Consider the following 72089-nt stretch of genomic DNA (forward strand, 5'->3'; position numbering starts at 1 on the left):
CTGAACAGTTTTTACTTTTATTTACTTTATTATTCATATACTTTTTGGTTTGAATAATTATGGGGAAAGAATTATGATTCAATTTGATTTTCACATACAGAATGGTCAGCAGGTTTACAATTAGGAAGATATTTAAGAATTGATATCTCTTTTCTTCTTCTTGTGACTTCTTTTGGATTTTTGGGGATGGGAAATTTAAAAAAGCGAACGTTTCCTTGACACTTTTGGAAATTTGACTCAGTTTTATTTTTGTATCCTCGGACACTACAGTGATCTATTATTTTGGAGTAATTTGTTTCAAATTTGTTTTATAATAATATAAAATATTTAAGACTAGAATAAATTATATACATATGATTACTTATTCAAACTTATTAATACTACATATTAAGTAGAATAAATAAATGAGTGACGCCATAGAAAAGCGACATCTTGCGAAAATAGTATGACAAATAAGACCATACTATTTCCTCAGACTAAGGGTGCTCGATGCGCTACTTGGTTTAATTCTTCAAGTTGCATGAATGATTCCTTTGTTTGTACCACAAGTTTCCCATATATAGAATATATCACTCAATCTCAATCAAATATTTATATTCACTTTGACTTTTTTTGTAAAGTTATTATGGATATATCAAAGTGCTGCACGGTAGTTCTTTAGCTGATACTTTGAGTGCACTCTAATTCATGCATACGAAGGACTGCAAAGCCACCAACTGAACTGTCTAACAAAATAAGAACTGATTAACCAAAAGAACTTAACCATAAATAGAACGAATTATCAAACGAACGAATCATCAAAAGAACTGATTTATATACTAAAAGGACATCTTGTAATATACAAAAATACACCCCAGCCACAGGTAGTGCAAGTGAAGTCCTGAGGCTCAAGGTAGCTTAAACTCCACCACCGTCAGGTTTTTAAGCATCAAGGACCTATTTTAATATACAAAAATACACACCAGCCACAGGTTATGCAAAGTGAAGAGCTCGACCCAAAGGCAAGTTAAATTGCTCCGCCGCTGATTCCTTGTGCATAAAAGACCTATTGTAATATCCAAAAATATACCCCGGACCACGGGCTACGCAGGGGAAGTGCTGAATCCAAAGGTAGTTAAAACTCTGAATGAAAAAAGTTTGAGAAACTTTTGTACTATATACAATTACGACGATGTCAAGTGATACTGCATACACCAGTCAAAAAATTTGAAAAGGATTTGAGAAATTTTGCCAAGAATGCTTGCCCATTTGCGACCTTGATTACACACAGTATCAACTAATGCTTTGATGTTTTCATGTGATCTTTTTCGATCAAATTTTTGTACATGACGTTGGAAAGGATTTGAGAAATCTTGCCCAGAATGCTTGCCCATTTGTGACCTTGATCAGCCACAGTATCAACTATTGCTTCGATTGTAGTTTCTGAGCTCTTTATAGTGGATTTCTTTGATATGAGTAAAGTTAGGGTGTAATTATGATTTAATTCCTAGACGGTTCAGGGGAATGCTTAAGTATTCTTGCCTTTAGAAGTAGTTATAAATATTTTTTAAATTGTGTAAAGTGTCGAAGAAGAGATGAACTTTTTTATTGAAGTGTAGTGTAGGTGAGTAATTGAAGTCTTGAGCTTAACAACACAAAGAAAATGAGTGAAGAACTTCCTGTTGACTGGGTGTTATCAGCTAAAACGGGCATGACGATAAATCCGGTTTGATAGAGTGTTTAACTGCAGTAGACAGAGTTCTAAGATACTTTGGACATGGAACTGTAATGCAATTTGACTTGAAGATTTCATCATAGAGGGCCGTACTAAAGTTTTGCCACAGAGGACAAACAGAGAGAAGACAAGATGAAAACCTCCTTCTATTTTGTTTCTTGAAGAGTAATGTCATCTTTTCTATGATGAAAGATATTTTTGAAGAATGAATTGGCACCAAGTCTGGGGATGCAAGTACTTTGTTCAATAAGCCTATGATAATTTCATAAGTCTATTCATTATTCAATAACTCTTTTGATCCTAAATATGCAGCAGGAGACTCAACTCCTGCTTAGCGTAAAATGGCCATAAAAAAATCGAAATGTAAGGGTTTCTTTGATTTTGAGGCTAGCCTTAATATCAAGGCCCCTATCCTCAGTCACTTCCAGCTTAACAAGGGCCAATTTGGTGGATTTAAATAGTATAAATCCCGACGGTAATACTTCAAGTAATAACTTAACATGAAACTAGTTAACGGTTAGCGCATCTTCTTCCCCACCAGTGGATGCTCGGGTGGGTCTAGAAAGAGGTAGAGGAGAAGAGAAGTAGAGCAGAAGGTTTGGCCACACTCAAGGGATACCATCCTTCTTTAGTCTCCTGAAAAGTTAAGTAATTTATTTAAGTACATATGTCAATGTTTGAATTAGTTCTATTTTTTAATTTTTAAGTAACTTAGCCTTCTACTCGAAGCTAGAACCTATTTTTGAACTTGTGCCCATGACAGTCCTACCTTAGTTTCCAGTTGACTGGCAGCTAAGAAGTCAATAATGTCATTATCTATGTTAGGCCGCCATAGCTTACATCGCCCAACAGATTTCATCTTCACGATTCGTCGATGCGATAAATGAATTTTGTCGATGAATTTGCCTCTGAGAGAAGAGAATATGTTGAGACGGATTCCCCAAAATAGCAGTATGTTTTTAAATGAGGAGGAGTTTATTTTTATATGCATCTTTTGTTACCTTGGTCCAGTTACCTGTTTCTGCTGCTTCAATGACAAGGTGAAGAGATGGATCCTCTTTCACAGCTGCTAGGAATTTATTGTTGCTTAAAACAGCAGAAGAAATGGCCAGGCAAAATAAATCATAAGTAGCGCCAGGAGTTATGATTGGTTCAGTGTCGACTAAAGGACCCTAGGAAGGAGTATCTGCCTATAAGTTGTGAATCCCTTTGACATGCATGATTTTATAATCAAACATAGCAAGGCAATGGGCGTAAAGGGAGAGACGGGCCGTGACTGCAGTAGGAAGGTATTTTTGAGGGTGAAGAATACACTGAAGAGGCCTGTGGTATGTTTTTATGGGGAAAGTTCGGCCGAGGAAGTTGCACTCAAAGTGTTCTAGGAATATGATTCCAGTGGCTTCTCTATCAATTTTTGAGTAGTTCTTCTCGGCGCTACTCAGCTTCTGTGATGGCAAGAGGACGGTCCTATTCATTCACCAAATGGGACAAGACGGCTCCAAGCTCAGTAGGCGATGTGTCAGTTGAGAAGAACAAGGGCGAATCGGGATCATAGTGTCTCTCTCTCAAAGTAATTGGTCTGAATGATTTTGCCAAGCTGTAGTCATCTTTGCTCGGTTTTACAACCTTTATTTATCTCCAGCTATAGGGTGTGTAGCCTTTACTAAGAATTGCTGAATAAAGTTCCGAAATGTATTAAATTATGTTATCTCCTACCGGATGTAGGATAATTGGCTTTAGTCCGTCCGGTCCTGAGCTCCTTTAGGCCCCAACAGACCTAAATGATTCTTGTACTTTGTTGTTGACCACAAAGTCAGTATTAAAGGCGGTGGATCGCAATGAGTTTACCATTATTGAATTGATTTTGCATCCTGGGAAATGGGTATCTTGGAGTATTTCAAGAGATTCAGTTGGCGATTGAGTGTATCCCAGTTCTGTTCTAAGCAAGCCAATTTATTCAGAGATTGGTTTTTGAATTTTCAAAAGTCTTGCAATGTCTTTTGGGCCTTCTGTACTGCAACAAAAATACCTCCAGGAGTATTTTTGCTCTTTTCTGAGTGTTGTACGATATTCATTCTTGGCAATCAGATACTCTTCTCTGTGAGATGATCGGTTACGCTTTAGCTCAAGTTTGCTAAGCTTATGTCTCAATATAGCAAGACGTTTAGTCCACCATGGTAGTGCTTTAGCTTTTTAGGTTATTTTAATTGGACAGGCAATATCTAGCACATTGTTAATGCCAATATTAAGACAATGATGTATAAATTACATTATCAAAATATTTATAAATATGATTGATTTTTATTTTCCCATGAAATAGGACATTTACATCGACAGTTACATAGTGCAAGATTGTTTTACACTAAAAACGATTTTGGTGGCAATAATATTTGAAATTGCACAGGAAAATGCTCTATTGAGTCCATTTGAGCAATTTCTCTCAAATTTACTTCCTTTTCAAGCGGTAACAAATTGCACAGCGAGATTTAAGTACGCCGTGTTTTGTACCTAATTTGTAGGTACCAGTGACGTCTTCCTCCATTACAACTGTTTTAATATTACAAAATTTGCCTCTACCACGGTCAACTAAATTAATTGGTACCATAACTGAGTCACCACCAACTGCAGCTTGAAGCGTTTGTTCGAAGATTCTTTCATTTTCTTTGAATAAAGCTCCATGCTTCTATTCGCTCTATTCCTTTGATAAATAATACAATATTTTCGATCGCAATGATGACATATAATTGCGATCATTTTCCTCCACATTTGAACATCGGACAGATGAATGATGAGGTTTCAAGCACATTTGACACAAATTGTGGTTTACAGATCTCTTCGCACATATGTGATCATTTACAGAAGTTGTTGATAATTCTTCTCTTTATTGTCAATCACTTCCATTCTTAGGGCTTTAGAAAATAATTTCTATATACTCTAGAACATCTTCGGGCAAATTTGAAGTCGCAGTTCCAATTTGAGGCTTTTGCCCATACATGGCCTGGTATAGGGTTGTCTTAATACTCTGGTAAAAGTACGTCTTCTAGTACCAATGTACGAGCCTAAGATCATCTGACGACTATCAACCAAGACTGTAGTGATATTATATGGTTGGTGGTGGGTTCCAATACGTTTGTTAGTCGTGGTTGCACGCATCACAACCATTGAGCCGGGATATCAACTGAGGCTCTAGTGGATAACGTCTCTGATGATATTACATGAGTTGGCGATGGGTTCAAACACGTTTTTAGTCGTCTTGGCATATTAAAGGATTTCTTGCTTTAACTGCAACATTTATGCATACATTATCAATAAAGTATTAGTTACATTACTGGGATCTAAACAAAATATCATTGAACATTATTATATATCCTTTAGGTATACATATATTAATAGATTGACTTGCATAACTGGATATATTCACCTTATATTATGTAAATACATTCATTATTAGTTGATGGAATATCATTTATTACTAATATTACAAGCAAGGTCACTAGAAATATTTCTAGTTACCTTGATTACATGTACATATTTTTGAACAAATTAAAGAGTCTTATAAGTAAGCGTGAAAAGCAGTGGGTGACCTTCATATTTTCTTAATCCTTGTGTTATTTCATGGTTGATAATAATTATATGATTTGCCAGAATGTGGTCAACTTCATAACTAGAAGAATGTATGGGCGAAGAGTATGAGATGTTTTGACGTTCCGAGGGGAAGGATTTTATAATGTATAAAGAATTCTCTGATTTCTTTGCATTTATTTTTGACTTATTTTACTAAATTCTGTGGGCATAATTTAATTTGTTTTTATAGTTATTACATAAATACTGTTATTATTATGTAATGTAAGTATGTGAATGAGAAATATAACTAGTTTAAACGGGAAAAAACCACTAACATAGAATAACTTATTAAATATACGACAATTTCATATTTACGTGATTTGCAAATGGTGTGCTGTAAGACATTTCATAAAAAGTAATAGATTTAGATAGTAATTGATAATTGTACACAGAAAATAAGATCCATAATTTTTCAATATATTTTTATTTATTTTAGGCACCCTCAAAGTTAATAATAAAAATAGTAATTAGAAACAATAAAACTGAATGCAAAAAGAACACTGTTCATTTTTTGCTGTTCATCGGTCATTTTTTTTCGTTCATTTGTTAAAAATTGAACGGAAAGCGTGAACGACGCTCATTTTTCCATTCAATCTCGAAGTCTAGTACTTGTATATGATAGCCAAAATTTCTTCAGATATATAATAAAATAGCCGATATATATACTTAAATACGAGGAAGGATCAACAAGAAATTGTATTCCTGTCCTTTTGGAAACGGGCCATAAGTATATAAAAACTTATTTAATCGTTTATTTATCAAAATTAATACATTATGATGTGACCATAACCAAGGAGTACGAATGTACTCCTTGCCATGACGTATCAAGTGAGACGAGGGAATCGACAGCTGACAACAAAATACTTAGGGTATTTTGTGTTATGGAGGTATTGCCGTGTTGTGTTATTGAGGTAAAGCAGTGATCATTTCCTTCAGATCGCTTATTTTTTAACAAAACCTTTTTTTCATGGCGTATTTCCCACTCTCATTGTTTAGAACTAGCCCCCTTTCCTCGATAGAAAGAGTGAAGGATGGAATAAAAAGAGATACAAGTAGTTAGTAGTTACAAAACTAATTCACTTCTAAGTGAGTTGTTCAGTAGGGTGCTTAATAAGAAATTTCTTTGACGATTTAACTTAAATGAGTTGGGTTCGGATCTACTAACGAATTTGGCACCGAACATAATTGAGATTCAAGATACGATCCACCAATGTCAGTAATTACTATTTGCGACATTAATCTTTGGAATATTCCTTGAGTGCTTAGATTCTGTCCTAAAGATGAAAAGGAATACTGACTAAACTCCACAGATTAGTTATTTTTCCATGAATCCAGAGCATGAGAACTCAAACTTGACCTAAATACTGAAAATGTGGACTCTAATACAGCTCTGAGTATTGAATCCAATGGATCTTTACTTTTCCCTTTAATTATATTTATTATTTAGAACGAGTTATTATATTCTAAACCAAATATGAAGAGGCTAATATTACATTTGATGATTGATGAAATATCTTTTATCCTCATGATTACTCTGACATGGAGATTTGAGTTTATATTCTTAAAGGTGGGAAAAGCAGGTAGTTATAATTGTGTGGGATAATTTGAATATATTATTAATAAACTAATAATTTATTTTACTATAATTCTAGGAACATTCCATTACCAAAAAATTATTTTATTTATCCATTATAAATATGTTCCACTTGATTTACAGATAACATCCAAATATTAGAAGCCACAACCACTCCAAACAAAGTGAAACAAAATATGGAGCTTGTTTCTCCGTAACATTAAAGATTTTGTCTTATAATAAATCAATATAAATATTATTGTCCGTACTTTTTTTTATAAATATACTAAATAAATACTCTATAATTATTTAGATTACTTTTTAAATTAAAATTAATAATACAATCATTCATGCATTTAATCAATGTTATAAATATAGTAATACTACTATATATCGTTTTAAAATAATCATTGTCTTATATATCCACAAGTAACTCTTTATCAAACTCCATTTTATACTGTCTCTATACTGGAACTCAGAGGTGGAAAATTGACTAAACATCCAAATCATTTAAGTTTTTTTATTCGTCCATTTCAAATTATCCGGAAACAAAAGATACTTCAAAACATAGGGCTAACTGGGTTAATATATATACACATTACTATTTTTTTTTTTACATGTGAGAGTAAATAGGACACTTCGAGCAAAAAGAGACATCCTTATATCAAGATAGTAGTTAAATTTGATAGTTGCCATATCTTATTCAGTTTAAGAATCAATAATTTGAAAAATATCAATAATAGGTTGGAAGACTTAGTTTTATTATTATTTAATATTTTGTAGAATAAATGATACTTTATTGATCACATGCTTATTTTTCTTAGATATTCTAAAAAAAATTATTAAAATAAGAACGCGAACAAACGAGAATATTAGGAATTTATCAGAAAAAAATGAATTATGAAAATGTTCGTCATAATGTTGTTATAGGCTTCATGTGATTCAAGGTGAATTAAAACACCAATCGTGGTGATTCCTTAAAGAGATCACACTCCTTCCTAAGAATGAAAATTGAGATTGATGAAGTATTATATCAATAACAATGAACTATTTCGCATTTTCCAGATTTCATATTTATACTTGCCATTTTGATAAGAGAAAAGAGAAAAAATTGAGCTATGGTGAGTACCCTCATTATTCATTAGGTCCCTAAAATCAAATTATTAAGTAAGACGAAACTATGGTCCACCTTAACAGATGAGTTTTCCTTGTACTGAATGTAAAAAAAAATCTTTCAAAATTAGTCATGGAGGTTTTGTAGATACTTATAAAGCTCGAAGTGTCCTATTTACTCTCACATGTAAAAAAAAAAAAATTCACAACCCCCAAGGATTCCATAGTACTAGGTAGAGTATATGTATGAGTAATGACCGTATTTACCATTAGCCTTATTTCAATCATGTCAACAGAATTCATTTTTTTAGTACTGTCTTCTTCATAAGTTCTTCGCTTTAAGATTCGTCGATGGGACTCCACTTTATTTTAAGTGTATTGGAAAGTCGAAAATGGGGGAACTGCTCCATCAACAACTAACAAGAGTGTGCTTAATGATGGGAGTCCTTGAGCATTTGGTTTGTTTCCAATCTTGGCGACGGCTTTAGAAGCACTGGATTTTTAGGACATCTGAAAATAGATGGTTATAATATACGCAGAATATTAAATTAAGTAACAAATAATGCCAAAACATATTATTGTTTTATAAAGTTATGAAAATATTTATGGAAAAAAGCTTATCTTCACATAATTGTGGTGAAGTTCACATTTCTTCCACAATTTCATAGTAAGATCGTTCTCGAAGGATCTAGAAAAAACCTGTGCTCTTGAAGTCCAATTGAATGCAATACAAGCAGGTATTGAACTATACGAATAACAAAATAAGCATGCATCAAGTTCCAATGATATCCAATACGATAAACTTACCTAATACCAAACTCCTTTTGTAAAAATTAGAAGGTTATTTTATCACTTATTATTAATTTATTAAGATTTTAAGAAATATTATTAATAACCCAAAGACTAATGTTGACATAATAACTGAATCATTTGATCCTAATATTTCTTCATTGTTCATCAGCTGAACGCTTCAATAAATTGTCCTCGTCATTCTAATGAGTAATCTCTTTACTTTATATCTCTATGAGGTGGACTCATTGATGTGCTTACGCATAACTTCTTTCTTTTTATTATTATTATCCTTCAGTCCATTTTTACTGCAACAGTTCTTTCATTTTGTGGGACATTTTGACAAAGCCCATCATTTTTCAATAATTTCAAGTATTTTCTTATGATTTTTTTCTTTCAAGAAAAAAAATGAAAAACGTACGGTAATGAGAAAAACGAGAAAGTGCGGATGAAATTAAAACAGTTTTATCGGTTTAACTTTCGAGTCAGTGTGATTTACTCACAACTTTAAACTATATAATTATAAAACAATTAAATTCAATTCACCAGCAATACATCATATGTATAAACCGGCAAAATTTGTATCGATCAAAACATAACCGTTTCCTCAACTTACTTTTATAATAGGAGACAAACTATACAATATTGCCTATTTTCTCTTTGCTGGTGTCCATCAATAACATGCGCTCAAAATATATATCAAACTTGGAGTAAGACTCAGTAAGGAAAGGAAGTTGGTAGATAGTTTTGTGGATAGAAATGATGGTAATATTGTGGAAGCAAAATAAAGAATGAAAATGTTACGACAACGAGGAAGTCTACAGGGTGTCCACGATAAATTAAAACTATCTTAAAATTCAACCTGCTTGATAAAAATGGAATTTGGAGTGTATTTATTAATATGAAAAAGTTAGACATAATATTAAACAATAAATTTATTCTACATATCCTCCCTCAGCAGCCACCATCTTCTCCATCCTGCCCCTAAAGGATTTGCATGCCCTGATGACTTCTGCGGAATCGACAGCATTCCACAACCTCGTAATGGAGCTCTTCAGGGCCACAATTCTCTTGTGGCTGACCTTCCCCACCTCCCTCTCCAACTTCCCCTACCAGTAGTAATCACACGGATTGAGGTCTGGTGAGTTGGAGGGCCAGGTGTTGCGATCCCAGAAAGTGATGTCGTGGGGTTTGAAGAGGTTAGTGGTCCTCATGGCGATGTTTGCGGGTGGTGAATCTTGTTGGAATATGAACTCCCTCCCAGGGGCCGTATCCTTCCTCCAGGGGATGATGAACTCCTCCATGACTACGCAGTACGTTATCGCGTTAACCCTTTCCTTGGGATTGAAGAAGAAAGGAGGCATCCCCTCACCAGTGCTGCAGATGACACCCAGGGTAATCACAGAGGCCGGGAACTTTTTGGTGAAGACTTCTTCTCTCTCCTTGGTAAGCCACCTGTCATTCTGGAGGTTGTAGCTTCTGTCGACAGTCCAGTTCTTCTCGTCGGAGAAGAAGATGATTCTTCCTCCATGGCTCTTCAGGTCATTGAGGAGACGCTTACCGTTGGTGAGCCTGGTGGCCTTCATGGATGCCGTGAGGATGTGTTGTTTGGTCATTCGGTATGTCCTGTACCCGAGGTCCTCATTCACAGCCTTGGAGACCAGCTGCTTGCTCACTCCACGGTTCTTGCCCAGCCTGGACAAGGAAGTCCCCGGCGAAGCCTTGATGGACTTCCGGAGGCCTTCAAGGAAGCGGTGAGTGCGGATTGAGTCACTTCTTATATTGTGGGCCTTGTGGCAGACCTTCCCCTCAATCTCCCAGGCATTGAATACCCGGTACACCGTGGTCTTGGGGTAGTTAAGGAGCTTGTAGATAGCAGAGGGCTTGTGTCCCTCGTGAGCCAATTCGAGGATGGCGTCTCTCCTTGCTTGTTCCATGATGAGTATTGTTTGTTGTCTAACCAATTGTGGTGGAAGTTATAGTGTATTGTTCACGCAACCTTTTATATTAGTATAATGTAACCCCGAATATCCACATTATGGAGCTGGATGAAGTTTAATGTAGTTACAATTTATCGTGGACACCCTGTAATAAGAAGTGGCAAAGTGTCTTTCAAAAGAGCAAGGAATTTTTGAGCGACTTAAGAAAATGGAAAATTAGGTATTCGTGTTCTTATGGATTGAAAATGGAACACCCGGCGGCAGATGTGGATATATATTAAATAATGAATAAAATATAAGAGAAAGCACACAAATCCACCGTTTTTCCTTTTTCTAATCGCTATACTTAATTTTATCTTTACATATATTCCCTCTTTTAGTATGATATATTAAAACTGAGCAGGAGATCTTGATTTATTTTTCGCTGACAAAAGGTTCAAATTGTTACAATGTATATCCTTTACAAAGTACTTATGAACTGGGGATAATCCAATAAAGCTCTAATATCTACAATGTAAATCGAATTACTAAAAAAAACATTTCATAATATTTGGTAGCCACCTGTTTTTTATGACTATTCAAAATGATTTAAGGGAAATATCAGCCATTTTCAATAAGGGTAGATAATTGAATTCCAAACTGTATTTTATTTGAACGTTACTTAAATATAAATCATTTTCAGTATTTATCCATACCCAGGGGTGTCCAGAGGGGGGGCTGGAGGGGCTGTGTTTTTAAAGTATTTTTTTTAAAAAAATAGTTCATTCGACAAAATTAGAGCAAGCCCAAAACCAAGCCCCCCAAAAAAAAAAAAAAAAAATATATATATATAGATATATAATCTTGCACCCCTCGATACCGTCTAAGCTCCAGTTGCTCCTACACGGGATTTCCTCTTTTTCACATCCTTAGTTTGTATCTTTTTGGAACTAAATAGTTTAATTAACTCTCTTTAGAGTGCACAAATGAGGGTTAATTACTTTATAAATATCCTTCTAAATTATAATGTAGCTATAATAATTGGAACAGATGAACATAATGCTAGGCGCCTTTATTATAATTGTCGGCGTTACCTCGCTAAAACAAAAGTACCCTATGTATTTTGTTGTCAGTTGTCGATTCCCTCCTCTGACTTGATCCTTCATGGCTATTTCATATATATATATATATTTTTTTTATAAACCAAGTAATTAGTTATGAATACTCAAGATGACTGAATATAAGATGTGTCGATAAGAGACTTGCAACAAAGTCTGGTTGACATTATCTAAAAACTTTTTTGATGCCATCACAGTGGACCCAAGTTCAGTGTTAATCATAAATCATAGATAAATGCTTCTACTACAAGCAGAGGAAGAATAAAAAAGTTGTCAAGAGATCTTGCCTCTTTATGCCTCGCTCGGTAGATATCATCTCCTTTAATGAAAAAATCCTCCATTGTGCAAATGCACTTCACATCAAGGTCTATGATAGTGACTTCTGACTTCGTAAATCATTACCTCAAGAATACATAAATTCCTCCAGATATTTTACGAGATCATCTTATACTTCTGCATATAAGAACCATGGAGTTACATAAAACGACAGAATAATCGACTGAAAGATCCAGTTAGGAACAGGAAGAGTTCTCATCCTCCATTCACTGCTTTTTAATTGAAGTTCTTGAGTCCTTGTTCCTTAAGTCAACTCTGCTTCGTCTCCTACTCAGAAAACTATTTCATTGATAAGTGTCCTTGGTGTATATAACGCAGAAATGTATGGTCTATATCAGAGGTCGGCAACTCTCGGCCCCCGAATTTCATCTCGAATCCACTTGTGACTTCTACAAGAAATATATATTACCAACTGGAAAATATAATAATAATATGAATAACGTAAAAGTGATGATGTCATAGTTTGTAAGTACATATGCTTGTGAACAACTTTTTCCCAAAATGAATCCCACTAAAAGTAATTTGAGAAAAAGATTGTGTGACTACTACATGAATGATGTTTTGCTCGTGTCATTGACAAATATTTCACCTTATATAGAAAAAATATCACAAAAAAAACAGAATCAAGTATCTCATTAAATAAATTTGTATTTTTCCTACTTTCCTTTTTTTTTAGTATAATATAGATTTTTCTTTTAAATTGTATTTATATTTAATTTCTTTATTATAATTCATCTAGTAAAAAATAGGGGTATTATTTAAATAAAACTATATTGAATCTTTGTTTTCTCTAAACAAACAATTATATAATTTCAATAAAATAGTTTTGCCCCCTGACTCGGTAGTAATTTACCGACCCCTTGTCTATATGGGTAATTATATAACCTGGACACTTTAAGCCTCATCTCTGATTAGCAATTTCTTTATTAGTCGTGAGTCTCTGTTTTGATTGGAAAATAAGTGGAAGATTATTCTAGATTCTAAAGATAATGTACCTCTCTTTTCTCGATAGTTTCGTCTGCAAAACATATTCTATTCTGGTATTGCATATAAATAGTTATTGGGAACTATTAAGCGATTATGTGTTAAAAAATATAAGTGATTTCTTAACTTCTGTAGATTTCATTTGAATGTCGTTGCAATTTCCAAACTTATTGACGCCGTAACCTTCTTCTAAACAACTAAATTGCTTGGTAGCATATTGGAATATTACTATCTCGAGAAATCTTGGATATTTACAAAAATAAATAAATTACTAAATGTGTGCCATTGAACATTGTGTGAAGTTGATCATTGAATACAATAAAAAAAATATATCAAAATTATATTACGATTGTTTGAGTATTAATTGAACTAATAAAAATAATAAGAATATATATGATAATGTTCTTAATTTACATTCCTTATTTATGAGTTCTCTGATATTTTATTTTTTTATCTTTTATCTAGTTAGTCATTCGATTTTATTCTGGATTTTTTTATTTAAAAGCAACTTTTAATTTAATTTAATTTTTTAATTAATTTTAGTACCGTAATCGTTCGACTGTCAAAATTTACACTAATAGAATTGTCTGATAAGAAAATGTAATACTATCATATCATCTATTAATACTATTGATTATTTAAATATGAATTTCTTCTAAATTGACTCCAATGTGATGTCATCAAAATAGCCAGTAGAATGGTAAACAAAAGTAAATAAATCTCTTATCGACACACCTTATATATAGTCACCATATAGATCAGATCAACATGAAATTGTGGTCTGTCCTTTTGGAAAGGGAGCATAAGTTAAGTATTCATGAAGGTCATAACTGATAACTATGTTCCCTTGTCGCATGAATAATATATATATATATATTAGCCATCATATAGAAATACAAATATAAACCACCCTTTTAATCAAATAAAAATAAATTGCAGTTGGTGTGATTGACTTATTTGCCTAACTACCAGATGATTTCAGGCCTTTTTTTTTCTTCTTCTTTTTGAAGGGAACGTTATGTGATATAATATAGTTAACAAAGTGCGTTAATTGTGATGTTATAATTTATTATAATAATTATATCAATTGAGAGATGGCAACAGGTCATTTTATGAAGTAGACTGATATTTATTCCAATTTTTAAATTTAAATATAATGTTATTTAGTCTTCCAAAATATCAGTGATGGATTTAGGAGATTATTATTACTATAATTCGATTTCAGGATCGATAGTTGTTTATTTTGAAATTGAATAAGATTTAAGATGAGTATTCTCCAGACTTTGGTCTCTGGAATCCTCTCACTTTCACGTTTTTGCAAATGATATAATTTAATGCCTGCAGAACATTTTGAAACAGATTTTATTAGCGTGAATATATGGTTTGATTCAGGAGATGAGTCAAAGAAATAATCATTAATAGATTGAAAGCCTTAATTATTTTTCTCAACCCCAATATTTTGTACATATACTAATCTAATAGTAATACTATAAAATTGTTGAAACTTGTAGCAGTAATTACTATATTTTCGATTGTTTTGGTCAACTCTCTTTTTTTTCAAGTTTGCTGTTCCGACGTCAAAGAATTTCCCTAGCTATTACTCAGTCTCATGAGTGATGTTCAGCAGTCTATGTATTTTATCTCTATAAATATACTTCATTTCAGGTATCTGAAAAAGTTTCGGTTAGTGATGGGAAAACATTATATTCGCAAGTCTCTTACTATTTCATAAATTCCTAAAGTAAAACAAAAATATGAAAAAAAATATATATATATGTATTATCAAATATTTCGTACATTATCAGAAATTTATTTTTTAATTAGCTAAAGACTCCAATAAGAATTTTTTTAATGCTTCAACATTGAAAGATTGGATGATTTTCACATTTCTATCTTTTATAGAAGGAGCCATGAATTTATTAACAGGAAACATTTGACCTCTAGTATAATTTCCTGCCAACTCAACCATGACCTGTGAAGTAAATATACATTTAAAGCAAATCATTTTTATTTCTAATATATATTATATACAAATTGCGATTTCTTTACAGGTTGTTACTTGTATAAGCAGATTATACAAGTTACAATTTCTAGGTATCACTACGTTTTATTTGGTGCTTTCATTAGCCATTTGGATCTATCAAAATTATACATTTATTATGGATTTGTAAGTCATATATTCGTGGACTTTTGAACTTCATAATGAGCCACATCATACTAATCATTTAGTAATTTCCAATAAAAGGTAAATTAACACCATTCAAACATCCATGAAATATTCAATTATTGCATTATCCCTCTAAATTATTGATCTCATTTTTTGGTTGCAACAAGGGTAATTTACTTATACAAGTTACAACTTGCACAAAATCGCAACTTTTACAGAAAATATAGTATTTATATGTATAAAGTCACTAGAATAATACTTACAGGGGTTTCAAATACTTTATCAATTAATTTTGGTTCCAGCAATGCAGCAACGATTAATTGATCGCATAATATCCAATGATCTTTTCTTTTGTAATCTGTACCATAATCATTTGCGCTCTCAATCAGATTTAGAAGTTTTATGGCTGGAGAGTCAATTTTGCCAAGAACTTCTTCTCTCCATTTCTTAGAATAAAAACAAATACTTGAGTCTTCATAAAATATATAATTTTGTTAAGAGGAAAGAATATACTTTATAATACCTTTTAGAGCAAATCAATATAAATGTAGACAATTATAGATCATAATTTCGTTCAATTTCAATGAAAAAAAGTTGAAAATAACCAACAACTTAATAAAATTGAAATATGAAAAGTTTAAGAAAAGAAATGGAGGATTCTTAGACAAAAACATAAATGATTATTGGTAAAAAAGCTCAAATGACGATCTTAGTTCCTAAACGATACAAACTAAAGATCTGAAAAAGAGAAAATCCCGTTGTTCCAAATAGGATAATTCTGCATACACTTGTATATGACTAACAGGAGTTTAGACCCTCCCTCTCCCTCCAATATTAAAGTTCGAGACTATTTGTCTATACCTCCACAAAGTAATCGATTTTACCTAATCAAATTAAGCTTAAATGACATTTAAAGTAATTTAAAAATTACAGTCTTACTGTTTTTATGGTTTTTAATTATAATGAATCCAAAAAAAACCATAAAAACAGTAAGAATATTTTTTAAATTACCTTAAATCCCATTTAAATTCTATTTGACTAATTAGAAAAATATATAGAGACTTAAGTCCTAACCCTCAATATGAAAACCCTTTTTACAGCCCTTGAATATTATGCAGTTTTTCAACTGTTATGTCGTTTGACAAATTTGCACTTATCGAAATTCCCTCTCATTTCACAACTATAATAATAATAAACTTACATATGTGATCATGCATTCTTTATCACATGTTTCCCAAGGAACGACAAATACAGGTACATTTTTGATGCGATCTAAAACCACAAAAGCACTCTCTGGGTCCATGGAAAAATTGAATTCAGCTACTTGCGGCGTATTCCCAAAACTTTGATAATTCCCACCCATAAAATAGAGAGCTTTCATTTTGTTAGCAACGCTTGGATTCACTTTGACAGCAAGAGCTAAATTGGTCAAAGGTCCAAGACAAACGATGGAGACTTCATCTGAAAAGAAGTCAATGTCCAAAAAGTGACTTACGATTATATTGAGATTAAAAGAGCCTTACCGGGATACTTAGTAATGGTGGAATTAATGAAGGAATATGCAGGCTCATTGCTTAGATATCGTTCAAATGTCTCTCCTTCTTTCCACTCAATGTCATTGAAGCCATCAGAACCATGATACTCATATATCTCTTCCCTCGGCTTAATAACAACTAGGGCTTCATCGCAACCCTTGTAAATTGGCACCTGAAACATGTACGTGCTGAATAAATTCAATAAACAAATAAACTCATCAAAAAACAAAACAAAAATTTTAAAATTACTATTGTAATTAATGAGTTATGTGTATGCATAAAGTTTTAGTGCAGAGTTTATCACTGCATTCAATTCTCACATAAACAAAAATACATTGTGTAATAAAAGAAGAAAACTTTTTATTAGGAAATAGGCTTTAATTAGAATTATCTCCAATATTATGAGAGGGCTTTGAATTTATTTGCTTTTCCATTTAACTGCATATTAAAACTCAATTATTTTCCTTAATAGACGGATATAAGTAATAAATTTACTGAGACACAAAATGGGATAATCTATGTAAAAATTAAAATGAACTGTAATAAAATTAGGACTATTAATTATCTTTATGACAGTTTTTAATTAGCGAAAATGGGGGATGAGGGATTTTTAATTGATATTATTTTTTTAAATTACTTTTAATACCCATATATTTTTAAAAGCTGTCTTTTCTTATAATATTCTAGATGCAAGCATATTAAATGTTAGGGGCTAATATATTAATAAAAAATCGCACAATAATGTTATTATCAGTTTATATGTAATTTTGAAAAAAGTAATCGTAATTTAAAAAAGTTAAATTAAGCAGATTAGTAGTTTAACAGAAGAACAGCAGAGGTATACCACCTCTCTTTGTTGACTGCTGGTATCAAAATGATCCCACCTGTTTCTGAAAATATATCATAAAATTTCTAAAAAGGATTATATTCCAGATAAATTTTGAAAAAATAACAGTATTTCACTCCAGAGCAGGGGTTTCCAACGTTTTTATTAGCGTGTACCCCTTTCCCATTTATATATGTAACTACATAACCCTAATTTTTTAAAACTAAAACAGGCAAATAATATAACAAAATTCCATTTAATTTTTTTTTGTGAAATATAGCGATACATTCGGTTTTTACAACTCCAAATTAATTAGCTATCTATATGCAAAATTTAAAATAATTTTAAATCAGCCTATATATATATAATATTAATACCCTCCCTATTTTTTATTTTTTTTATTTGCAAGTTTATCTCTTCGAGGATTAGGTTATGACACTGCATATGGAATATCGAGTTGGGTTGTTTTTATATTTGACATTTGCATGTTTTTAATAACCTAACAGTATTTAAAAGGTCGATTCACAAATCCTAGTCGACGAAGAAAGAAGCAGTTGTCATACGGCAGGTTCCACAATTATAGTGTACGAATTTAACATTTTAACCCAAAAAGTAAATAATTTTTCTCCAGAATAAAGATAACGAGCAGTTTCATCATATTGAAGTTCTATCGGAGCCTTTTGCTACCCCTTTCCTGGTGGTAATTACTTTGGATTAGTTGCAAAATAGTTTTTTTGAGATATACAAGTTCGTCATCACCAAGAGTAGGGAAATAATCTTGCAGTTCATTTTCGAATTTTTTCAGATGGTTGATTATTAATGTTTTTAATTTGATAGTCTCCACTTCTAGATTTTTCCGATCAAATTCAAAAAATTATATCACCGCACTAAACATAATTAATGTCTTATTCTTGGTATTCCTTCTTCAAAGACGAATTTTAGTTTTCAATCAAAGTAACAAATTTTAACATCTGCTCCTAGGATACTTTTATTTATTGCTTTAAATACGTCAAAAAGATAAGTAAGTTTCAAAAGAATTCATTATTTTCCAATGAAAAATGTTACTACTCAAAATGGTTAGCAAAATAGACTATGAGTATGCGCAATATTTGTTCATTCGACTGTTTCTCTCATTTTTTATCATGACTGATCATAAGGTATGAAACTAATATTGAAATAAATTGTATCAATTTATATTGATCTGTATGTTACTTTGGAAAAATAAAGATTATAAGATTATTTTTGTTTTATTCTATTAAAACCTTATATGAGTCTCAGGTTGGGAAACCGTGCTCTAGAGGGATACATCGGTGATGTAGCACTCCTTTTAACGGATGTTGTCATCAAAAATGATCCCACCTAAATTATGAAGCTATGTTGAAGAATAAAATAATTTTATCGGAGTCTATTCTGATTAATATTTTTGTAATACCAGTATTAAAATGCTACAAAACAACAAAAGAATGAATTCCAATATATAGTCCGCTGAGGTAGCATAAATAGTTTCAAGATAATTACGAGGACTATGTCTCTGTAACTTTGTCTAGGTATAGTATTCAAATGCCTAATAAAATACATATCTTTAAGGCTAGGGCTTTAAAATTGAATATTATTTAACGGCTAAGTCAAAATAATCTCAAAAACAATACCATCGTTGAAGTGTTCAAGTGGGTCACTCAACCTTGTACTAACAAATGTTGCGAAATATTTTTGTTTTGTCATTACATATAAAGTACTTTCTACAATAAGAATTATTATTTGAGAAAGTTCTTTATATATAATAAATTTCATGCATTTTTATATGGATTTTTTATTTGGGTTTGGATTTTTGTATTTATGCAAAAATTATTTTAAATATATTAGGTGAAATAATTTGAAATCTATCTTATTATTTCATGGACAACACCGTAATTATAATATAAATTATAATTTTTTTAAATGACTATTTACAAATCTATTTAAGTACATAATGTGTTTTTAATTACTGACATTAGCATTGAGAAGTATTTTTGAAGTTATTGTCGTTTTTATTTATTATTTTATTCATATAAATAATAATATTTATTAAAAAGATCTCAATGAATTCATGTCATACTTCAATGTAATATAATAAGTAAAAACAAAGGAGACTGAAAAAACTACTTCATTGAACATAATTGAAACGAATTTATAGTAGTTTTTGTCTTCAAAAAATGCAGGTTTAACTTATGTTCTCCTTCACAAAAGCACAATAACAGCACAAAAATCACATGGATATACTCTTTGTAAACCCAACTCCCAGAGGGAAAGTTCAACAAACTGTCATAAAATATATTACTGCACAAAACATTAAAACTATTTTGAAATATAGGGTAATAACTCACATCGGTAACTCCTACAGTACTGAGTATCCTTCCTACGTTACGTGCTCCATGGAAAGTACTACAATTTCCCTTTACGACGGTGATTCCTTCAATTTTTATTTTGCCCAGCTTATGATACTTTAGTGCTAGTAAAATAGCACAGGTATCATCTACTCCTGGATCAGTATCAATCACTACTCGAGGCCTTGACATTCTATTTGCGACTAGACAAAAGTATTTATGGTGGTGTTATAAGTTTAATTATAGAATAGGGAACTTTTGTAAAAATTATCGCATGATTTTGTTGAAAAGATACACTCACGCGTACAAGAATTTTTTTGTTTTTACTCAGCTATATAGTAAGAAAATGTAAACATCTTTTGAACAGCTGTAAATAAGATTAATATTAAGATTCCACATATTGATATTATTATATTCATGTTTAGAGAAACAAATATATAATATAATTAAATATAGTAGGGACAATCTTATTTTATTAAATATAGTAGCTTATTAAATTTTGATTCAAATTCCTTCAAACACGATCTCAACATATATATTTATCAACTAAAGATCTGCTTCTCAATTGTAATATATCATACTATCTGTTTATCTTTACTTTTGTTATCTTAAACTCGAATTAAAAAATAGCAGACTGACTGTAAATTAGGATGGCCATAATTTGATTTTTTTTAAAGAAAGCACTTTGGCTAAGTGATCAATTACATTTGGGGGGGGAGGGGATGAAGGTTTGTAAATGTTTTAGAAATCTACAAACTTTGTTTAGTTTTCAACAAACAAATTATTACGTATCTTGTTCTAAAACACGAAGATATTTTTGAGTTTTATTTTTTGGTTTTATTTAATTTAAATTTACTTTCAAGTAAAGACAACTTTCAGCATGTGCTAGTTGTCTGGACATTTTAAGAGTTAAAGAATAAAAAAGTCACTCAACACTCTGGAAGTAATTTAAAACAAAGACATGTCCGGGAAAAAGTAGAAGGTTGATCAATCTACTTTAAATATCGTTTTGTTAACCACTTGGGCTCTCCTGGTCTTGTTAGGTTTTTGTGTTGCTGTATCGTTTTGGGGGTCAAAAAAGTTTGTGAAGCACGTTGTAAACCTGTATTTTAAAAGCTTTAAGTTGATATTATTATTATTTACAGTTCGTATGATGCTCTGTTCAATACTGTCTCGTCTAAATAAACAGAAAATGTGTCTATGCAGTGTCGTTTTTATCATATTTTTCACAGGGGTAAGTATTCTTCTTTTTTAAATCTAACCATAAAATATGATTCTATTTTGGCTAAAAATATCAAGAATTATGATACAGAACTCATTAAATGACTAAAGTTACTGCTTAAATGGTCACAATAACGGGGGTAGCAGCTTTGGATGGCTAACAAATAGTTTGTCTGGCACTAGTTTCTTCACTTAAAGACTTGGGTATGATCATTAGGTTTTCCAAGATTACATAGTCAATCAATATTACTTTTTTATCACTTAAGAATTAGCTATGGTTGACAAGCTCCAAGAAATGTTGTTCAGAAAACTCATAAAAAGCAAAAACAACTGCTTAAATGGTCAGAACAACGGGGGTAGTTGCATTGGTTGTAGCATTAAATTAGCAATTCTGTGTATCCTTCATGATAATAGTATGTTGTTATACAAAAATAAATAACGGGGGAAAAATATTTTTTGATGCTTTTAATAAGAAGTAATATCGCCAATACATAATTAGGTTTTGCTCTAAATCTTTACGATGGATTTAATTCTAACATTTTGATTAAACTCCACGTCTGGCTTGTTTTTCGCAACCTATAGTTATGACATATTAACTGAATTCCTATGTGAGACGAAGAAAATATTATTTCAATATTAGGTATTTATAATGTATTGTTATTATTAATTGTATGATTTTAATTTTGTATATTTAACATAAATATTTGATGGTTCATTTTTTAGTATGTAGATTATATTTAATTAAATCCTTCTTTTTTAAACTTGGAACTTCAAATATATTTAGAAATGCTCTACTTTTTCTCGTTTCATTAGTTTTTATTCTGAGAATATGCTTCATAGGGAATTACAATTTCATGGAGTGTGACATTTTCAAATCTACTCTAACGGATAAAAAACGTCCAAGTCAATTATTCGTAGTATATCTTCATTAAACATTTTGCTAATAAATACTTTCGTTATACCCTCAAAAATCATAATGAAGCAGGCAGCTGATAATCACATCAGTATTTTAAACAATGATACCAAGTTCCCCCCCACCCCTTCTCCTTGCATGCACTTTTCTCTACAGGACTATCAACTATGATTATTCTATACATATCCTCCGTTTTTAAAAGAACAGGAATACAATTTCTTGTTGATCCTTTGCCGTTTATATAGTATATATATTGGCCATTTTATTATTTTTTATGAAGAAATTTTGGGTATTTCTTCATAGAAATGATATAATAACTTATCATAACTACTCTTTTAATAAAATATTACTTAGCAGTATTATAATACAGTATCGAATAATGTACTATGTAGATATAAGAGATAAATAACAATTAGTATGATTAACTTATTCGGCCAACTACCAGATGATTGCGGTCCTTTTTTCTGTTTCTTTTTGGATGAAAGGTTGCGTGATACAATACAACTAACGACGTGTGCCATCAGTGATGGCACACGTCGTTAGTTGTATTGTATCACGTATCAAGGGAGAAGAGGGAATCGACAGCTGCCAACAAAATAAACAGTGTATCTTTGTGTTAGCGAGGTAACGCCGTGGTAAATTTGTATTTCTATATGATAGCCAAAATTTCTTCATATAATAATAAAATGGGCAATATATATATTTTATAAAAGACGTGGGATCAACAAGAAACTTTATTTCTGTTTTTTTTGGGTTTTTTTTTTTTTTTTTATATAGAGCATAAGTATAAATTAACTTGTTGTATTATATATATATTGTCATGTATTTTATTTGTTACCCTGATTAGATGGGTGAGATGATTATCCCGCTTTTAGATTTTCTTGTTTTATAAATGTACTTAGTTTTATCTTTTTATAAACGTACGTAATCTTTTTACCTTTTAGGTGCTTATAGTACTGAATTGATCTTATCTCAAGAATATACCCTTTTTGTACATACTCCTTCACGACTCCCTATTTATTCATAAATTGGCGACGATCTATTTTACGTTCCACCAAAATACATAAAATTTATCAAAAATAATACATTATGAATTTGGCCATGGCCCATGACGTATCAAGCGCGGGAATTGAGAGCTGACAACTAAAAACATAGGGTATTTTGTTGTTAGACGTCGATTCCCTTACCTTGCTTGATACATCATGGCTATTTCATAATTTATTGTTTTTGAAAAATAAATGAAGTAATATGTTATTCTATACTCCATCACACGGATTGAGGCCGGATGAGTTGGAGGGCCAGGTGTTGCGATCCCAGAAAATGATGTCGTGGGAGTTAAACAGTTTAGCGGTCCTCATGGCGATGTGTGCGGGCGCTGAGTCTTCTTGGAATATGAACACCCTCCCAGTGGCCGTATTCTTCATCCAGGGGATGACAAACTCCTCCATGACTTTGCAGTACCTTATCGTGTTAACCCTTTCCTTGGGATTGAAGAAGAAAGGAGGCATCACCTCACCGGTGCTGCAGATGACACCCACGGTCATCATGGAGGCCGGGAACTTTGTGGTGAAGACCGCAGGGACCTCTTCTCTCTCCTTGGCAACCCACCTGTCATTCTGAACGTTGTAGCTTCTGTCGACAGTCCAGTTCTTCTCGTCGGAGAAGAAGATGATTCTTCCTCCATGGCTCTTCAGGTCATTGAGGAGACGATACTGTTGGTGAGCCTGGTGGCCTTCATGGATGCCGTGAGGATGTGTTGTTTGGCCATTCGGTATGTCCTGTACCCGAGGTCCTCATTCACAGCCTTGGAGACCAGCTGCTTGCTCACTCCACGGTTCTTGCCCAACCTGGACAAGGAAGTCCCCGGCGAAACCTTGATGGACTTCCGGAGGGCGGAAGCGGGAGGGCGGATTCGGTCACTTCTCATGTTATGGGCATTGCGGCAGCCCTTCCCCTCAACCTCCCAGGCGTCGAAGACCCAATGCACTGTGGTTTTGGGGTAGTTAAGAAGCTTGTAGATAGCAGAGGGCTTGTGTCCCGTACAACCTCTCTCCTTGCTTGTTCCATGATGACTATTGTTTGTTGTCAAAACAATTATGGTGGAAGTTATAGTGTATTGTTCACACAACCTTTTATATTAGTATGATTTAACCCCGAATATCCACATTATGGATCTGGATGAAGTTTAAAGTAGTTCCAATTTATCGTGGACACCCTGTATATCCCAGTTCTACACTTATGGTCCATTTCCAAAAGAACAAGAATACAATTTCTTGTTGATCCCTCGTCATTTATGTAATATATATATTGGCCATTTTGTTATTTATACGAATACATTTTAGAATATATACAAATCTATAGCTACGCTTTCAATAGAATATTACTAAGCAATATTATAATACATATCGAATAAAATTATTATATTACGAAATATAAATATGTAATTCATTTTAAAAATGGTGAAGAAATAATATGATGGGGATAGTCTGGGTAAAGCATTTAACCAAGTTGCGCGTCGTAGGCTCACGTTATCATAGGCGGAAAAAAATATCTTGGTCAGAATTTTATTTTTTTGTACGCTAGAGGTATTATTGTTTCAAGCATTTTAGAGAATCATTTCCTGTTCTCTGGTGAATTAGTCAAGTACTGTACTGTCTTTACTTTTAATTACTTCATTATATCATAATTCATATAATTTTTGATTCAAAAATTATGCAGAAGGAATTATGACTCAACATGATTTTCACATAAAGAATGGTCAGCAGGTTATAAGATATATAAGATTTGATATCCATTTTTTTCTTTTTGAAAATTCAATTAAATTTTTGGGGCGGTCATACATTTCAGAGTGATTGTTTTTCAGCAGGGCTCTTTTGGGCGCACTTTTTACTGCACAGCTTTTTTTTCAGCGTGCTGCTTTTCTGCAAAGTTCTTTTTAGCGCCATCAAAATGTTCCTTATTTATGTTGACTTTCGTGTATAAATGAATACATTAATACAATATTGATAGCCTAAACTATAGTTATATCTATTTTATGTTACTTAAGTACCAAAATCTAGTCAAAATATTCAAAATTTTATTCCAATTTTATCTAGAAAATGGCAATATAATCCGTTTGAATTTATCAAAATTGCCGTTGTATTCCTAACATCGAAATAAAAATAAAAAAACGAAGTTAGATGGATCTTTCCTACGAAGCATTCGGTTATACTGGATCATCGTTTCCATTCTTAATAATTAACATAATTATTTTTAGTTATCTAGGCTTATGCCTTCTGATCCTTGCTTTAACTTCATGTTAATTTTCATTTTCATGGATTTTGTTTCCTTTAATGGATGGATCGTTTATTGTGCAGATATCCCTTTACATCAAGATCTTTGATAGTGTTCTGATCTTGTGAATCATCGCCTCTAAGCTCAAGAACACATCAATTCCTCTAGATCTTGTATGGAATCATCTTATACTTCCTTAAGAACTAAGGAGTTTCATTAAAAAGACAGAATAATCGACTAAAAAACCAGTGAGGAATACACACGAAATAATCATCCTCCATCCACAGCTCATTCAATGAAATTATTGAGTCCATTCCTCCTTAAGTCAACTCTGATTCGTCTCCTACTCTAAGAAAACATTCATTGATAAGAGTCCTTCAGTGTCCTGAAATGCTGAAATCATTCATATCTATCACATTGATATAATCCAATTTATAACATGGAGTTTGGGATGTGTCGATCTATAGGGCTAATTATATAACCTGAACACTTCAAGCTCCCCGTTGATTTATTTATTCTTTAAACATGTGAAAGATAATTCTTTTCTGTTATATTATTACATATAAATTGTTATTGGGAACTTTTAAGTGAATATGTGTATTAAAAAAATATAAGTGAATTACGCATACTTCAATTGGAATATCTGAATGTCGTTGCAATTCCCAAACTTATTAAGTCGGGAATCCTATTCTTAACAGCTTCTCACCATATCGGATTGTTACTCTTGCAAAGATCTAGGATCACCACACTAATAAATTTACTATAGATAATAACTAAACGTTTTCCATAAGAACTAATTATGTATTTTATTGAAGACAATAGTTAAAATGTAACAAAATACTACTACTATCTGATTGAACATATAAATTAAAACATAAAACATATTCCTCAAAATTTAATTCTCTATTTATGAGTTATCCGTTATTTTATTTTTGTATCATATTGATTCCTTCAACTTTATTTTGATAGGAAAATGCTATTTAACTATTGTAATTGTAGACATAGTAGTTATCAAAATTATTACTGTTATCAGTTGTAGAACTATTATATTGGTCTGTGTATCAAACTGTTCAAACCATATGAATATAGGTATGCTTCAGAAAATTTTATTTCCTGAGTATCATTTAAATATTTGCAAAAATATATCTCTCTAAAGAAACAAAAGTCAAAATCACAAGGCTTACTTAAGACATCATATTCAGTTATGTTAGCAAGATCATTATATTAAGCTCTATATTTATTATATTCAGCATAAATGACATATTAAAATCCTATTATTAGTCTGTGTTTGACAGTATCATTTCATGTTTATTACATAATATCGAATTATTCTTAATATACTACTTATTTCTCCACTATTTTGATGACTTTTTATGACAAAAATACACCTAGTATTAAAAAAATAATATTTATTCCTAACTAAAGAAAATATATTGAAAATATTCATAAATGACGAGGATGCCGTCGATCCAAGTTACATTATAACTAAAAGTACACTACCATATTAATAAAAGTTTTTGTAGAATAATCACGTACGTCCAAGATATTTACCTAGACTAGATGAGATCTATCCCTTCTGAATGAAGATAAAGAATATTAATGCCAGTAATGTGTCTATAGATTTAAAGATATTGTTGTTACATCAATTAAAATTTTCAGTCAAACTCATAATAGAGAATCTTAGAAAATTATATATGAAATATATTATGAATAAAAAACATGGCCGAGTCTTCTATCCTAAAAGCATCCTGTCGGATTTTGAACAGGCAACTATAAAAGCAACACATAATGCGTTTCCACAAACAAAATTGCTCGGTTACTTCTTTCATTTGGGGCAATCCCTTTGGAGACATATCCAAACTTCTGGACTGAGGCAAACATATAAACATTAATCCTACTGAATCTTTGGTCGATATTTGCATGAAGTTTTTAATCCTTTTGAAAACAAAAATCATATGAGATGCTAAAGATTAAATTAGAACTACAACTAATATACAAAAATTTGTTTTCTTATCGTAAGTTATATTGTTTTTACTACAAAATAAGCAATTAATTTCTATTAAGCATAGAAATAAGCTTTATCTGTTATGTAAAATAGTAATTTAATTTACACTTATCTCTAGTTTCCTAATTATTCCATTTTTCGGATTTGTGTGTAATTAATTATAGGTAATTTTGTTAGATTTAGTAATTAAGTGTATAATTGTATAAAGTGATTAAGGGAAACATTGTCCAAGATTTTAAAAAAATGACTGTATTGTTAATCATAATTTTAAATTATTCATTGTCATTTTAAAATTCTCGGTACTCTAGTATTAGTTATGTAATCACGCAACCTGAACTGTTAATTAATTTTTGTCGAATGATTATGATCCCTTTTCCGTTTTTGTTGCAAATTCGTATCAAATTCTGTTATTGACTAAATTAAACGACTTACAAGTTCAAATCTTTTTTTTAGATTTAAAACTGATTTTTTTATAAGTTGATACATGGATAAATATTTCTTTAGGATACTTTCTTGTTTAAAGTTATTGTTTGGTAATTTCACTCATGGGCTATTTATTTTTCTATAAAGATTAAGATACATTGATGTTATTAAATCGATTAGCTTATGCACTTAATTGATTAAAATTAATTATATATATATAAATATTTTCTAATTATTATTTTGGTGCTATTTGCTACCAATAGGTATGGTACATCAAATTGAAAATTCTAGCAAGCTTGATGATGGTCTAATCTTGTATTTATTTTAATTCTTTTTTATATTCTTATGTATCACGAGGTTATACCAAAAAGCTTTTCCAACTGATAATTGACTTCCGCCACGCTTTTTAGTAGTGACGTCAAAGAGTATCTATTATTACTAATAATCAAATAATTTCTTGTATTATATGTGTTAATTTACCGTTAGTATTCTATATGACATTAAAATATGTCTGTTTCGCCAGCAGTAGGTATGGTACATCAAATTGAAAATTCTAGCAAGCCTGATTGTATGATGGTCTAATCCTGTATTTATTTTAATCGGGGGTGAATTCATAAAAATAAGCTAATTAATTTTTAGCGGAATTTTTCGGATGCAAAATCATATTTTAAGCACACTTTTTTTAACCCATGAATACGGTACAGTTTTAAGGTCGTGTAAAAGGTCACAAAAAAGATTAACTTTTTATAAATTATTATTTCAGCGTGTGTAACATGAATTATTTCGTTGGGCTGCATTTTTTTTTTTCTTGAAATGAAAAATTGGGATTATATTCTTATGTATCACTTGAGAAATAATCCTTAATAAAACTTTTGAAACTCAACAACTAACTTTAAAACTGAAAATTCAGAATCCATTTAAAATAGAGAATGTCGTTAAATTAATCATTTTCAAACAGTTATACATCTCTAAAAACGACCTTTGAAGACTGAAAACTTATGAACAATTTTTTATTATTAAAATACAATAGATGATTGAATTAAGAGGTCACCCTAAAAATTGGATACCCTATTACATAAACTAAAATAAAAATTTATAAGAAGTTGACCTTTTTTTACCTTTGACCTTTTATATGAAAACTGTACTTTATAAACTTAAAATGTTATCTGTATATTGCTTTATGTATTAAAAGACTTTAATGATCCCGATATTCGCGAATTTCTTCTTATTAATTTGACAATATATTAAAAAGTCACGCATTCATGGGTAAAAAAGTAATTTTGGTGGTAGGGGGAGATTAATTGGCAGAATTTTTTTTTTACAGATTGCTTTAAAGATCATTTTGTATCAAAAAATTGATCTAAAATTGAATTGGATTTTAACAGACCACACGCTACTATTCACTTTGAAGATTACTAGAGAGGAGGACTGGAGACATGATAGAGACAGCTGTTGACTGTTTCAATGCTTAATAAGAAGTGCTACAATCATCCGTTTTAAGCCAAGTATTCCTCTTTTTTTTGATAAATTATTGCCAACGAGAATCCAACTTCATAATGCCTTTCTCGTAGAAGCCCTTGTCCCTATTGACAAAAAATCGGACAACCAATTTTCGTTGGTCTCTATTCAAGCCAAATTTGACCCCAAAACACGTTGGCAATGACAGGATCAGGTGATATTCAGTTGGGGACTAAGTTAGACAGTAAAGAACTTCATACCCGAGCTCCCAGAGCTTCTGGCAGGGCATCACACATCTGTGCGGCCAAGCGTTGTCTTGCTTATGTCTTGTTGTCTCCTATTCTCTAATGCTGGCCGCTTCTGTTCGATCGCTAGCTTGAAATGGTCGAGTTGTTCACAGAAGAGGGTAAAATTGAATGCAAAAAAAAAAAAAAAAGCTGGAAACCCTGTTATGCAACACGAACCGAAAGAGTATCGGTCCCTCATACATCATAAATTTTCTTGATAACTTGCGACGCGTTTTACCCTTTCAGATAATATAAATGTAACATATGGCATATTTCTTCTTTTGATACCTCCATACTCAATGATAATTCATGACTGAACCGACCTAGCCCAATACTGTACGAAAAAAGTTGTTAACATACAATCACACCTATACAACGCTTTATGGTATGATCCAATATGACCAATAACGACCAAGATATACTTAGTTTAAAAAAAGAGACGGGAAATAGGAAATTACTTTTTTCTCCAACATAATATAAGAATTCAGGGAGCTGTATTATTTTTCTGCAGGACGCGCACTACTCCCTTTCGCTTTGTTGACAGACAATATAAGTAAACAACGCTCATACCCATTTTTACTTTTTGATAATATTGAGTACTGAAGTAAAAGGACTACAGTAAACAGCTGGCTCAATTATGTCTCCAGTTCTCTTTTCTATAATTCCTTGAATAATGTAACTAAATAAATTGTCCTTCATTTAGTTTAATATATCTCTTTTTTAAATCTAAAATTATCGTAGATTGCTATAAGAGTGAAATTCATTTCACTTAGACTTGATCACTCCCCTCTTCAGTCTTTTTTTAGGGGTCCTTTTTTCACCATTCAACAGTTTTAGTACCGATGCATCGAGAAAAAAAAAAGTTGAAAGTTACCCAATACTTTCAACTACGGAATTATTATTCGATAATTGTTGAGAATTGCTCTCAGTTTAATCAATCCACGTTCAGAAGTCGGATTAGGAGAAGGGAAGCAGACACCTTTACCGTTAGCCACATAACACCGTGACAGTCTTGGCTATTTTGTTATTTTATTCACTCTATCATATCTTGAATTTAAGATGATAAAAACAAGTAAATAATGAATGATAGCAAGGACTAAAGGACCCAAGGGAAAGAGTGCCCAATTAGTGGACGAAGAGCATGTTTTTACTTCTCTTTGCTGATTGGCTTAAAGTTGTCAGCTGACATCAGGTCTATTTTAAAGGTTTTGAAGGATATTTATTCATTAATTTGTGAATTTTATTAAATCATTTATGATATTTGGGTAATACTTATTTTTTGAAATATATTAATCATAATGGTAACGTGTAGTCAGTGGGTTGTAATAATAGATCAACTTCGAGTAAAAAGTATCAAGGCTTATCGCCCAAGAAATTTTTTAATTTTGCAAAAATCTTCAATCAAACAAAAAATTGTAGATCAATACAATCAAACATACTAATTGGACTTTCTCCATAGACGTAAGAGTTGTGAGGTAGGTGAAAATTAAAATGATGGGGTGTTTTACAAGGATGTCACTGGGCTCCATATTCTAATTATTCATACTGAAATTATTGTCTTTCGGTTCAATTTGAAGAATCAATGTTTCTGCAGAAGTCTCCAGCGAAACTGTGGCGCTTGGGACATAATACAATTCCTACTTTATTTGAACATTCTAAGGTAAAAACAAGTAAAGCTCCCATTTAACCGAGACAAAAAAAAATTTGGAAGCATAAATGAAATTGTGCAACACATATCTTGATTATTGGACACATTTAAATATAATTAATTATTTAAGCGTATTATTTCCTAAAAATATTATTTAAGTTTATAGTGTAAAGTTTATTTAAGTATTCAATATTTAAAAGGTAAATTCGGTTTTTTTAACTTTATATTTATTTAAAAAAATTAAATTTTTATTCTTTAATAAAGATAATAAAAAATTATGAATAACTATTTTATAAAAAATAACCATTTTTAATCATGAATTATAAGAGAATAACAACTATATATCTGTCGGTGCAATAGCTGAAGATTTAAACTTCATTTATTTCACTTAATTTTTTGTTGTGGTAGATTTCTTGTCTGTCCACTCTTTCCTTTGAGTCCTTTAGCTAGAACCAAACATAGCATGTTCTTATCTTTATTATGTTACGCAACCTTTCTTCTAAAAATGGAAATTAAAGAATCCCAAAATTAGTTGATAGTTAGACAGCTACGTCAATCTTACCAAATGCTATTTATCTCATAAGTACTCACAGACTAACATTGTCCAAATATTTCTCCCAAATTACTATACAAAACTTCAAAAGGGAAAGGAAACATTTGGTAAAAAACATATGGTACTTTGTATTTTTCTTCTTGCCAATTGTTAACCCTTCTATGGGGGTATCCTGTATAAGTTTGCCTGCATCATACTTTCTATTTCTATTTCGAAATTGGAGACAGCTAGAGAGGATAGTTGAAATTCAATTCTCGCAACCTTTTAATAATAAGGAAATTATTGCTAGACAGCTGCCAATATCAATAATCCAAAGTAGACTTGAAAGTTAGTCTTATCAAGGGTTGTCCAATTCTCACCATATCTTGTAAAACGTTTCAAAATTAATCATTTTTTATATGGTCTGTTCAGTATTGGGAATGATTAATAGCCAAAATATTGAAAATGTATCCTTTGAATAGGCTATGGTATACTTTGTTGGCCCAGAAATAATTGTTATTATGTTAAGAGTATAATTTTTACCCTTGTTTCTATATGAAAAGGTTATTACCTTTTCACATTCATACTAAGATATAGCTAGTGTACTAGTTTCACATTTGCTCATTTTTGCGGACCAAATTAAATGTGAAGTTTCCAGTAAGCTTAGTTCTTCCATTATTATTTTGCTATGTTCTTCTAATACACTTATAATTTTTTTATGGAATAAGCAATGGAATATTTATAAAAGAATGCCCCCCATCATTTTGTTAAGCAGACATTAGATTACTATTATTTAACAAATAAACACGTCCAACCATTTTTGTAACATTTAATGACATTTTCTGAAATTATAGTTTGTGTAATAATTTTATATACTAAATGAAAGGCTAAATGGAGTGGCAACTGTAAAAAATCATAAATTTTCTGGCATATATATGCAATACATAATTGTAGTGTTATTATTTAGTTTTTTAAATGTATTTTTGGGAGATCATTTATTCAAAAAATATAACAACTACTCTCATGTCTACACTTCACAATTAAAAAATAATATATTAAAAAATTCTTGTAATTATGAATAACTAAGAATCAGCCCTTCAAAGATAGGCAGTAATTGGGCCATTAGTATATAAAGCAAAATTAATTTATAGCACTCAGTGAAAATATCACCATATCTTCATGTTTGATATGAATAAACGCAAAGATGAATTATATTTGCTTCTCACATATTACTGGACATTGACAGAAGTAAATGTCTATTGAAATATTTAAATTCGTAACATAGATTCAATGTCGATTTTATGTATATTATGTAAGGCAAGAAGATAAATAAAAGAATTTGTATACTTCGATTTTCTAATTTAGAATATTTTATGAACTAAAATTTATTTATAGTGATAGTTTGCTTTTTATAATACAAAAAATTGAAAATTTCACAAAATATAATAGTAATAATTGACATTACTAAATCACCACAAAGAATCAATTACATAATTGTGATTGATAATTTTTTATTCAACATATACATAGCTCAATTAATATCCATATTATTCCCAGTTTGTTGGTATTTTTTTCAAATTTAACATTTCATAGGTGATTATTTCCTCTTCTTCATCTCTCAAAAACATATGGTACCCTTGAACAAAGTAATGTTATTTATAAAACAACCAAAATATGAATAGTTTACAATGAGAAGTGGGTATTTGTATGAAAATTAATGGAATAGCATTTGTGACTATATTAAGTAGTACTGAAGTAGAAAAGACAAAACAGTATATTGTGGACTTTTATTTGTGATCCTGGTTTCTTAATATAAGGACTGCAACCCCTCCTAAATTAAAAAGGAAAGTAACCTTAATAGATATATTTAATAGTCAAGATTACAAAATGCATTTCATTCAACATTTTAATGTGGTTTTGTATAAATTTCATGAAAAGCATTTATTGCTTTCAATAAAATTATATTCAATATTAAGTAATATTTATTTAAAAATCACAAGATCATGGTTTCTGATTTCTTAGAAAGTTTTAATAAGTAAAAAGTAAAGAGATCATTTACATAAATCTACAAATCTTACCGATATTTTTGAATTCTTACACTTTTGATCGATGTCGCAATGAATACCGTTTACTTATGCATAATTGAGAGTATTAAATTATTTTTCTAAAGTTGAATGTTCTGCCACGACTTTCTTGAGAAGCTTTCCAAATCCTTTCTTTCAAAGTAAGGCTTTCATGCCTTTTATCGTGTAGATAGGCAATTTAAACAAAAAGAGAGCTTTTCATCCGATTTACAAATATTTTTTGTCAAAAGTTGACCGATTGATGTGTAATATTATACATTATTATTCAAGGTTTTGAGGATTAAATGTATTGCATGCGAAGATGATTTACTTATTTTTATAACATGAGTTTTATACTTACAAAAATAATTTCTTTTTTTCAGGATGAAAAATAATGTTATAACATTTTGATAAACAATGGTACAAATAAAAACTACATGCATTTTTATATTCAAAACCATTTTTTTCCCCGCAAAAACACACGTGGACAGAGAGCTCTATTTCTGTTTATCTCTCCTGATACCCAATTTAGTTATTCGAAAGCCTTATTGAAGAAAGGATTGGAAAGCTTCCGTAGAAAGTTACGATTTTAACGAATATAGAAAGTCGTAGAAAGAATATTTTGCACTTCATGAATAATTAATTATTCGAATACGGTGAGTTGCAAAAGTTTGTGGAGAATTATTAGTTGGTGTTGTTCTGTAGTAGCTCCTTATTTCTGTTCATAAATCTTCGTTTCCGTGAATGATACATTCAAATAGAGAGCAGGGTCACTCCCTTCCGGTGGCAACGGCACTGATTAAAATGGGTATGCAAAATTTTGTAGGTCGGATTTAGAGCCAAGATTACAAAATATTATTCAAATTATAAGTTAAGAATAATTTATTTTTCTATGTGTGTAGTTTTAATGAAATTGTGTATATTTATTTATTATTTTAGGGACTGAGAATTTAGATTTAATTACTAAGGTATGATTCGAATAGTTTCCGTAAGTTGGATTTATAATATTTAGAGATCCCGGCTCCGAGTCTGCAGCTATGTTATATAACATGAATATTTCATGTATTTGAATCAAACGTATTTTAATTCCAAATCCATTCAACTGTGTGCGTAAATACATGCGGTTTTATTAAATTCCAGCTCAGTTAAATGTAATTACTTAAAACTAGGTTATTTGGATCCTTCTTAACTCATGAATTGGGGATATAAATAATCGATACAGTTTTTATGAAACTTTAGATCCCTTTCTGTTTGGCAACTAACATATAAATACATGAACAGCGTTATGAACTAATTACATTATTATTCAAATATCAATTGAGGGTATAATATTTCATATTATTTGAATTAAATTTACTAAATAATCTTGAACAAAAACTATCTGAAGTTGACACTTTATTTTTGAAGGGTAAGTTCATCATATTATATAATTAGTTTGATAATGTTTTTATAGCTTACTTTAGAAAACCCTTTAACCCTAACATATATATTTGCTTTGATTTTAGGTTATATACATTAAGTCAAACTTAAGACGAACTTATCCGTCGTATCAAGATGGAACTCCAAGATTTGCAAAGCAGCCCAGGAGGCGAAGACCTTCTTGCACTTTCGGTCTCGTATCGAGACTTTAATTGAGGCTTAAGGTGATTTTGTTGAATGTAATAAATCAGAATACATCCAGCTTCTATAAACTACTCTTTTTTTTTTTAATCTGGTAAACCGTTGGAGAGAAAATTGTGGTTAAAAAAAAATCATTTTACGGTATAGATAGCTTCAATTAAATATCGGAGAAATTAATATAAAGGATAACTTTCTTTTGCAGGCACTCATACCGCCCTCAATGAATCCCCACATTGCCCATATAATGAACCACCCCTGTCTAAAAGGATTGATCTGGTCAAATCCTAAAGTTATATCAGTACCAGGGCCAAATAGATGTAATGAAAAGCCATCCAGTTGTCCTCAAACCTATTAATATGGGCATAAAGATTAAAAACACCAATCTTTACAAAATGGTATGTTATGTTGAAAGTATGTTGGATCTTCTTTTCTTTTTTTCAGAGTTAATAAATTTATCATGTAAATCTGATCAGTTGATCAAACTCTCCAGCTTTTAATGCGTTTGTAGTTTCTTTGTTAACATTTATATCCGTAACTAAATCCATCCCTCCATAAATATTTATGAATTTGTTTTGAATGGCTTTCGATGTTTTTTTGGACATTTTTGACGTCATATGACTAAACCATCTTGTAGAACTTTCTCCTAATGCAAAAAAATATTCCTTGAAGTTCAAACTGCAAGTTTGGGATTCCTAAGTTTGTTCAAATCACTTTTGTTTGAAGAATTTAAGTCCATTGTGTCGTTTTCAATGACAGTATCTATTCGGTGAGGCTTTTGTTTTTTTAGCTTCTCCTCGCATGGGCGGCAAATATTTCTTGACACAAACGACCATTTTTTGACAAGTCCCTCAGAAACTAATCGAATATTTTCCCTGATTAGTGTTTTATTATTATTAACTGGATCATTAAAAACTTTTAATTCATCGAAATAGCTGCCTCACTGAGTTTCCATTTTGAAAATGATTTGCCATGTTGAAACTAAATAAAGAACTATCCAGTTGTTTGCTAATACTCAATTAAAGTATTCCCAATCATTAGCTTCAATAAAGTACTTCTTTTTGATCTCAGCCTAGCTAACCCTTTTTTTTGTATTAAACTCCTACAGTATATATGAATTTCAAAAAATATTTTAACCTTTACACACAGAGCTATAAAATTAATTCTCTTTTCTAATATTTTAGCCAAGTTTTTTTCACATTCCTTCGTATTTCGCTTAAATCGTTGACCGAAATTTAAATGCAGACCCAAAACTCTTACTAATTATTTAATATATGTTGCCGGACGTTTCATGAAAGTTAGAAAAAAATTAAAGTATACCATGTTCAAAAAATTTAAGGTCAAATATTTGACCTCGTGACCTCAAGGTCAAAGAGGCATTTTATTGGGTAAAAATATGAATATAGAATAAGGAATGTGTAAATATTTATCCAATCACATTTAAAGTAGATCGATATCATTAACAATATAGGAGAAAAAGCTCTTTAAAAATATGGGTGCAGGCCTCAAAGTCGGAACTTTAGGATCCTCTAACTCCTGAGATGGAGGTCAAAGAAGATAGGTAATTTTTATGGGATACAAACGATTTTTTCAGAAGGGACGAAAAAGTCTCATAGAAAAGAGACCAGGAAATGTCACTCTCCGTGGTCACCTATATATTGTTAGTTGAACAAAAAAAAAATCAAAAATGGTTCTTATCAGAACCACTCCCTTTGTCATAAGAGAACTTTTAAACTATTAGTAATTTAATTTAGGAATCTTGTTCTTCCCTATGATTTAAAAAAAAATTGTTAATAGCCTCCAAATTTATTTATTTTAAAAGGATAATAACTTTGAAGGAAAATGTATTTTATAATAATTCACTTATTAGGTTGACGTTTATCAGACCTTTTATCATGTTTTAATTCTACATCAATTCTTAGAGAGGCTTCAAGACCTAAAGGATCGTATGTTTGAGGTAATTTAAAATATATATGCAGTAAAAAAATTTGTATACACTGTGGTACCAGCTTCAGTGAAAAAAAGTTATACGTTTACTATATCGAGGCATTTAAAAAAGAAATATGACATGAACAAAACAATATCCGAAAGTAACAACCAACTGCCAAACGATATTACACTATGTCTTTATTCAGTCGGCTGAATAAAGACATATTAAATTGACGAAGTTGTTTCTGAAAATGTTATTCAAAGATGTAATGCTATTAAGAACAATGGAAAGATCTTCAATTGTTAATTTCATTGAAGAATTGGATTCGAAATATACACTCCCATCCCAAAAAATATTTCTGAAAATTTGTTGCTAGCTTTATGGGTTAAGAAATATAAAGAGTTAAGTTCATGTCTTACAATTTTTATTACTTGCTCATATAAATTTTAGAATCAATCAAGGCTATGTTTAATATGTTCTTTTTTATTTTATAAAAACAGATGATTGAAGAACTTAAAAGTACAGAAACAGTTGGAATAACAAGTATGGACAGGTATATATTTGGTGTTCCATTTTTTTCTGTTACTCTTCATTTTTCTTCCTAAGGATTATCTACATGAGCGTATACTCGCTTTACAAGAATTTAAAGATAAGAAGCGATTAGTGTTTTTTTTTAAAGGCTTTTTTTTTTTAAATATATTGATTTTGTATAGTGTTGTTAAATAAATACACCTATAAATGTACATTGAAATCATAATCAATCTAAGCTTAAAGTTTTATTTATAATGGTGATAAGTAAATTAGCACACAAATTGTATTTTTAAACATAGCATACTTAATTATTAAGTAAATTAATTTTATTTTCAATTATAGTCGTTCATAGTTTAATTATATTTAAAGGATACATTTTAATGTTTTCAGAATGTCTTTGATAATTATCAAATTTTTGATAAAGTTATTAACATAACTTAGGATAATGCAGCCAATTTTCAACTTGCTATTAAATTAATTGGTAGACTGCACAACGAATGAATGTAACGAAAGGAGCAAGCTGAAAAAAATAATTATTTGTCCTTTGACAATGATATCATGTGTGAATTAGATCAATTCTGTCGGGAATTGATTGTATTGCCCAGTTTAAATCCAGAGTTTTTGTTAATAACTAAAGGCCGACACTCTTTCCCTAAACTCAACAAAGTTTTTAAAAAGTACTCCTCCATTCCTGGATCATTTGTTCCTTCTGAAAGGTCATTTTCTTCCGAAGGGTGAGTCATTACTCAATCTACAAATAGATATATGTATATTTTAAAAATCCCTGTTATTGTAGGATACAGATATTTTTTTAGTAAGATAAATATTAGTTCGAATAATAATAATAAAAAATTATCATAATTAGGCAATCAACCATTGGACAGTTAAGATTTTTTAAGACTCTAATTCAGAAAATAATCCATCACAACGTGTCGAAGAGTAATTCAAGAATGAACTATATTCAAATTATCTTGAAACCAAAACGATGTGAGCTCTTCCATGTTTTCCCTAAGTCAGGCCTTGGTTACTAATGAGACAGATTCAGAGGGTTGATCTTCTTTGCAAATTACTATAAAAATGAGGATGAGAGCCAGTCGTATCTCATCTAAGAACTTTATCCGAAAGAACAGAAAAATTGATACAAATTGGCGAATATGTGGATTCCACTTGACAAACGACCGTTTTTTATGAATTTTATGAGATAGGTTCCCAAATAAAAAGTGGTCTATTATAAAAATTAATTATATCACTACACATAATCTGATCAAATCAAATAGTGTTCTCATCCACATAGTCATAATTTTATTTATGTTTTTATTGTTGATTTCTTGTCTCTCTCATCTTTCCTTTCAGTTCTTTAGACTCAAAAAATTTGTCTTTAAAGGAAAAAAACTAGACGTCGGTCTTAAGGACCGGTTTTACTGGACTGTACCAAATAAATTAAAGACTGACACAACACCAGATATGGGTAAAGTGATGTGTTGTGTACAACTTCTAACTTGTACAAGCAGATTGTACAAGTTGAAATGTCACGAATAATAACTGTAATCTTTTTTTTCTTTCTCACCAAACCACATAAAGAAAATTAATGAATCCCTTACAATTGCCTATATTTCTAAAAAAAAAATAATAATAAAGAAATTGAGGTATTCATCATCTTTATTTGTAAACCATTGAAAATATTCACAAAAAAGTATAAAATTAACAGCTTTATATATTAATCTAACAACAATGCTAAAAAGTGAAATAAAAATATTTTTTGTTTACATCAATATCAACACAAATGGTTTTTGTTCCAGAAAGGAAGTAAGGGGTGAGTGGAAGTACTTAACTTATAAACTAGATATATCTCTGATTGAACTCTCCCTCGATATCATGATATATTATCCTAAAAAAGTTAGTTCCTATTGAGCAATTCCTCTTCTCGTAGTTCATGTGCGTTCTTCCGGCTATTTTCGACTTTTTTTAATCCAAAGTATAAGTAAATCGCAAGAAATCCTATGATAAATTAATGTAAACCTTTAAAATATATTAAAAATGTCTTTACAATCTTACCGACTATAGAGTATAAACATGATGTCACTAAGAAAACCAATCCCGGAAAGAAATCCAACGTAGCTTTATATACCAATGAGTATATTGGACTGGCTATCATGAATATAACTGCCTGACCCGATGCAATGACCGAAAATACTTTTCCAATTTCATCTGACTCAATGCATTTTGAAATAAGGGATCGAAGAAGAGTTGAAATAGCAGCTCCTAAAAATGATACAATCCCGGCAACATAGACCAACCAACTCACATTTGCAAATGCAAACATAAATCCAGCAATGATATTTCCCCCAACGGCTATTAAAATGATTGTTCCATCCCTCCATTTCAGCTTATGGCTAAGAAATGGAATGACAAAGTATTGAGATACAAGGCCTTGAATCCCAAAAACAATCATAAATTGACTAAAGTCAATTTCAGTCCACTTGAATCTTTTTCTAAGGTAGAGAAACATTACAGAGCCTTTCCCTCCGTAGAGGAATAACTCAAGCATAAAGATCAGAATCAAAAAGAGCAAGTACTTTTTTAGATCATGTTCACGCCTTTTCAATGTTGATTTCACCCCCGCTTGAAAGTGTTGAATCTTAAACATTTTCCAGATCGGCTCCTTTTTAACCTTATTATTAGCACTCTGAGTTGTTGAATTATCATCCGTGTTATCAACTTGATCTTCGGAGCTATTTCGTTCTTTAATGAAGAATATTGTGTAGAGAATGGATGACCAGGAGGTAACGATAGCTAGTGAAAAGCAGTAAGTAAAGCCCAACTTTTTTTTTTAATGATCCCACTTAGACCTAATCCCATAAGGAACCCGATTGGAAAGATTCCATCGAGAAAGGCCATTCGTTTTGTTCTTGAACTATCATCAGTTATATCAGTTATATAAGAGTGACAGGCAAAAAAAAAGGCTACATAGCCACCAGTAAAGTCCTTAAAAGATAAAATGAACATGTATAATAAACATTACACCTTCAACTGTGGCTTATTACTTTACTTGTAGACACTCAAACAAGAGATACTCTGCTTTTAGTTCGAAAAAAAAGACGGTATTCAATAAATATATGACGTTATTAAAGACATAGCCAAAACAAGATAAAACTATAATGGCTTTTCGTCCATTAATATCCGACCACGGTCCCGCAAAAAGTGAATATATTACTGCTGGAAGCCCCTGAAGAAAAAAATTGTAGGCCTGGAGCTGTGATACATACTTTTGAACTAAATTTGGATAAATTTATTAATGTCGGTATAAACATATAAATAAATTCAAGGATGAAGATTTGATTTATATTTAGATACCTTCGGTTTGAATCTCCTCATGTTGATAAATATCATCACAAATGGTTAGAGAGTGGTTGAGATTCACTGCACAAACCTTAGAAATGTATAAACTTTGAACAGTGATGGAGTAAAGCCCATGAGATAATCCGAACAAAAAAACGACGGGTTCTAGAGTAATATTATCAAGAATATATCTTGTTTTCTTCCATATCGAAGTCATGTTTATGGACTAATCAAATCAATTCCTCTGTACACAAAAAGTTGTTGCCATCAATCAAAATATATTACTGACTTCCTCCAAAAAATGTATGTCTCCTCTAAAAGACACTTTTGCTAAGTACTGCTGTTCTCAATATATACTTTAAAAATCGGATTCAGCTTATCTTAGACAAATAACTGATTAAAAAATGTCTTTAAATAATAAGATAATGATTTATTTTGGTATAAAAGCTTATTTCTTATTATTATCCTCATTTCTTAATTTATTCATATCAGCGGTAAACTATCAGAACAAACAGTTTGAATAAATACATTTTTTTCACCCAGATTCATGACTTGTATAATCAATAATATTTTAGTTTATTTTTGCTTCATTTATGTGAAGTTTACTTATATTTTGTATTGGCAAAAATAAATGGCTTTTTGGATTGATGTAATTAAGAAACACATTTTATTTGATTATGATTCATGGAGCAATGGAGAGGATGTGGAGCTAGTTGACACAATTAGGGACCGTGCAAAAGGGGAAAATGACCGTTCCACTTTTGGAGAATTTACTGTTATCATATACCAAGGGTGTACCTATTTGGATTTTTAAATAAGGACAAATGGCCCAATTAATTCTGTTTTTACGCGGGAGAAGATAAATATTTTAAAGTTAGTAAAATTTAGATTCTTGTTTATTATCTCAGATTTTTTTAACATAAAAAGCTTTAAGTAAATCTTTCGATATTTCTAAAATTACTTTTATTTGATATTTTTTGATTATAGAAAACCATATTGTACATTAAATTAGAAAGAACAACCACCTTCTTTTCTTTCTTTTTACAGCCTGAAAATAAGCTTAAGCCATAAAAAACCGGATATTTAATTAATATATGAAACAAATCCAGGGACACCCCTAAAAATATGAAATTGACAGGGGAAATGAAGACGTTTGGTCACCCACTAAATATCATCAATAAATCTTCTCTTATTAATTAGAGTTCCACTTAAAAAAAACTTTTTACGGAGACTGACAATGTAATTTTCTATTTCTGCAATATCGTGAAATAAATTCCCATTAGTGCTGCATTAAAAACGACCCATTGCAAATGATAAACACCTGAACCCGGACATATTTTCTAAATTAATAACTTCGGAGGGATTTTTTAATGTACACTTATGATTTTTTTGGAAAATTGTATATTAGTTTACATTCCTGAAGCATTTCAACTTTATAAATGTGAGTAATATTTTTGCAATTTTTCTAAATTAAATTCATTCTTTTAAAAATGGATCAAGAGGATTGGTAAGGAGGGGTAATAAATACCTTAGGGGCTCTTAAAATATGGTTGAATATACTCTTTCCTCGGTTTGGGCTGAAGGTAGTGTGGGATTGCTAAAAACCATCGGCAATACATCCAAGAAACCCCTCTAATACCGAAAAATAATTCTAAGCTCTCGTGTTCCGCAAGGTACTTGGGAGTACCCCGGGATCCTTAAAACCACCACCAAGGATGTATTGGATGAATCGATTGTGGCTTTTAATAATCCCAAACTACCTCGGGACAACGGCCATCTAAGGGTGAAAAGTATTCAACCATATTTTAAGGGGCCCTAAGCTATTTAATCCCCCCCCCTCCTATATTGGAGTAATATTATTCAAACTTAAAAGTACTCCCTTGGGGGATGAAACAAACACATATGTTTAGATATTTGTCATAAATAATATGAAGGGAATTTATAATGTGTTATTTTTCATCATGAAGTTTGAACAAAATACAAACAATTTTCTACCGGGAAATTTTCCTAACTGGCAATTTTCCTCCATGTCAATTTACACCAGGGCAATTTTCCACGGGCAATTTTCTCCAAGACTGTTTTCTGTGCACGGTTTCGAAATCATAGAGTGAAAAATTTAGAACAGCTATTAGTGAAAGTTCCTAACAACACCTAATATTTATGCCTAAGAGGGTTTGAATAAAGTACTAACATAATTTTTAATCATAAATTATCCAATTAGTTTTCATAAAAAGTACAAAAAAAAACTTCTAAAGAAGGTATTGCTTTTTTTCAGAAATAAACTCGAAGACCCTTTAAGTTTAAGTTTACATTTATTTGTTTAAAAACTGTTTGTCTATTTGTAATCTATAAAATAAAACATTACTTATAATCTATAACAAATATAAACTTTAAAAAATATTACATAAGATTTCATTGCTTCCATACAAACTCTAAAAGTATTAATTTTCATGTCACATTATTCGTTCGTCAGAATCAATTTATTATAAATTTTCAAGGATATATGTATGATTAAATCATTCACAACATGTTTGACATCAAATAACTACTTCTATATAAAGGATTGCATCTATAAATTATTTGCAATCGTTTGGGCTATTTTGAACAATACATATATATATATATATATCAGTGTTTCTCAAACTTTTAAAAAGTGTATTAAATATGAATACTTACAACTCTGTGCACCTTTAAAAATACTGGTTTAGAGAAATCCAATTACAAATATCATAAACTGAGAAAAGGACTGGCTGTCATACATTTTTATATCTTCGTCGAGCATGTAGGTATATGAAAAAAATTAATTTTTCTTTATTCGTTCCAGAATTGTGATTAATATCTGATTTGTTGAAAAACATAAAATTAAAAAAAAGGAATCCTTCCATTTCACATCTCTATCATGTTTATGAGATGAATCAGGAACACCGGAATGAATAAGTCAGTGGAAGTCCGAATGAACGGTTTCATAAAAATGACTTCATTCAACTTGTTTTTGTCATAAATTTACAAAAAGTGGAAGGGAGGAATGACCCATGGGCCATGGCCAATATATATATACCACCTTGAGCAGAGTTGACATTTTTTATAAGGGGAAAAAGAGCTTGAGGAAAAGGCGGGAGCGAGACATATGGTACTATTGAATTAAGAAATTTGTTGATATCAACTGCCTGTGACATGGTTTTGGGGAGGGAAAATGAATTATTGCTATGAACAGAAGAACCTTCTACATTTAATGTAGCTTTAGTGTGAGAAAAATATTACAATTTGTGGATTAATGTTTATTTAAAGATAAAACATAAATCTAACGCAATAACATTATTAATATTCTATTGTTTGAAAATATTGTCTCCAAAATGTCTTTATTATGAGAAGGTCTTAGAAGATTTAATAAGAAACCAAAAAAAGTTTTAACGGATTCTCCACCTCTCTTTTCAAGGGAGGGAATGACCGGTGTGTGAGGTTCAGATGCTTTGGAGGTGGGGGTGATGGAATGAGGAAAGCCACCTTTTTAGCTGAACATCTCACTTCGGTGTTTTGTTGATTATGAGCCCCTCTGGTACTCAGTCATACTCATGACCCATAAAGTAAGCCGGCTTGATTATTTCAATTGATATGTAATCCATTTTGCCTTTACGGTCAATCGTGATGAGCTTGCGAGTGCAATGGATGACTGGAAAAGATTAACGAAAAATGAGCATCACGGAATTTCATCCTTGCAATCATGCTAAGTGGCTTATGACTTTTATGCGTATATATCAGAGATAGTCAACCAGCAATCGGTTTGATAACGCTTGTTATCTAAATAATTAAAGTATATGCCATGGTTCAATATAACAATTCCATTCACATTATAAGATTCGCCTCTACCTATTTTAGAATCGATCAGTCACTTAAAGCTGATTCCGTTTGATGATCTGATTCAAATAATAAGGCAAAAAATACAATTAAAGGATTTTTGTCTCTTTCTTCAAAAATCTCATATATGCAATGCTAAAAAGTGATGACGATCAAATGATAAATTTTGAACTAAAAATAGTTTTAGCTATCAGGAAAACAATAGATCATCCATTTATATTAAAATACAAATAAGAGGAAACTCTATTTACTTAAGATAATTATTTTAGAAACAAAAGTTTATATGTTGAAAAAAAAAATCATATTATCAATTAAGATTCTTGATCAGAACTAATAGATTTATTTATCACAACATTATTTTGAACCCCTAACGTCTCAGCAATACTCAGATGCTAATATCTATGATTTTATCGATATGAATACAAAACCAAATATTCCAGATTTGCCAAGTCATTCATAAAGTGCAAAAAAGAGCATTCAATTAGTGGCACACACTATAGGGATACGAGACACGCCACAAATTTATTCTAGCCAAATTAATGGATAGATAAAGGCCATCAAATTAATACTTCAGAACCAATTTTTATTATTGGTATAATATAAATAATAGTTATCTTATTATAAAAATTAGATTTTATCAAAAAAACCTTTGTAAATAAAAAAAAACTGACGAGCGATACAATTTTTAATTTATAAAAGAAAGATGATTTTATTGTAATGTAAAAAATAGTGTTTATTAAATAATATATCTATACGCGGCTCTTAATTGATTAATATTAAAAAATATATTTTTTTTTGTACAATTATTAGTTATTGCTTGAATGAAGTTGTTGCCTAAAACTGTATTTTCAATGCAATATACATAAAAAAAATCTAGCAATTCATGCTATACAAAAATTATTAAAAGAGTATTCATCTTTAACTTAAAATCCGCAAGCTAATTTTTCCAAAGAATTATGATTTTTACATTTTTGTAAAATATAAAATCGACCTATCCTATTTAACATAATATTATTATACTATAAATTGAGTAAAGCAATCTAATTCTGTTTAACAGATATCATTTGTCTAACGAAACGAAACGATACGATATAGATATGGGATATTCTTATGTTTTTACTTCATTGATAGGTATATTTTCGTATATTATTTTAAATAACAGTAGTTAATTTATTCAATATTAATAATAATTTTGTAAAATATAATTAGACAAACAAAACAATTTTAAAAGTTGAAGAACATTATCAATATTCCTAATATAATAATTATCATCATATTCCTCACTATTCAATTTCGAATCCTTTTTTACTTTTTATTTTTTTATATACAAGTTATTTTTATATCTTTTTGAACATTATTATTTATTTCAGAAACTAGTTGTATTGTCATGCACTTGAACATTTGACCGAAATATAAAAGGATCAGTATGCTTTTCATCTCATTCAACGTCTAGAATTTATAGCAAATATAGATTTATTAGTTTTAGAATATTATTATAGTGGAAATATTCTATTGGATTTTTTTTGTTGAAGATATCATTTTTATAATTTATGAAAATATTGAATAAGAAAACGTAGACACTAAGAAAAGTAAGAACTATACTGAATTTTTTTAGACTTCGATGCCTTGTAACTACTACGGTATTCTGGAACAAACCAAATAACAGAAAAAATATTTGACCAGTGAGATAAGTTAACAAAATTTTACGTTTTTAGTACATATCTAGATATTTAGAATTATATAATAGTAATAAGTGTAAATCGTAATAAATTATCAAATATATTATAAGACTAAACAATTAAGACAATATTAACTTAAATCAATGAAGCACATAAATAACTACATATTTGCATTAGAACATTATTTACAATTGATAAATAAGAAAATAATTTTAATTTTTAATGTCATATTAATATACTCTACAATTGTTAAGAAACATAATCTATCATTTAGTGTCAATGAATACAGAAATAATGGTTCTTATAAACAGTTTTGTAACACCGCAAGCACCGTAAGTGTAATCCATAATTTATTTATTGAATATTGATCTCGAGATCCTAAATCTTCACGATCGAGTGATATTTAAATATTATGACATGTGATGTATTCATTCAGAAAATGACTTCCATCTCACTAACTTTTAACATATGTTAAACGAAATTAATATTTTCCAAAATAACTCTACTAAAGTTATAAGATTACCGATAATTTATTAACCTATTTATCAAGTAAGTGTTCCCATGAACTATTTATGCATATACAAATATAATAATAGGAGAGTTGAATATGTTTTGTAACTTTACTAATAAACATATCAAGAAAGAGGACCACATTAAATTCATACTACATGATCGTCGTCTACTTTTTTCCAATGACAGAAGAGACTCGTATGTAATAATCGAATTGTAAGTGAGAATGAAGTTTATAGAATTACAAAAATAATACAGCCTTATAAATGGACTCAGTGTCATTGATATGAATTATTTATTTGTTATGAACATCAATGACATTTAAGGATTCAATTCAATGAAAGAGCTTTCTCAGAATATTAGAATAAAAAATAGGATACACATTGGAAGGAATTTCCACGGAAGAGATGTAGATGAAGAATAATAAGTCCATCGAGTAAGGTGGAAGAACCTTTTCTAAAGAGATGATACCCCTGAACATGATGAATATCCTAATGTCACAGAGGAGTTGAATGGAACTATGAGTTGACTCAGATTCTTATATTCCGATGTTCTATAAAAAATATCCATCCAAATCATCCTCATAGTCTTATAAGTAATTAATTTGATGACTAAGTTTGAAACAATAACTGTTTTCACAAAAGAGTGCTAAATCATTTTATTTCTTACTCCTTTACCCGATAAAGTAGTTTGTTTCTAGGAGGTTTCGTGAACTTTTTCATTATCTCTTGCTTAGATATTATTGGTCTAAACTATTATTTTATTATGACGAATATATATAAGTAGCTTGACGTCATATTATCGTTAATATGTAGTATTAAACGTTAAAACATAGTATTATAATGACGTCATGTTCAACACTAATATAAATCAAAACAATACATAATATAATATAAATTGGAAACTTCAAACAAGATTAAACTATTATGCAAATTTATGTGGAAAAAACGGGGCCAGATTTTTTTTTGAGTTCCTTGGAGTCATATTTGTTAGATGAAAGATTCGCCGATGGAGAGATCGTTGCTCAAGGGCGCCGTTTTCCCATTCATCGCCCTTTACTTGCCACAATTTCTCCTTTTCTAGCGCCAGACCTTTGGTCTTCCGATCTCATCGTTCTTCCAGAAACAAGTGTTGAGGCTTTAGAGGCCTTCCTTCGTCTTTTATACTCTGGACAAACGGGCACTATTCATCCAGAAACGCATTATGAACTCAGTCGTCTTCTTAGATCTATCCAAGCTACTAAAATCGTTGATGTTCCTCTTCTTGAGCTTAAGCCCCGAAAAGAAAGTCGAAAAAGACCTCGTCCCTCAGCTCAAATCACGAAAAGGCCCTCTACAACTAAGGAAGTAGAACTTTCTTGTGAAATGGACTCAGATCCCTTCATTCCTTTAACAGAAGACGAATTTAGTAATGCTCTGGAGGAACCCAAGAAACCTGAGCGGTTTGTACTCTAACCAATTGCACAAAATATCATGATTGTCTATTAGTTTATGCGACAGATTGATTTTTTGTGCTATTGATCCTTGATTCAACCTTTCACCTTTTTTTTTAATAGAAAACTTGTCACAAAAACGTATCAGGAGAAATATGATATTATTAAGTTCTATGAGGCTCATCCCGAGATGAAAAAGGTGGAACTCGCTAAAATGTTTGGTCTTCCAAGAGGTACAATGTCTGAAATATTAAAACATCGCCACAAAATTATTGACACCGTCGAAAATTCCATTACAAGAAAACCTCTAACAAAAAGAGTAAAGGCTGTGTCCTATGACTGTGTTGACTCTGCTTTAATCTCTTGGTATCATCAAGAAACACTGATCACAGATGTTAGAATAACTAGAGACATACTTTTACAAAAGGCACGTAGCCTGGCAGCAGAATTTGGCTTAGAGGAAGCCAATAAAATTTCACGTAGTTGGATTGAAAGATTCAAATCACGTTATGGACTTACAAGACCTCCGAAACCATCAGTGCCTCATGTTGAATCACATACTGTTGAGATTAGTGTAATTCAGAGTGATACTTCATTATGTTAATTAATTATAAGTAAATTGTTTGACTGTTAAACTTTTTTATGTTATCAAAATCCTATAAGGATATTTTCATTTGTTATCATACAGAGCTCAATGTTATATTATAATTCGAATTGTTGGTTATCTATTTTTATAGTTTAGATCATTATACATCTATATTTTGAAAATATATTTATTTTTAATTTAATTGTTCATTATTGCATTTCTGTTAAAGTCAATGTATTAGTACATTTTATATATGAATGAAACTGTTTTTTTCTCATTTATTTTTGATTCATAGGTATTTATTGTTCCTTTGTATTATTTGCCATTTTTATATAACACTAAAAGTGTTAAAAAATCTAATTGTCAACATCTACAGATTTCTTAATGCTTTGTTAATACTATTTTATTTAAATTTTTTTATTTCTTTGAAAAAACAAAAACAAAAATCATTTTAAAAATACAGTTGGTTTTTTAAAACTTATCACAACTCATAAAATTTTCATTAACGTGAAAGTTTTGTTTTAATAAGCCGTGTGTGATTGAATTGTTGAGTTCTTCTAGTAAAAGGATATTTTATTTGAAAAAAAATAGCAGATTGAATGTATAATCTTATAGAGCTACAAGTATTAATACTCCAAATTCTATAATTGATACAATTATACATATTTCGTAAAATAGGAAATATATACAGGTTATTTTATTTCTGACATTTATTCGAAGTCTCAAAGTTTTGTAATAATTTTATAACTTACTAGCACGAATACGCTATCTTAAAGATAGTCGATTAAAAAGATTTTATTTATATTTAGGTTGTTTATGTTAAAATTCTAAACTAAAACGATCTACTATAAACTATAATTATATATTAGGTAAATTTCTATTGTAAACCCTCCTTGTATACAATATTTTTTGTTGCTTTCTACCCATTTGATATAGATATAATCAAACCTGTACCTCCTTTTGAAACTCTCTAGAATCCAACTTATAATTGACCATGTGAAAATACTGATTTTGGTAAATATAAAGCAATTTTTTCAAATGTTTGGCCTTCTGATTTATTTATTGGTATTGCCATTGCTAGCTTGCCATGTTCCTTCTTCAACAATAATGAAGAATGAAGATACATACTAAAATTAACTCGCTCATCATTTTTTTTTAAATAAATGCATTTTCATCTTTGTTGTTCTAAGCGGGAGATACATAATACACAAACACACATTAATTATTTTAATTATATAGCTAGAATACATTCATCGTTTAATTAAGGAAATATTTAGATATCAAGAAACATGCGCATTTTATCTCCAATTTTTTTTTGTTGAGCAATTTACTTTTGCAGCATCAAGTGGGAATAAGCAATCGTAATCCAGTAATTTGCAGTTTTTCTCGTTTGGTTTGAAAATGTGCACATTTTCACACCTTCTATACTCCTTCTCACATCCTTTTTCTATTGGAATTGTTTGAAGATCCAAATTGAATTTGTAGTAAGTTCCTCCACCTCTCTGTAATTTTTTGAAATGTATTCATGTAATTAAATAATGTCAAGTAATATTACCATCGATGTCATATTGGATACCTTCTTGAGCTCCATGGGACAAAATGTAGACGTGGAGAAGTAATGATATAAAAATTTTACAGATTTCGATGCCAAATGTAGCTGTTCATTGATGTCTGGTTGATAAAATGTAGTATTCTTTACTTCAATATGATTGGTATTAGGTTTGAAAAAATGTTTGTCAAATGAGGTACACATAATTCGATCCTTTCCGATAAGCACCTCACATAATTCCTCTGATTTATAACATTTCTTTGGAATATAAATAATGATGAACCGACATAATTTCGGGCTGTATTTACAGCTTCCTGAGAAACTAATCATATAGTCAAACACATAAGTCTTACCTTGCGTGGACTATAATAAAAATTAAAGTATAATTTGATACTTATCATAGAAGAAACCTTACGGATAATTGAGCACTCAAGATGTGATTTAATTTCAATTCGCAAGTCAGATTGAAACCTAAATGATGTCTTAAATGCCGTAAACTTAACTTTGCTATATTTGTAACTGTATTATTAATTGGTACTTCTTCAAAATCATTATTATTATGAATAAATTTTTGAAAATGACCTTGCCCTGGAAAATTTGCAAAGCTTTGAATATCTTTTTTATGAAAGGGTAAATTTTAAAAATGATTTACCAAATTTCATTACGAAAATTGTCAATAAAGTTGAGCTGAGTCTATAGTTCATGACTTTGACACTTTATAAGGGAAACTGAAAGACCTTGCGAGATTCATGCTTGAAAAAAATAAGATTTTATCTGTATTTAATTATATTATCATAATTACGTAGTAGGTATTCATCAGATATTTGAAAATTGATTATGAAGCATTAAAACTTTATAAGCAATAAAAATTAATGATAGCTAAAGCATTATTAATTTGTTTCACTAATGATATGTAGTTCTTTCTCAGTTTATGTAAAAATATACATATATTTTATTTGAAATATTATGAATTGTGTTGAAGATAATAATAGATTCCTTAACTTCATGGGAATAGTCTTAGGTAAGTTGGATTTTATCTTAATCAGAGTAATGATAACATTCTATAATTTATATAAAACATCGACTTTCTTCCCAAATTTCCGTTTAGGCATCTTAATATAATATAAAACTTAATTTCAAATTATATTTAATATACATGATTTTTTTATGAAACTCTCGAACTGTCAAGTATAATATTAATATTATGCAACAACATTTTTGCGCGGCCGCTCAAAACACACAATTGTTTTGTTATTTAAGACATAGCCCATAGGCCACAAAAATACAAAACCTTCAACCACAATATGTTTGGCTTTTAAAGCATTTTTTTTAAATAACATCTTTATAGTAGGTATATAATTTCGATTCAGAGTCATATTTCGTAGCAAAATAACTATAAAGATGAATATTAAAGGTAATAATAATTGATAAAAACATCATTCAAAAAATAAATTATTGATTAAAGTTATCCTGAATGTAGTTCCGACAAAATGTGTTTTAATAATAAATGAATTATGTAGTATACATAATGGATATTCACTATCTACAAAACCTCTGAAGCTCACCTTTTTCATTTATTTAATCAAAGGTTATTTTTCTAATAAGGTTGTGTTGATTTGGACTTATGATAATGTCATTAATTTCATATTTTCCACTCGTAAAAAGAAAAGAAATATATTCCTGAACTGCAACAAGACTTCAAGAGTCCTTATTTCTCCCCCAAATCACGAGGCGGGTTAGTATGTCGTATGCCATATGGGATTCAAGATGTCAAATTTTGCTCCGAGACAGCAAGTGTATTAGTAGTGGAAGATACTGGATATGAGGAAGGACTTCATAAGATCGATATATCAACGACAATTTGTATCCCGAGTAGCTAGCTTCAACTGTTCCGCTATAACATAATTTTTAAAAGTTAAAATATAAATAATATTTGAAACTTTTTGTTGGTTTTGTTTGATAATTATCATATAATAAAAATATTTTATTACTGTATTTTTAGTAATATTATATAAAACAAGACATAAATTACTGCTTTCAATGTCTCAAGTAAATTGTATTATACCTAAATAGTTTTTTGTTATGAACAAAAATCGAGCTTCATTTTCTAGCTAAATAAATTGAATTTCTTTTGAAATGCAAGTCAAGTTCAATTTTTCCTTCAGGTCAAATAAAAATAACAATTCATGACATTCTTCCGGTGTTGAGCTTAAATATATGGAAACATTTTGAAAATTTAATGACGGATATAAATCTTCCTTCAACAAAAGGTGTTTTATAGGCTTGTCTGATCATATATATTCAATCTTTCAAATAAAGGTAACATATTAGTTTCATTTTAGAATTAGCTAATTTTGCGTTTGAAAAATATTACAATGAATTGATATATTGAAAAGAAACATCTAAAAAAATTACAATAAATTGACTTATTAAAAAAATATATATATTTGAAAAATTTACAATAAATTGATTTATTAAAAAATGTATATATTTGTAAAGTATAATTTTTTAAGTATTTGAAAAAATCAAAATATAGGTTACAAATCTCAAAAGGTTATTTTTGAAATTAAATACAAATTAATTACAGTTGTTATATTTTCATTTTTTAATGTAGCTATTTCAAGGGCATTTAGTTCTTTAAATACAATTTGATACTATTATTTGAGTATAATTATATCACAAAATTTAAAAAAAGTATAAAAATTGACTTACTAAGCATCTAATTTCGAGGTATGACAGATTTCTATTCTTTTAAAAGCTTACCATTTTTGCTAGAAAGTCACTGACAAGATGCTTCTTTATGGTCTTTAATATATTTTATAGCAACTTTCCCAGTTTTACAAAGAGGAACTACGAAGTAACATCTAGATTTCTTATAAAAAATAAGATGTATAAACAAATACTTACAGTCAGACCTATCGATAGATCTCCGTCTTATGGGATAGGCGCATTTATTCTATGTCCCCCTACACATCATGGCAACGAGCTTTGTTATATTATCTTAATGTAATAATATTTTTTAAACCCAAAGTATTCCAATGTAAGGAATATTAAATATATTTTAAATATATTTCGAGCAAATACAACTTTTAAGAAAATAAATATATTACCCTCATATATACGTTTTCATTTTTATGAAGGACTAGTAATGCATATAATGCTTGAAACCTGTAAGGAAGGGAAGTGATAAAATAATACAATGACATAAAATAAGTTCGAATGCCCAATATTCGACGATTTTTCAATATTTATAAAAAATTTAATAGTTAAATATATACCAACATAAAAAAAAAATCAGCCTGTGAAGTTTAATTTAATTCCAAAATCAAGATTATCACAGGCCTCTTTTTTTAAGTATAGTTATACACTTGCCTATTTGAATCTAATAAATGTTTATTAAAAAAATGACAAATGACCTTTTGAACTTATTTTAAGTCATTCAAGTAATTTCTTAGTTTTTCAATCCCATTTGGAGCGGCCAGACTTGAGCCTTCACTTACAAGTTTCTAGTATTAAATGATTAATGAGTTTACCCAAGGTTAATAAAAATACAAGGTTATACCATAACACATGTACGACGGATGTTTGACTTCCACCACGCTTTTAATATTGACTTCATCGTAGATGAGGGGTTGTGTGTTTTGTCAAAATCTGTTTTTCTTCCTCAGCAGTCTGTACTATATATCAAATTGAAAATTCTTGCAATATTGACGTCATAGACTATGAATGGTTGTGTGTTTTCTCAAAATACGCCTATCTTGACCAGCAGTTTGTACATTACATCATATTGAAAATTCTAGCAAGACCAATTACATGATGGCCTAATTTTGTATTTCTCTTAACTTAGAGCTTATTAAATATTTTTCCTAACTTATATTAGTTGAAAATTCTGAGGTTTCGTTGACTTTTAAAATTTCCGCTCTTCTATATCTTAAGCATTTCATGCTTAATCATATCAAAATCAAGGATCATATTTGAAGGTTAATATTTTTTTCCATTGCTCATATCATACTTATAAATAAATAATTAATGTAATATTACAACTTCAAAAGATTTGCTGTAAAAAAAAAGTTTATATTTTGATTATTTTTTTAGGTTTACCATTTAATTTTCTGATACAATATTTAGTTAATAAATACTTGTAACTATAGTAGTCATCGATTTAGTAAATAAGCAATGTAAGATTGCATGAAAAAATGCTCCGAATTGTAATAAATAATTCATATTTTAGAGACAAAGAGATTCACCCCAATTTAAATATGATTAATATCCAATGCATTTAATAAGTATTATTTAAAAAAAAAAACAAAAAAAAACAACCTTCTATTTTCCTATCTAAAGTTTTTCCCAAAAAACAAGATTTTTTGATTCATGAAGACTAAAATTCCTAGATTTTATTTTATTACATATCTTATAGAAAGTTAAACCATTAATCTATTATCACTTCAATTAAATATTATATTATTTTTTATTTAACACAATTTTATAGTAAAACCCATATATTGTGATGTATAATATCAAGGGCGTCTGCATTTTTTTAGGGGGGGGTCCACAACGAATGGCATATTATTAGAAAAACAAACCGCTCCTCCCATAACACCAAGCAGTCTCTCATCACCTGCATCAAGGAGAAATTCAGTAAGATAGAAGCAGCGCAGATCCAAAATGCCTGTTCTCGGTTTCGTTGCCGCATGGAGCGAGTTTTGGCCGCAGACGGCGACTACATTGAATAGATAGCTGGTGTATATCCTAATAAAGATATTCGTTTTTATTTTATCGATAAATATTATAAAATAAGCTTGTAGTTGTTGTTTTTTGAAGCGACAGATTTTGTCCACGCACCCTGTAGTAAGAGGGACACATCAACTCCAAGAATTCTTGAGTTGTAAATAATCCAATTCAAAGTAATTGAGAAATCCAAGAAATAAATAATTGGGCATCGAATCTGTAGTTGAGGTTGTACTTCTCGGAGCTGCATGAGATTTTATTAATAGGAAAGGAATGTTCTCAAACATAGATGAAATAGTATTAGACTTAAGGTAACGACGACTGAGAGTAGTTTCATCCTGCCCATGAATATTAGATTCAGTCTTCCCCTCCTTATATCCTCTTTTTTGAAATGCTTGCTACATATTCTTGAATTCTTGTTCGCTTCCTAGTTATTTCTAGTTATAGCACGAACCCAACTATGAAGAAGTTTTTCATTTTTAAAGGGGATCCACTGAAAAATAATATGGTTATACTTGCCCTCATTAGAATAGCTTGATCCACATCCCGGAGCACAATACGAAAACATGACATTTTATTAGATCAGCTGCAAGGAGTTGTGAGATGAAGGAATAAAACACGAATCTCACTTTCTTTTATTGTAAAGGCATAAATGCTAGAATTTCTCTTCCCATCTCGATCCTCAATTCTACTCTGAGTCCAACAAATACTTACTCTTATAATTGCCGAGAAAGTTACTCTCCCCCCCTTTCATGATTACACGCACTGGTTATTACTCACGAGCTGAGTTGTCGAGTATTTCCGAGTTTCTGAAAAAAATATATTCTCACAGTAAAGTAATTGTTACGTCTGAGTACTCGTAACTCTATCTAATACTTTTTGATTTTTAACAAACTCTTGAGTTTTGAAAGAGCTACTGAAAATTTGTCATTATCTCCGCCAACGAAGTTTAACAGAAATTATGTATTTCTCTTTTTTTTTAGTTTGTTGGACACCAGGATTGCAGTAAAAGTTACAAACCGATTTTGATCAATCTTGGTACGAAGATTATATATGGCCACAGTATGAGAGGTCAAGGTAGCACAAAAAGTTAAAAATACATAATCGACCATAGTGTTGGAATATAATGAAGTACAGAGCTCAAATTGGTGTCGCTATGTACATAAGTTTCATAAAAATCTTCACATAACAAAAAATCCAATTTAGGAAAAATAACGTTAGTCAGAGGTTTGCCTTCTACCGAGTGCTCATCGTAGTTAAAAATTGTTTTTCCATTCTCTAATAAGACAAAATAAGTTTTCCATTAGTTACATCAAACTGGCTCAGATTAAACAAATTTCTTCTTCATGTGGACGTAAAACTTTTTGAATCCGAATAAAAGAAATTCAATTTGAATGTACGAAAAAGGTTGAAAAAGAAATAAGAGAAATCATAAGTTTTGGCGAGTAAATACTTACAATTAAGTTACACTAGCCAAGTGTTTGGTGTCTTTTTTGTTTACTTTACAAAACGTGAGTACCAATTGACGAGTTTCGCTCGTGGCACATCATCACCACTTTATATATGGATGCTTTGTCTTCAAGAATGAAATAATAATGATAACTAGTGATGAAAATCCTGTGTACAATGGACATGTAAAAAAAAACAAAAAAACGAAAATCAACATAGTAACTCCGACAATTTAAAAAATGTTTTGAAGAAGATAAAGAATAATGTACATGCCCTTTCATTAGATCAGCTGTGACAAGGGAGGAAGGAGAAAATGATATAAAAATGACATTTACTAGAATTACTCTGATATCGATCCTCAATTCTACTCTGAGTCCAACAAGGACATATAATTATAACCCTGTAACAAATCCTCAGTGTTACCTTTGCGTCTTGAAAGAGCACAAACGAATATTTAATCAGGTTTTGTATATAATTTAATTTACTATGGAAAGGATGTTTACTTCTCAGTAGTGTTTGATCGGTCTTAAAAAAACTAAAAAGACTGCAGGCCTATCAGTCCAGTCCGAAGGAAATTTTTAAGTCGTAGGACCGGTCTTTATCGATCTTTTATGCAAAATCAAAACGCTGAAATTACCTAGTTACTAGTAACTACGTCGTTTGAGTCGCGGAAGTTTCATCATTATTTATAACCTTTTTCGATGAGAAAGGATACCTGAAATTAAAAGTAGTAAGTGTGTGACGGGAACGTATTATTATACGTTCTATCAATCTTTCATTATTTTACATAGGTCTTATATCCTTCAATCCTATCTAGGAAGAAATAATAAAAAAAGATAGCTAAGACCATAGGACTGAAAGACCAATGTATTTTAGGTGTTTAGGATCGACAGATGGTAAAAAAGATCGAACCAATAAGATAAAAGACTGAAAAGGGGAAAAGAAAGGCTGATTTGGAAATCAATTCTACGACCGGTCCAACACTACTACTCATCAAGGTGAAGAGAAATACAAGGTTAGACCATCATGTAATCAGGCTTACTAGAATTTTAAATCTGATGTATTGTACTGACTGCTGGCAAAAGAGGCAGATTATTACCAAACGCACAACCACTTATTGTCTATGGTGTCATTATTTCTAGAATTTTCAATTCAATGTATCGTACCGACTGCTCGGTAAGAAAAACAGATTTTGAGAAAACATGCAACCCCTCATCTACAATGACGTCAATATTAAAGGTGTGGTGGAAGTCAAACATTAGTTGTTCAACCGTTATGGTATAACCTTGTATGTCTTTTAACCTTGCTACTCAGGGAGTAAATAATAATGTCAACGGTGTGGAAAAAGAAAATATGTTCTTCAGCTTACCCATTCCAAAAAAATGGCCCGGCTAAAAAAATTATCGAATTTACATCAATGATTTGAATCTTATATCTATTGGACTGGTTCAAAATTATAAGAGAATCATAAATAAAATAATATCGTGACCCTTGATTTTGCCACGAATATTTTCGCCCCTTGTTAATTTGGCTGCATGATATTTTTATAATATAGGTTTCAATACAATTATGAAACATTACTCTTGTATCTACATGTAAGGAGAAGAAGAAGAAAAAAGCTTAATAGTTATGGAATAGTTCTGTAAGAAGTTACGTGACACGATTATGAATTTATTTCGAAAGGACTCATTGACTAGTAGTACTTTATTTATTGTTATGATTTTAGTAGAAGTTTGAAGAAATATCAGAAACACAGGCGATAAAAAGAAAGGAATGTTTCAAAAGTAAAGACTAAATTTGAAGTTCGAACCTGTAATATAAAAAGGAAGCGAATGTGTCACGCAGCAAAATCTCAAAGAGGTGAAAATATTTGTGGCAAAAGTTACCTAGAACCAAATGAATTATATTTTGTTTAAATTATACCTAGAAACACTATTATTGTCTACATACATTTCTCAATAATTTATAATCTCTATTGTCTCAATTACAATTTTTTTAATAATAAAATGATATTATTAAGATTTCATCAATTTATCTATACATAAATTACCAAATTTTATAACTTGAAGCCAGGTTAGGAATAAATTTCTCAGCCATTTCATTTATTTGCATTAAAAGCTTAAAAAAATTTAAGTATCGAAGGATTGAAAAAATGTCTGAGTGGAGAACTAGGCTATGGTTTTTTGATAAACATCTATAATTTTCAATGTACTCGAATAAATTTAAATTCATTGTCTCAAAAAAAAAAAAAAAAAAAAATTGTAGACTTAAATGGCACTGTTTCTCTTTTTGTATTTATTTATATTTAATAGCCCTAAGTGTATTTTACTGCAAAGTACTTCTACATATTAATCTGATGATTATATTTTATATTTTCGAGGACGTGTTTCATATTGAATATATGTTCTTTGTCTCTAATTCTATGTATGGTTCTATTTCAAACCTAAATTTTTCCTTAATTTACCTATAAGTTGTCACTAAAATTAGTTAAAGCTATTTTTTAAAATTCATTTATGCGAATGAAATCATTTTACAATTAATCATTTTATTGTGCGTATTTTTATACGCTTTTCTTTAGTAGTACATTGGCCTTAACGATAATTCAAAACTGTAAAAAAAACTACATATATTTCCTTAATAAAATTAGATAGGTGGAAACCCATGTTTGTATATGATTGATTTTTAAGTCTTATAAATTGACAATATAATTCAGATTGACAGCAACTGAAGCAATTTGATGGGAAGGATCATTTCACATATTATTATAGTAGAAGAAAGTTATTGGATTCTCAGATTCAAAATAAATGCGTTTGTGTCAAATGTGATGTAGGCTTACATCCCAAAGCTTCAAAAATTATCCTTTAATATAAATGAAATTTTAAATTATTTTATAAATGAATTCAAAATTTGAGATATATATAGTAAGTCAATAATGACTATTTACAAAAGAAAAAGTATTTTTTCCCCTAAGCCCTTTAAAAAAAAATCAAAATAGAGTCAGTGTTATGCATTTACTAGTGATCATGAATCCAATGGATTCTCTTCCCCCCTTCTTCTTTTAGCTTTTGTCATCACGTAAAATGCGGATTATATATGTCTCATAAAGTACCTACTCTGTAGTTATTTGTATAAATACTCTACAAGATTGTAAAAGTATATCCGAGTAGTCTAATATTCGTTTGTATAAAATATGGAGTATACTGACCAAAGATTACAAAGTGTTGCTAGGACCAAAGAGGGAGTGGAAAATCACATTGACAATGGTCAATATCAGGGTAAATAGAATAGAGGGTATGTTCTTCTGAACACTCAAGGCTTGTCAAGTAAGTTGACGCTATGACGTAGTTAGATAATGCTAATCAGGGATAGTTTGATAATGAAATAATTAAATGTCTATTTTTATTTGATTTAACATAATATTAAAATAATCTGAATAAAAAGTTAAAGATATGTTAAATTTTTAATTAAATAACTACAAGAAATTTAATATAAGAATTTGTATTATATAATGTGATAATTTCTTTAATTTTCAACTAATTTCTTTGTTTTTTTGCACATTTAGACTAATGATTAGTTCCTTAATTCCAATGAAAGTTCTTAATTGAGCATATTTTATTATGACATATTGAGGGAAATTTGGAGCTGAGACTTGGAGAACAGATATTAATGGCTCAATAACTTGAGATTGGTTTACCATTGTTGATCCATGATCACCCTCAAAGATTGCCTTGAATTGTTTTATTTGAGTAAAAAATGATTTTTCTTGCTTAGTCAACCCTCTTCTGGATAAAACTGATATCCAGGGAGATAAATCTGCATCCATATTCAGGGCATTTAGCCTCAAACTTTTTACCCAGGTATGATATGTAACTAAGTCCTTGAATACTACCGTCCAAGGCAGAAAAGGAAGAATAAGATGATACTTTGTGTTACAAATTAGGATGTTATGCTAATTCAGCTGATAATTGTAAAGGATCATCCTTCTCTTCCTAATCTGTTTTTGGCTCATTCATTTGTTATTCCAAGTCCATAATTTAATAACCAAGGAAGTTATCGTTTTCTTTATTTTCAATTTGAACTGCTAATGATCCAATATGGATCCTATCAGCTTGACCAAGGATAAATAATTGGAACCGATTTATACAATCAACACTAGTTAAATGGTCATTCGAGACTCCAAGGGTAATTAAACGCGATAAAAGTTTTCCAAGCATTCCTGATTCAATCATGAAGTTAGGATGTATTTTATTCCAGATGATTCCTCAAATCTTCCAAAAAATCTACAAAAAAAAAGTTTTCCAAAGATGATATGTAAATCAAAATTCCATACTGGAAAAGAAGAAACAAGTTTTCTTTTCTAATTCCCTGGATATTTTTTATTGTTTATTTCATATTATCGGAGACCTCTTTTTGTTCATCCAAAAGGATACAAAATCCTCAAGAATTTGTTTTAACATCCATTGGCTTCCTATTATTGAACAAATCCAACCAGGAATCTACAGTTTTAATAAACTCAGCTTGGGAATTCTTTCCTTCAAAAATATATTCAAATGCTGAGGCGGTTGTATGGATTAATAATTTTGTAGCCAGAAAAAACAAGCAATCTTTGACTACCATCACATTCCAGATGGAAATCCTTGATCTTATGTGCAATTTTGTAGCTCTTGACAATTTCTTGCTGTCAATTCTATAAAATCATTCTTTGTGATTTGAAGTCTATTAGATAACTGGTACCCTTTATCCAATACATGGTTTATCGAGAGTTTGATTAGATGAAGCACATCATGGAAGAATAAAATCTTCTTTGATGTGTCAGATGGATTAAAAAATACGGAGAATCCTCAGTCATTCCTAATGTGTTATACAGCCCCCGCCATTTGATGAACCTATAGTTGAGAGCATAGCCACTACTGAAATTTCTCTCTTTTCTATTTCTTTTATGATATTGAATAGATTTTCAATAGACATGACCTTGTCGAAACCAAAGTAAACAGGCAATTTTTAAAATTCGCAAGGTTATCTCATTGCAACTTGAATCTTTTTGTTTGGGCCAAAGATTTGATCATAAGAAGTAGAGTAATCGTAACTTCTTTTTAAATCCATTTCATCAAAAGATAGCACTCCACTACAAGATGGTTAAACTGATCATTATGTTGAGAATATTCAAGAAAAGAAAACAATTAAAAATATTTACTTATAAAATATTTATCCCAATACTGCTATTGCAATGTGATTCTACATGCACTTACTTTTCATTTTTTTCTCAAAATATCTATTTAAATTTTGGTTGAATCTCAGTGGGACATTTAAATCATAGTTGATAAAGGTGGGAAAGAGAGGATAAATCCAAATCAGAACACTTTGAATATCTTCTTTAGTCCAGTTTTTTGGCCTTGCATTCACCTTTTTGTTCGCAATCATATTGACTTGGTTTGATAAAAATTGCTGCTGTAACTTATATTTCAGGGATTATGATTCCTGTCTCTTTGATATCTTCTGCTACCGATTTTTCCTTTGAAGAGAAATGCCTCTTTTTTGAAGTTTACTTATTTTCAAAATTATTTTTTTCTTCTCTTTCCTCCAAATTAAAATATTCTTCCCCTCAATATTAGACTGAGCTAGCACATTTGTAAACATTTTATAATGAAGGTTCAACTTCCATAGACTCAGATAAAGGGGGTTCTTCAGAATGATCATTATCAAGACTCAAATCCAAGTTTTTTTAGCTGATGTTATTAATTAATTTATCAAGCATATTATTTGTAATTTGGATAGGAGAAAAAATGCATTTAATTAGAATAAACAAGCTGCATTTACTCAATTTGAATTTGAAGGTATACGTTTCTTTTCTTCTAATTTTAGATGTATCAGCCTCTATTATTCTTAAAGGATTCTCGGAAACAATAGTGAAGAGTTTGAAACGCTTTGGGGTTTAAGTTTTTCTTAATCTTGTTGCTTGAACTCCTTCCATAGTTCGTCATTAGCTCAGCCATGTATTTTCTTTTCAAACCCCTCATTCTCAAAATGATGGGAACAAAATGTGACAACAATGCAGCATAAGTAGTTTTTTTGTAAATGTGTTTATCTCTCGAATATATTTAGGTAATAATAGATATAGTCAAAAAGATGTTCTTTTGAAATGATTACATTTGATGTTGAAAAGTATTTTTGAAATTAGTCTTTCTTGTCTATTTTGAAGAAACTAAAAAAATTTTTATGAAATATACATCTGTTTACTTTGAATATTATTAAATACGATCAACAATTTTTGAGTAATTTTTATTAGATCTTTACTTGTTGCCGTAGTCGTCCTGATATATCCCCATTTTATCACTTTCATTCAAATTGCTCAGCTTTTTGGCTTACATTTTAGTATTAAAAAAAACGTTTGAACACTCCGGTTGCAGAGATGAAGCATGGTGGTCATATGCCTTTCACCACCTTTTCAGAACCCATTTAAGTATTAAATAAACAAAATAGGTCAATCCCTTGAGTTGAGTGAATAACGAAGGTTCGTTATGCTCAATGAAGTGGTTGTGCTGGCTAATGACCCACCTTTTCGACTAGCGGTTCATTTTAACAACCCGTGGGTGAGGTGTGTAATAGGCTATCAAAAATGTCCTTGGTGTTCAGCGAAGCAGGGGGGGGGTAAGGATCCAACTTTTGGACCAGTGATTTACTTGCACAATTCATGGTCCGGGGTGTATCATAGGATATTAGAAGGGGTCCTGGACACTCAGGATACTTAAACAATTTGTGGGCCGGGGTATATCATATGCAGGATAATGGTAGCAATAGGTTTGGATCCACTTTAGGGACCAGTGTCCACCTGCACATCATTTTGTCCGAGGTATATTTTGCGAAATAGAATTGAGTCTTCCGTGATAATTTCTTATCATACAAAAGTTTTATTGTGTGAATACAATATAAATTTCAAGGAAAAAAACCCAACTCGAGTATCAAATTACTTGTGATGAAATTATAGCTTCATCTAATCCTTAGAGATCAAACAACTTAGCATTGAATTGTTTAATAATTAAATTACCCACAATCAGTTAACCTGACAATGTAAATTAAGTTAAAATGATCATTGTCCACTATTAAAAATTTTATAGATTGCCCAGGCAACAATCTAACTGGCATTTTGCACATTGACCGGCCATTTTGCAAAATGACCAATTATCCACAATACTCGTAACATATGTACGGATTATCTTATTCTCTCTTTAATTCTTTGGATCCTCTTTTTAGAGTTTGTCTCAAGTAAACTTGTGAGACACGAAATTTAGTAACGCCTATTTCATTATACCTTAATTATCTCGAATATAAAACAAAAATATGATTATAATAAAAAATGTTAAAAAAGGGAAATACAGAAGTAAATAAAAATATTAAATAAATTTTTAAAGTAATACAAACTTGGGCACTAATGCTAATGCAAACTAATCAGTCGAAGGTTCATATCAGGAAGTTTTCATTTTTATTAAAAAAAAACACTTGACTTTTGTTGAGATGAAGAGATAGGAACAAAAGGGTGATAAAAGTTTAAGCTCAACCAAGATATACATGACGATCCATAACCATAATAAACATTGTCAATGAAGAGATAAGAATCTGAAAAGATCAGACGATAGAGTTGGCAATTACAAATACTGCTTGAGAAATCATAAAAAAAAACAAATATCTGTCCAGCATGGAAAAGATAATACAGTAATTGTACGAAATTGGGACACTTCATGAATTCAAGGATGTACTTGGAGAAAAATGGAACGAATCGTCCTGTTTTGACTCGAAATTTAAGGCTTAACCCATCGTCATTGATTCAAGACAATATAAGATACGGGATAAATTAATATCTAGGTAGATATCATTATGCTATACCAGTCTCAGGATGTGAAATCACGATCATAGATTTGAAATTTTTGAATAAAATGCATATTCCATATTCAAAAATTGTATTAGTGGAGGGGCAGAAAAGTCATTTTCCTTAGTAATAATAATTAAATTGAAGATAGGATATGGAAGTAAAGACTTTGGAGAGGATGTAAGTGTAGTGGACGAGTGTGTTGGAAACTTATTTCATGGACTACCTGTAAAAAACTGAGGATTCTTCCTCAAGACTATTTCACTCAAATACAAAACGATAGATGAATAAAATCTACATGGTAAAAATAAAAAAAAGTTGAGCATGATATAATTCCAACAGAAATTGAAAATAACGTATATACATTAACTTATTATTAAATATAGTCAGATGTTTTGATTGATAGAAGAAGCCATTGAAAAAGATCAAATACATACAAGAAGCAAAACATTCAATATTGCCTAGGATACTGGAGATTCGATCTAGAAGAAGGGAAAAATAATACAAAACAAATAACATCAAATATGGAAAAAGGAATGCAGACCGAAGGGATTGACTCCCATTGGAAATGAAAAGTCTGTTATAAAACTATGGAAAATAATAAAGGTATTGGAACGCCCGTAGGCTGAAAACGACATTTATCATTGTATTTATTAAGCAAATATACCTCATAAGGGTGTAAAGTGGACTCCTTCCTTGGGAAAGAGATAACAGGATCGAAATAATAAAGCGATCCATTCAGGATGAGTAAATAATTTTTTATATTTCAAAATGGGATCACTTAAAAAATAAAACACACTTGATGATTAATATTTTTTTTATAGACCTTTTTCTTTTCTTAATTATACATAGAATATTTTTCTGTAATATTCTTTATCACTATGTATTATGAAAAAGTTATAAGGCTATAAAGAAGAATATCTTTTTTCATCATTTTCAGTCTAGAATTTAAATATATCGAGCTCAGAACAAGATAAAGAATCAATAAAAACCCTTATTCATAATAAAAAAACTTTTACATAAATTTTATTAATCCTACTTTTAATTAAGGGATTGTTTTAAGGGTAAAAAATCACTCTGAACGATAAGAGAACCGATTTAGTATATACAAAGGTAGGCAGAAGTATTTATACTACACTTTGAAACTCCATAACTTTATATATTTCATTATTGAGCATTCATATCGATGAACTTCACTTTGAATATTGAGAGCAGAAAGGTTGCAGTAATGTTATTAATATTAGTTGCAGCTACATAGAAATAAAAACAATCATGTAAAAAAAAGCACGACATAAAGATTTAAAACAAAACTAGGGTAAATACTTTTCCCCACTTCTGTTCTCCTAGATATTACAGAATTCAAATGACTGGAAGAAAAACCGAGATCATTTTTTGGATTCTGCGCTCATAGATAAATTCCTTTCTTGGCTTGAATTCATTTGTACAAAATGAGTGTTCCCTCAGCCACTTATTAATTACAAAGTTAGTTATAAACTCATAAGCGATTCAAACTTTTTTCCCGGAATATTATTGTAATCTATATTCTACACAATCTAACCAGCTTATTTTATTAATTTTTTTAATTAAATATGTGAAATTAAATTGACGAAATATCTATAAAAATCGTTAATTTTTAGAGGCATTTAAAAAAATTGAAATTTATGGTCTATTATTTAAATTCAGCTATGATGTAAAACATTTGAAAAAAACATAAAAAAGACATTAGCTTCTAAGTAAGGTTTTTCATTTACTCAATTTTTTGGTAGTTGTTGTTATTTTTTACTAATTCTAATTAAGATGAAGTAATAAATAGTTCATTTTTAAAATGCTGAAATGTTTGTATAAATTTAAGATCTCCTTTGATTTTCATTTTTATAGATCTTTCATTTCGAAATATGGCACTGAATCATAGTTATACCCTAAAAACTTGATTCCTTTAGAGAGGCTTTAAGGGAAAACCTGTCGTTGTTAAAAGCTTTATTAGTGATATTCGCGTTCGACAGCTTAAATAAAAATAATAAATGTGGGTTTCAGCTTGCGGCGAAAATACTAGTGGGTGATTTAATTCAAGATAATGTTTCAAAGTGACGGCAAGAAATATTTTATAAAAATGAAAAATGGACATTCATGGTTAAGAAATATGACATTTATCCGTGTTGACTTTACTAAAAGAGAAAGACATAAGACTTTAATATTTCAAAATTTCAAAAATAATGTATTAAGGATCTATGAAGGAGTAACGGGAATGTTATATACTTATATTGAAGGATATTATACACTCTGAGGATTGGTGGTATAACCTCATTTATTCGGATCATATTTTATAAATGTGCCTACATTATCATTAGTAATTCCCAGCTACTATATCCCTACGTAAAATAAATTAAAAGAGAGTTTCAAAAGTGTGGATACACAAGACGCTGACTCCGATGACGAAAACAGAAACTTGAGGGAACATATTTTAAATACTCCAGATAATGAGAATGTTGTCAAAAGGATTGTTGTGAACTATAAGAGCACCGTCTACATAGCCTTTCAAAGATAACAAATATTTTAACGCAAGAAAAAGGTATAGTTTTGAAAAGCAGATTGCGAACCTGACAATTCATGATAGTATTCCTAAATATAATAAGAGGATTTCTATATTTAACCAGTTAGTTAGTGTTTCTGCTGTTCAAGCCTTGCGTCTCAGAAAACTTTAAAGAAATTTATATGTCTGTTGTTTTATTTATAACACATAGACTCTAATCAAGCACTGACAACAGATAGATAGACCCGGAACCCACCCACTTTGGTGAAGATGAGCTAAAAATAGTTTTAGAGGCGATAATGTACCTACCCTACCTCTCAGTTAAGACATGCAACGTTCTAATACGTAATGGAAAGACGAAATATGAGTATTTTAGATGTAATATTGAACTATCTTAGCATTGCTTCTATAATTATTACAAACAATAGGAATTACACTTATTTTTTTTATTTCTTTAACTTTTTTTCATGTAAATAGAGTCAACCTATTTGAGTACGATTATTGAATCCGATGATAAAATAAAAAAAAAACATGTCTCCAAATCATATACATATATCTTTTTACATCTGAATGTTGTTGATAATGACAATATGTTAATTAATTAAGCGGGTTTTATTGGGAACTCAAGGGTCTTTTTAGAATTTTTTTAAAATAAGATGATCTTATTTTAATCATAAATAGATAAACTAAATCTTTGAATGATCTCTAACTGCCCTAAATAATTACTGTAATTATGCCAAAATTAAATGGAAGTAATTTCAATTTCTGTTTTTTTTTCGAGTTTTTGTCTTCACCTGGAGTTTTACATGAAATTTTTTAGAACTACTTAGCATCAATCTAGGGACACCCTATAACAATTATTTTCTAAAGAAAAAATAAGAATTCTTGCAGCATCTCATAGATTTAATATTGTGTTTTGAATCAAAAGATACCTGTTAAATGACCAATCAAATATTTTTCATTGGTTAAGTCTGATATCGTTGCATGCTAATATCCCCAAAATACTCTTTTTTATCTTAGTCATATAAAGAAACACATGTTGTATAGAATTAATTGATAAATAAATAAAGGAGACAATGTGACTAAAAATAGTGACTAAAATTATGACTATTGAGAAAAAAACAAATGATAACAAAAAGTTGATTAGAATAATTATCATATACGTTGATTATAATCAGCTTATAAATATAATTACTGTACGTTTTCAAAAAACATTTTCAAACGTTTATTAATTCAATTTATTCTACTTTTACATTTTAATGAAGCTTTAATTTTGAAATTCAATTATATTGCATGTAGAATATTAATAAATATAAAGAAGGTAGAACAAATGAAAGGCAATTGTTCAATTGATCTCAAAAATAAAACTTCAACTTTTTGCTCGATAGTGATCCATAGGTTAATTTGTACCTATATAGTACATTAATTATATTGTAATCAATTTGAGAACAAAATCCCCAGTCAAAATGACAAACAAAAACTGCATGGAGAAGACAAGCTCCAAGCCATTCCTTCTACAAAAACATGTGATACGTCAAGTAAAATTTAATTTTATTAAATGAATAAGGATTTTCCATGATTCATAATTAAATTTAGATATGGGTCTCTGGACTAGCAAATCTTCTTCAAACCATGCAAGGTTTTGTGATTGCTATGTCTTCGATCATGATTCCACAATTACTTCACACTAAGGATGAAAATGAGTTGTATCTCACGGAAGACCAAGCAACATGGTTCGGTATGTCCCTTTACATCACCATTTATTTTGAGTTGACTAATGATCTACATTAATTTTAGCAAGCATATATTGTTTTGGGTATCTTTCGGGTTCTTTCATCGGTGCATTTCAAGGTAACTATTTTGGTCAAAGAATTTCTTTGATCATTGATTGTATAACGGCAACTACTGGACTCTTAATGGTAGGATTTGCACCTTCTTTTCCATGCATGTGTATTGGACGACTATTGTGTAAGTTCATACAAGAGAATAAATATATCTAGCAAAATTGATCATCATTTATCTTAATATGATAGGTGGACATGCATCCGCCTCTGGTACGGTGACAATTCCAATTTATACAAGTGAAATATGCCTTCCAGAAGTTAGAGGCATCACAGGAAGCTTTTTGTTAACTTTTTATCTTGGAGGATATTGTTTGACCGTAATACTTGGATCCGCTGTCCATTGGAGAATCACAATTGGTAAGTCTCTGACTGTAACCTGTAATGGTCCCATAAAAAAATCTATCTAAATTACTATTTTTGTTAGTTTCATTGGTTATATTTCCAATATTTTCCGGAATATTTCTATTCATGGCTCCCAATTCTCCAATTTGGCTTCTTCAAAAAGGAAGAGATGAGGAAGCATTTCAAAGTCTTGTATATTTCCGTGATGATATTCTTGAAGTAAGAGAAGAAATAGCAGCTATTAAAGAGAATTTGGATTTAAGCAAAACGAAAAACAATTACATGGAGTCAAATAGTCTTTGGGTGATTTTTATTCATTCAAAATTTTAACAAAAATAACTTCTTTCAATCTAGGATCAATTCCGATTTAAACTAAATAGATTTAAGTCTCCAGAATTTGTGAAGCCTCTAATTATTTGTGTAATTTTAACTGCGGGGTTTGTAGAATGGAATGGACTGGGTGCTATTTCATTTTATATGGTCAACTTCATTGAAGTATGTCATTGATTTAAACTTACATTCTTTTTCAATACTTAATTCTTTGTCAATTTTGCTCTTTATAATAAGGAAGTCAAGATACCAGTGGACCCTTATCTAGGAGCATGCATCAATACTATAGGTAGAGCTACTTTTGGAATTCTTTCTACTGGATTGATCTCCAAGTATCCAAGAAGATATGTTTTTCTCACATCTATTGCTGTTATGATCCAAGGGACATTAATGATTTCTGTTTACCATTACTTGTTAACCAACGTAAGTAAATTTCTGTCATCCCATTATTTTCCATTTCAAAATTGCTTATTATTTTTATTATAGGATTATTTTGTCAAATATGGACTTGAGGAAAATCTAATTATTCCTTGGATTCCAGCTATAGGATATTTATTAACATCTTATAGCTATTGTTTAGGCTTCATTCAAATCTCTTACATGTGTCAAGGTGAACTTTTACCTTCTGACGTAAAATCTTTTGGGAGTGGCATCGTTGGCTTTGTAGATGGATTGTCCATGTTTGTATCCGCGAAATTGGTAAAACTTTTTTTTCGTCATTTTGAAGATTAGTTACATGATTGTCTTCATTTTAGGCTTTAACTTTGTTGGATACTATGGGTGTGTCTCTTTATTTTGGCTATTGCACCCTAGTATTGTCAATTTGTTTTATATTTGCATTCTTCTTCTTACCTGAAACCAAAGGAAAAACTCTACAAGAAATTGAAAAAGGATTCCGAAAATAAGACGCTGCCTTCAAAATAAATCAACTGGTTATTATATCAAGGTCAATAGACCTTGGGTTATAGGCCGTACATACATAATACATATATTTGATACTCAAATATGTTTCTCTTTCTATCTTCAAATTGGATATACCTACAGAGGAAAAATTGAAGCTTTATTATTGCAACTTTTTCATAATAAGGAAAACACTTATCTAAGCGAAGGGAATTATATTTATATATAATTATTGCCATTCGAATAGGAGGAAAGGAATCTCAATCCTTTTCAGTTATTCGGACAAATAGCACTTTGGAGGATCTTGAAAGGAAATGGAAGGTCTCATTATGTGGAGGAGATTGTGACTTCGTCTCTAACGGAGTATCAGTAAAGAGATGTTTTTTTGCTCAGAGTCGAACCTTGGACTGAGAGATGAGTCTGGGAGAAATAACAAGGAGGTGGAAAAAAATTATGTTATCATGACTCATGGAAAATAGAAGAAAAATTTGTAGTGTCGTACGTAGAGAGATTTAATCCGCTCCGATCTAATCTTTCAGTCCACGCAGTTAAACTTCGAGCACAAACTCGATAAAAGACGAAATTACAACTTCCTCCATATAATTAGACATTTTACCTACTTTCAAGATCCTAGAAAGTAGTAATCCAACAATTTATAATTTCTTTCCCATAGTGAAGGTCTTTCCTAATTAATAAAAGGTTGTGATTATTCAGTTACAACTTTCGCCCTTTCGGTGTCTCCAATTTCAAGATAGAAAAAAAAATATGATAGGCAAACATGTAAAGTATATCCCTCAATTTTTTGCTGTGATTATTTTAATGTAATCTATTGTAACCTTTTATTTATTTATTTATTTTATTTCGAAACAAAGCCTATAAAGGTCGACTTATTTTATGAAATATAAAAATCATCGTACTTAATAATAGTGATACATTTATAGTACAAATATAAAAGGGGAAAACATAAAAAAACGCGGCAGTGCAGAGGGAAAAAAAACAAGTGTCACATAAAAAAAAAGATTTACTTAAAATGGGTTAAGGTCAGCCTTACCTCTCATGTTCAATCTTTGGTTTTGGTAGGTAGACGGTGTTTTGAGTGGAGAGTCTCTTTTTGTGGAACAGATAGCTTTGATTTCTTTGATTTAGTATCGAGGTTGGGAGAGATAGGTCAATCTTTTCACTTAAAATTC

At 30.4% G+C, this 72089-nt stretch overlaps 4 protein-coding genes and 2 long non-coding RNA genes across 14 annotated transcripts; 3 read left to right on the plus strand and 3 right to left on the minus strand.

The window, feature by feature from the left end:
* Positions 1-9676: 9676 nt before the first annotated feature.
* Positions 9677-20375, minus strand: LOC121120429 (uncharacterized). 2 transcript variants are annotated; one of them, XM_071889251.1, is made up of 6 exons: positions 20062-20375; positions 16861-17044; positions 16539-16798; positions 15601-15783; positions 14968-15142; positions 9677-10898 (listed from the first exon to the last, which is right to left on the minus strand). In XM_071889251.1, exons 1-5 carry the CDS (start codon positions 20251-20253, stop codon positions 14987-14989), a joined length of 975 nt encoding a protein of 324 aa, XP_071745352.1. In that variant the 5' UTR covers positions 20254-20375; the 3' UTR covers positions 9677-10898; positions 14968-14986. The 2 variants fall into 2 exon arrangements, with proteins under 2 accessions (XP_071745352.1, XP_040571229.1); XM_040715295.2 differs by lacking the exon at positions 9677-10898 and having other exon boundaries at positions 14960-15142.
* An 841-nt stretch (positions 20376-21216) lies between these two features.
* Positions 21217-38158, plus strand: LOC121120847 (uncharacterized). Of its 7 annotated transcripts, XR_011780531.1 has the most exons (6): positions 34547-34692; positions 34824-34872; positions 35390-35645; positions 35707-37832; positions 37932-37984; positions 38038-38158. It is a non-coding gene; the product is annotated as an uncharacterized lncRNA (long non-coding RNA). The 7 variants fall into 7 exon arrangements; XR_011780530.1 differs by having other exon boundaries at positions 37932-38140; XR_011780533.1 differs by having other exon boundaries at positions 35707-35915; positions 37372-38127.
* Positions 38159-39603: 1445 nt separating this feature from the next.
* On the minus strand, positions 39604-41636 carry LOC121120449 (probable peptidoglycan muropeptide transporter SLC46). Its single transcript, XM_040715317.1, is given in 5 exon segments — positions 39604-39960; positions 40018-40792; positions 40795-40947; positions 41012-41235; positions 41317-41636. Coding segments are annotated over 5 exon segments (1455 nt in total). The 5' UTR covers positions 41519-41636; the 3' UTR covers positions 39604-39859.
* Positions 41637-48182: 6546 nt separating this feature from the next.
* Positions 48183-49565, plus strand: LOC121120502 (uncharacterized). The gene is made up of 2 exons (XM_040715390.2): positions 48183-48786; positions 48901-49565. Exons 1-2 carry the CDS (start codon positions 48272-48274, stop codon positions 49379-49381), a joined length of 996 nt encoding a protein of 331 aa, XP_040571324.1. The 5' UTR covers positions 48183-48271; the 3' UTR covers positions 49382-49565.
* Positions 49566-50510: 945 nt separating this feature from the next.
* LOC121120921 (uncharacterized) lies at positions 50511-51656 on the minus strand. 2 transcript variants are annotated; one of them, XR_011780535.1, is made up of 4 exons: positions 51565-51656; positions 51328-51500; positions 50919-51275; positions 50511-50865 (listed from the first exon to the last, which is right to left on the minus strand). It is a non-coding gene; the product is annotated as an uncharacterized lncRNA (long non-coding RNA). The 2 variants fall into 2 exon arrangements; XR_011780534.1 differs by having other exon boundaries at positions 51328-51640.
* Positions 51657-68100: 16444 nt separating this feature from the next.
* On the plus strand, positions 68101-71820 carry LOC121119380 (solute carrier family 2, facilitated glucose transporter member 6). The gene is made up of 9 exons (XM_040714033.2): positions 68101-69021; positions 69080-69221; positions 69281-69451; positions 69517-69684; positions 69752-69972; positions 70024-70164; positions 70237-70422; positions 70486-70698; positions 70755-71820. The coding sequence occupies exons 1-9, from the start codon at positions 68950-68952 to the stop codon at positions 70902-70904; spliced, it is 1464 nt and encodes a 487-aa protein (XP_040569967.1). The 5' UTR covers positions 68101-68949; the 3' UTR covers positions 70905-71820.
* Positions 71821-72089: the final 269 nt, after the last annotated feature.

Source organism: Lepeophtheirus salmonis, chromosome 6 (genome assembly GCF_016086655.4).
Source record: "Lepeophtheirus salmonis chromosome 6, UVic_Lsal_1.4, whole genome shotgun sequence".
Taxonomy (NCBI): Eukaryota; Metazoa; Arthropoda; class Copepoda; order Siphonostomatoida; family Caligidae; genus Lepeophtheirus; species Lepeophtheirus salmonis.

Excerpts from the sequence above, each read along its gene's own strand:
- LOC121120429 (XM_071889251.1), bottom strand. The coding sequence starts at position 20,253 with ATGTCAAGGCCTCGAGTAGTGATTGATACTGATCCAGGAGTAGATGAT. Across the intron at positions 17,045-20,061 it reads GTACTGTAGGAGTTACCGAT|GTGCCAATTTACAAGGGTTG; the intron begins GTGAGTTATTAC and ends TACATGTTTCAG. Across the intron at positions 15,784-16,538 it reads AAGAATGCATGATCACATAT|AAATGGAGAGAAGAAGTTCT; the intron begins GTAAGTTTATTA and ends TTTTATTCTAAG.
- LOC121120502 (XM_040715390.2), top strand. The coding sequence starts at position 48,272 with ATGCAAATTTATGTGGAAAAAACGGGGCCAGATTTTTTTTTGAGTTCC. Across the intron at positions 48,787-48,900 it reads GAACCCAAGAAACCTGAGCG|AAAACTTGTCACAAAAACGT; the intron begins GTTTGTACTCTA and ends TTTTTTTAATAG.
- LOC121119380 (XM_040714033.2), top strand. The coding sequence starts at position 68,950 with ATGACAAACAAAAACTGCATGGAGAAGACAAGCTCCAAGCCATTCCTT. Across the intron at positions 69,685-69,751 it reads CCATTGGAGAATCACAATTG|TTTCATTGGTTATATTTCCA; the intron begins GTAAGTCTCTGA and ends TATTTTTGTTAG. Across the intron at positions 70,165-70,236 it reads ATATGGTCAACTTCATTGAA|GAAGTCAAGATACCAGTGGA; the intron begins GTATGTCATTGA and ends CTTTATAATAAG.